Below are 72,089 nucleotides of genomic sequence, written 5' to 3'. Positions count from 1 at the left end.
TCATCATTAAAAGACATATGCCATATACATCAAGACTCCTTTCTCTTTATTGATTACATATGTACATAATATACTTATTTAATAAACTATGATATATGTACATTGCAAAGCATAGCACTTAATGATGGGGGGTGGGGCAGGGAAGGGTTGTTGGGCCACACCCAGCTCTGCTTAGGGTTTATTCCTGACTATATGTTGAGGGATCACTCCAGGTGGTGCTGAGGGGAACATATATAGTGCCAGGAATTAAATCTTGGTTGGCCTTAAAGAGGTAAGGTTTGTGCCTTGACCTCGATACCTCTGGCTGCACTTAATGAATTTTACATCAACATAATAGCAAAATAAGAAATCAAACATAGTTATCACCTGTTCACAAATCTAAGTGAACAAAATGCATCTCCATGGTATTTTTTTCTTTTTCAAAACTTTATTGACTTGTCATTTAAAAACTATATTTTAAATACCACAAAATTCCACAGATAAGTTTTTAGGAAAAAATACTTTAAAAGAAATAGAAAATGTTTTCACTTATATTCCCATTGTGAAACAACTGTTTTCATTTTTTCCTTCTCACTAGTTAATCTAGTTTGGGAGGAGGAGAGACATGTCACACCTAGAACAAGAAAAATCTGTCTTTTTCCAAAATAATTTTCAGTAATGACCTGATGGATAAATCTAAGCAAATGTTGTAATTAAATTCTTTTGTACTTGGCCAGCTGGCAAATGAGAGTCATCCTTTGACTTAAATCTTTTTTATCTTCTAACTTGCTATCTTTGTTTCCTTCATATTAAATTCTCCTTTCTTGTTTGCATGAAGAATATAAGAGAATAAGACAAACTATAGAGTTTGCTTCATAGAGCTTTTTTTTTTTTTTTTGCAAAGCCTGGGAAGCTCCCTGTGGCATATTCGATATGCCAAACACAGTAACAAGTCTCACGATGGAGACGTTACCGGGCCGCCCCAGCAAATCGATGAACAATGGGAGGACAGTGCTACTTTTTTATTTTAATTTTATTGAATCACCATGAGATAGGTACAAGTTTTCATGTTTGGGTTACAATCACACAGTGATCAAACACCCATCCCTCCACCAGTGCATATTCCCTACCACCAATATCCCTGGTATAACCCCCCTTTCCCACCCGCCCCCTGCCTCCATGGCAGACATGATTCGCCATAATCTCTACTTTTGGGCATTACGGTTTGCAGTACAGACACTGAGAGGTTATCGTGTTTGGTCCTTTATCCACTTTCTGCACACATCTCCCATCCCAACTGATTCCTCTAGCCATCTTTTTCTTAGCGATCCCTTCTCTATTCCAGCCGCCTTCTCCCCTTTGCTCATGAGGCAGGCTTCCAGCTATGGAGCAATCTATCTGTCCCGTGTATCTACTATGCTTAGGTGTCAGCCTCATGTTATGTTGTTTTATATTCTTCATAGAGCTTTAAGCACCTTATTTTGAAACAGTGCCCTTAAATGTCAGGTATTGTGGTATGTGCTGTATTTAAAAATGGGCAATTAGTAAAATTACTAAATGCAATACATTTTTCTGTGTTTTAATAGAATTTAATAACTTACCAACTTGAATTTCTGGCTTTTGGATCTTAGCATATAGTATAGTAGTAAGTATATAAATGTCAGTGATACAGATACAATAATATAAATGTTGAAGTATTTGCTGCTTCCCTTGACTTAAAGACTTTTCAAGGCATACTTTTCTCTAAAAAAAAAAAAAAAACTTAGAGATAAAAAAAACAAAACCCAAAAACCCTACCAAAAAAATGAACAAAATGCAAAAAAAGTGTTTGCTTTTTATCTTGTATAACTCCAAGAATTGCTATTACTTTTGCTAATTTGGAGTTTCTTTGGTTTGGGAGACAGGGTATTCTTCAAACAGTAAACAAACCTATCATGTGAAAACAAGTTATCTGCAGAACATAAAGATGATTTAGTAGCCTAGGTGCTTACTTGTAATTTTCTCTCTTACAGATACTGCAGGAGAAGAGGCTGGGTAAGATCCACACTCATTATGTCTGTTCCACAAACAAGTACTTCTAAAGGGAAAGTTATGCTTAAAGAATACAGTGGACGCAAGATTGAAGTAGAGCACATTTTTAAGTGGATAACTGCTCATGCAGCCTCTCGGATCAAAACTATTTATAATGCTGAACATTTGAAACAAGAATGGAATAAAAGTGATCAGTATTGGGTAAAAATATACCTGTTTGCAAACCTTGATCAACCCCCAGCCTTCTTCTCTGCACTCAGTATAAAGTTTACTGGAAGAGTTGAGTTTATTTTTGTTAATGTGGAAAATTGGGACAACAAGAGTTATATGACAGATATTGGTGTATATAATATGCCATCGTACATCCTTAGAACTCCTGAGGGAATTTACAGATACGGAAACCACGCAGGTGAATTTATATCTCTTCAGGCCATGGATTCTTTTTTGCGCTCATTACAACCTGAAGTAAATGATTTGTTTGTTTTGAGCCTGGTTCTTGTTAATCTTATGGCTTGGATGGACTTATTTATAACACAAGGAGCCACCATAAAGCGATTTGTGGTTCTCATAAGCACTTTAGGGACATATAATTCTTTGTTAATTATTTCCTGGCTACCTGTGTTGGGCTTTTTACAGCTCCCTTACTTAGATAGCTTTTATGAATATAGCTTAAAATTGTTGAGATACTCCAATACAACCACACTAGCTTCATGGGTAAGGGCAGACTGGATGTTTTATTCTTCACACCCAGCCCTGTTTCTTAGTACATACCTTGGACATGGTTTACTCATTGATTACTTTGAGAAGAAGAGACGGCGCAACAACAACGATGAAGTCAATGCTAATAACTTAGAATGGTTATCAAGTCTGTGGGACTGGTACACCAGCTACCTCTTCCACCCGATTGCTTCCTTCCAGAACTTTCCTATAGAATCTGATTGGGATGAAGACCCTGATTTATTCTTGGAGCGGTTAGCTTTCCCTGACCTTTGGCTTCACCCTCTGATACCTACTGACTATATAAAAAACTTGCCAATGTGGCGATTTAAATGTCTTGGAGTCCAGTCTGAAGAAGAAATGTCAGAGGGTTCTCAAGACATTGAAAATGACTCAGACAGCGAGAGCACAGACACTTTTAGCAGTGAGAAGGAAGTATTTGAAGATAAGCAAAGCATGGTTCACAATTCTCCTGGAAGAGCAAGTCACTGTGATGCTGAGGCTTGTTCATGTGCCAATAAATATTGTCAGACCAGCCCATATGAAAGGAAGGGGAGATCGTATGGATCCTATAGCACTAATGAAGATATGGAACCTGATTGGTTAACTTGGCCTGTTGATATGCTGCACTGTACTGAATGTGTTGTTTGCCTAGAGAATTTTGAAAATGGATGTTTGCTGATGGGATTGCCTTGTGGTCATGTGTTCCACCAGAATTGCATTGTGATGTGGTTGGCTGGGGGCCGACACTGTTGCCCTGTTTGCCGGTGGCCTTCTTATAAAAAAAAGCAGCCATATGCACACCACCAGCCCTTGTCAAATGATGTCCCATCTTAACATGTGCAATTTGTCCTTTATAAGCTTTGAGTATCTTACAGCTTGCCTTTTAATGTTAGTCACAATGTTTTTGTGGTTTGAAGTTTAGTTTAATGTTAGTGCAGTGACAGGAAATACCCATTATGCTAATGTTGATGACAATTATTTGGTTGCCTTGTATGTCAATTGAATGCATATTTAATTGTAAAAATTTTTTATTTACAACATTGGAAATTCAGAAGTTAATGTTTTTTTTGTAAGCACAAAAGAAGTATGATAAAAATTTTATCCTGCAAGACTTTACAAGGTAGGATCAAATTCTAATGGAACTGAGGTGGTTTCTTATTCTAAATGTTTCTTCCCTTTTTACAATCTCTGTCCAGCACCTCTTGGTTAAATAATGTATGCTCTGAGACATGAAATTAAAACAGACCTACGAAATAAATTATTTTAAAAACCAGAAGATTACAGATTTTCCATTGTCAAATTGCTTTTCATAAAATAGCTTTCGGGTATTTTACTGGTTAATTTCACAGGTAAGTTAAACTTGATTGCAGTGAGGGGGTGGGAAGTGGTGGAAAGGGACAAATTATGTTACTAATTCTGGCCAGAAATGGTATTAATATATGTTAACTCATCTTTTTGTTTGATAAGCTTTGTTAGGAAGGAATTTCATGGTTGACTCTTAAAAGATAATTAAAATCATTTATATTCAGTGTATTTAAATCAGCTGTAGCATTTTAGCTGCATGGAATTTGTTTTTCCTGGCTTTCAAGAAATTTCAAAGCTATAGAAAATTTATATATACAATACAATGAACTTTCAATTATCTGATTTCGCCAAATGGTGAATTATGTTTGGATCATTTTATGTATGTATATATTTAATTTTTATTCAGTTTAGGCTTTTTCCTTACCCATTTGAAAATAAGGTTAAGTCATCATGAGGCATCACCATTAACTATATCACTATATGTTTCTTACAAACAGGACATAAATAAAATCACCACACAATTATCACACTGAAAGAAATTAAAAATTGATTCAGTAATATCTAATATGAGGGTATATTCAGAGGTATAGTACAGCAGGTATGGTGCTTGCCTTGCATATAGCCGACCTGGGTTCAATCCCCAGCACCTGTTATAGTTCTCTGAGCCCTCCAGGAATAATCCCTGAGTGCAGAAACAGGAGTAAGCCCTGAGAACATCCTTATGTGACCCACAAAATAACATGAAATCCATACCTCCCAATGCCCCCCCAAATATCCTTTATATTCTTACTATGAATATTCATGCTTTGCTCTTAGACCCTTTTATCTCTTTTCTAGTGGTTCCTCTGCTTTTCTGAGACTAAGCTTATGGTTTGCTTCAGGCTCTGTGATGAGAATTCACTCTGACAGGACTTAGGGACCATATGTCATGGTGGAAATAGAACCTGGGTTGGCTGCATACACGTCAATAACCATACCCACTGGGTATCTCTCAACCCACTGGACTACTATCTCTCTGACCCCTTGCTTTTATTTTATTTAAAAAATTTTTTAATGAATCACCGTGAGACACCGCTACAAAGCCTTCATGATTGAGTTTCAGTCATACAATGATCGAACACCTATTCCCTCCACCAGTGTACAATTTCCACCACCCATGTCCCCAGTAACCCTCCCAACACCCCCATCCCACCCCACCCCCTGCCTCTGTGGCAGGCACTTTCCTTCTTTCTTTCTCCCCATACCTTGGGGCAGTATGGTTTGCAGTACAGAAACTGAGAGACCAATCATGTTTGGTCCTTTTGTCTACTTTCAGCACACATCTCCCATCCCAAGTGATCCCTCCAATCACCATTGACTTAGTGGTCCCTTCTCTATTCCAGCTGCCTTCTCCCCCAGCACATGAGGCAGGCCTCCAAATTGTGGAGCAGTATTCCTGGTCCTTATCTCTACTGTCCTTAGGTGTTAGACTCATATTATTTCATGTTCCACAAATGAGTGCAGTCATTCTGTCCCTCTTTTTCTAACTCATTTCACTTAGCATGATATTTTGCATGTCCATCCACTTATAAACAAATTTCATGACTTCATCTTTTCTAACACATGCATAGTATTCCATTGTGTAGATGTACCAAAGTTTCTTTAACCAGATTCTGGCTATAGGGAACAGCGCTGCAATAAACACACAAGTGCAGATGTCATTTCAACTGCTTTTTTGCACCCCCGAGATATATTTCCAGAAGTCGTATTACTGGGTCATATAGAAGCTCAATTTCCAGTTTTGTGGGAAATGTCCATATTGTTTTCCAAAAAGACTGGGTCAGTCCAACAGTGAATGTGAATCTCTTTCTCCCCTCATTCGTGCCAGCACTGGTTGCTCTCGTTCTTTTTGATGTATGCCAGTTCTCTGTGATCCACGATGGTGATATCTCATTGTTGTTTTAATTTGCAGCCCCTAATGATTAACGATGTAGAGCATTTTTCCATGTGCCTTTTGGCCATTTTTTTTTGAGGAAGTTTTTATTCATTTCTTCTCTCTGTTCTTTGATGGGGTTGGAGGTTTTTTTCCTTGTTACCAGTGTCATATATCCTAGATATTAACTCCTTATCTGATGGGTATTGGGTAAATAATTTTTCCCATTCCATGAGCTCTCCCTGTTTTGTCACCTTTCTTTTGAGGTGCAGAAGCGTCTTAGTTTAATGTAATTCCATTTGTTTATCTTTGTTTCTACTTGCTTGGTCAGTGGTGTTCATCCTTAAAGATGCCTTTAGCTTCAGAGTCATGGAGCATTCAGCCCACATTTTCCTCTGTGTACCTTATGGGTTCACTTCTAATATTTAGGTCTTTAATTCAATTTTATCTGACTTCTTTGCCTGGCATTAGAGGTCTGAGTTCTTTTTTTTTTGCTTGTAGCTGTCCAGTTTTCCCAGCACCACTTGTTGAAGAGGCTTTCCTTGCTCCTTTATCAAAGATTAATGATCATATATTTGAGAGTCTTTGTCAGAATATTCAACTCTATTCCATTGGTCTGCAGGTCTGTTTCTATTCCAATACCATGCTGTTTTAATTACTACTGCTTTCTAGTACAGTTTGATGTTGGGAAAGGTGATGCCACCCATCTTCTTTTCCCCAAGGATTGCTTTAACTCTTCACTAGGGTTTATTGTTCCATATGAATTTCAGGAGTGTTTTGTCTATTTCTTTGAAAAATGTCGTGGGTATCCTTATAGTGATTGCATTGAATCTGTATAATGCTTTGGCGATCCTTATAGGGATCACATGGAATCTGTAAAATGCTTTGCCATTTTGATAATGTTAATCCTCACAATCCATGAACAGTGATGTATCTCCATTTCCTAGTGTCCTCTTTTATTTCTTGAAGTAATTTTTTGTAGTTTTCTTTGTATAGGTCCTTTACTTCTTTAGTTAAGCTGAATACAAGGTACTTGATTTTCTGAGGCAGTATTGTGAACAGGATTTTATGTATATATATATATATATATATATATATATATATATTTTCTCTTTCATTGTTTGTATATAGGAAAACCATGGACTTTGGGGTATTGATTTTGTAGCCTGCCACTTTGCTATACAAACCTATTGTTTCTAGGAACTTTTCTATAGAGTTTTTAGAATTTTCTAAGTATGTCATCTGCAAATAGTCATGGCTTGACTTTTTTTTTTCTGTATCTGAATGCCCTTGATATCTTTTTCTTGCTTAGCTGCTATGGCAAGTACTTCCAGTACTATATTGAATAGAAGTGGTGAGAGTAGGCAACCTTGTCTTGTCTCCAATCTTAAAGGGGAGGCTCTTAGTTTTTCTCCATTGAGAATAATGCTTACTATGGGCTTGTGGTAAATGGCTTAGACTATATTGAGGAAAGTTCCTTCAACTCCCATTTTTTTATAGTTTTCATCATCAACAGGTGCTGGATCTTGTCAAATGCTTTCTCTGCATCTATTGATATGATCATATGTTTTTATCTTTTCTTTTATTGACATGGTGTATTATGTTAATTGACTTGCAAGTTTTGAATCATTCATGTATGATTGATTTGATTTGATTTGATTGATTTGATTTGATAATGTTAATCCTCCCAATCCATGAGCAGTGATGTATCTCTGAATCCTATTTGGTTGTGGTATGATCTTTTTTGGTGAGTATTTGGATTCTGTTTGCTAGTATTTTCTTGAGGATCTTTGCATCTGTGTTCATCAGGGATATCAGCCTCTAATATTCTCTCTCTCTCTCTCTCTCTCTCTCTCTCTCTCTCTCTCGGTATCTCTGTCTGCTTTTGGTATTAGATTGGTATTTGCTTCATAGAAACTGTTTGGAAGTATTTCTGTTTCTTTAATTTCCTGGAAAAGTTTGAACTGGATTGAGAGTAGGTCCTCTTTAATTGGAAAGACTCACTAGTGAATCCGTCTGGGCCAGGGATTTTGTTTTTTGGGAGACTTTTGATTACCATTTCAATGTTCTTGATAGTGATAGGTCTGTTCAGGTATTCCAAGTCTTCTTGGGTCAGCTTTGGGAGATTATAGAAATCCAGGAATTTATCCATTTCTTTGAGGTTCTCTTGCTTCATGGCATAAAGATTCTCACAGTAATCTCTGATTATTCTTTGAATTTCTGTGTTTTCTGTCATGATGTCCCTCTTTTTATTTCTGGCTCTGTTTATTAGGGTCCCACTCTTTCTTTGTGAGTCTTGCTAGCGGTTTTATCAATCTTGTTTATTTTTAATTTTATTTTTCATAAAGTTTTTTACAATAATAGATTACATTCAATATTTCAACACCAATCCCACCACCATTACACCTTCCCACCACAATTATTTCGAACTTGCCCACCACCACTCAAGCCTGCACCACAGGCAGATGCTAGATAATTTATTTTGTATTGCTTGTTATGAATAGCATGAGATGTGCAGCTGCATACTCCAGGAATTCTAAAATTTTAAATTGGGGTCTGGAGACATCTCTGCAGTGAGCTTCTTAGTTCTGAGATTCATTTGTGAGTCTCTGGGTCATGACCATTAATGCGCTTAAATGGCATCAGGAGACAGTTCGTGGGCGTGACAGCCAGGACCCTAAAGGGGCTATCCATCCCTAATCCCTTGAGACCTGGAGTTTTCGGTCACTGGTACCATGTACCTAGATTTTTCCTTGAGTTCTGGAGGTTTGTGGCCATCAGGATTCATATGGGGCAAGTGGAGGGACAACGGCCTGCTCCCATCTGAGACACCCCAGTGAAACTGACCAGTTGCAAGGTCTGGAACATCTCTGGGCAAGCTGCTCAGTTCTGAGATTCATTTGTGAGTCTCTGGATCATGGTCATTAATGCACTTCAATCTTGTTTATTTTCTCAAAGAACCAGGTCTTGGCTTCATTGATCTTTCAGATTGTTTTTTTGGGTTTACATCTCATTAATTTCTGCTCTAAGTTTTATTATTTCCTTCCTCCTACCTGATTTGGGCTCCTTTTGTTGGTTATTATCCAAGAACTTAGATATGAGGTTAAATTATTTATGTGGGCTCACTCTTCATTCTTTGTGCTTTTACACCTTTCTGATACATTTCTGAAGAGTACAGAATATTCATTTGACTATAGAATGTCTGACATTCTGGATTTGTCTGAGCATTAATGACTACATTTAAAGAATACTGCCTTGAGTCATAATACAGTGGGTAGGGCATTTGCCCTGCATGTGGCTGACCTGGGTTCGATCTCTTGCACCCCATATGGCCTCCCAAGCCTACCTTGAGTGATCCCTAAGTTCAGAGCTAGGAGTAAACCCTGAGCACCACCGGGTGTGGACTCCAAAATAAAGAATACTGCTCTGGTGATGTAATTCATATTTGACTGCCACCAGTAGGGACATATCAGTTTATCCCATTGTTGATGATGCTAAATTTGGCTAAAATTCTTGTGTTTTCATTTTATAATTTTGAAGGAAACTTTGAACCCACATGAATACCGTATTCAACAACTTTTAACTAGTTTTGATATTCATTGGTAAATTGCTTCAGTTATTGGGAATCATAATGTGAAGATCTTTAGATTCCATCCTTTATTCTACATTTGTTAGCTGGCATTTGTATGTGAAAATTTTCTATTTCACCTCACATTTGAGTATCAGTGTGAAATCAGATTGCTTTATATCCAATATGTTAAAATCGTAATTTTTGTTGCTCAGATTATCCCAGATTTGGTTTAGTGAAATACCCTGACCCAGCTATTGTCATTCTGTTTAATCTTGAACCTGCTTGCTTTTTAATACAAGGTACTCCACCTCACTTTGTTTTTCCTGACCCAGGTATGTAATCAGCCATTTCTTCAAAGGATCCAACTTTCATGGTAAAACTTGATTTTATTGACACCCAGCTCCTGTGATGGTAAAAGATTAAGACTCATTCTGAATTGCTGTTTTTAACAAAACACTTCTTCCTTACAGTACACTGAGTTTAATTTTCATATACTAGTAGAATCTCATAATTTCTTTCGTTAATATTTAAGAGCTTTTCAGAATGTTTAAAAGCACAAGCACTGCTCATTGTGCTCAAACTCTTTTCGAAGAAAAATAATTCTATCATTGTAAATGTTAGTGTTCCCTAGCGTTCTGCCATTGGTCTCTGCTCTCTTCTTTCCATTTTCAGAGGTGTCTCTCTACACATAGGCCTCCCATCTAAAGTTGTGTAGACAGCTACCTGCTGTACAGCTCGTGGATGTTGTAAGTACTTAGGTCTAGAACAACTTAATATTCTCTGTCTATTCCTAGGTGACTTCTTATTATCCTAATTTTAGTTCCATGGTCATATACATAGAACATTACTTACAACGTACATAAAAGTACACAAATTTCAGAAGATAAAATTTTTCTTCCAGCATCCCAGGGCACTCCACACTTTGAAGACCCCAATGTCCTTAACACTGACCTTCAAAGCCCTCAAAATCTGTTCTTGGTCCCCTTCTTAGACACACAGTGATACTTTATATTGATGCCATTTTAGGCCCCTACTTCAGTTGTTCTCAGCTTGGTGGGTTTTTTGGTTTGTTTGTTTTTTGGTGGCTGGGGGTGTCTTTTTCTTCTGCCTGACTGACACCACTTTCTCCAGAAACTCTACACCTTCCTACCCAAGATATTCTCTCTTCCACTGGGCTTGTATAGCCCTGTAGCACTATCCTCCGTTGTTCATCGATTTGCTTGAGCAGGCACCAGTAATTGTCTCCACTGTGAGACTTGTTGTTACTGTTTTTGGCATATGGAATGAACCATGGCAAGCTTGCCAGGCTTTGCTGTGCAGGCAGGATACTCTCGGTAGCTTGCCAGGCTCTCCGAGAGGGGCAGAGGAATTGAACCTGGGTCGACCTTATGAAAGGCAAACACCCTACCTGCTGTGCTATTACTCCAGCCCGGGCTTATATAAAGAAACAAAAATACCTTTACACTAAAAGATCAAGCGGTCCCATCACTTCAAGTGAGAAACTTATTACTAACAATGGGACAAAGTGACAGGGAACTTTCTTTCATGTGCAGCAACTCGCTTTTCTCATTATACCAGCTTTCTCCATGATACCTTGTCATACTTGGCTACATTACATGAAAACTGAGGTAGCTCAATGAGCTGGGCACATGCTTTGCATGCTGGAGATCCCTGACACTGCATGGTCCCCTGAGCACTGCCTAGTGACCCCAGAGCACAGCCTGGTATGGCCCAAAAGAGAAAATGCATGTGTTCTGCAGTTGAACTCCTTTATGACAAATACTGCTTAATTTTTCTGAATGCTCGCAGTACTTGGAATAAAATGGAGATATGTATTGGAGGTTAGATGTACAGTGAAACTATTGTAATGAGGTTGGGTGGAGAGGCAATAATGGCCAGAAAATCAAATCTCCAGGGAAGTTTGACCCAACCCTTCATTGTTGAGCAAAACAAATAATGCTTTCGTCATATTTTCCTGAAGGAGGAGAATTGAAGGAAATATTCAAGGTTGGCAGACTATATTTGAAAAGAAAGTTTGAATTCTTAGAGAAGTCTATTGTATTGAGTGAATTACAAATTCCAAGTATGTGGGTTTGTTGGTGAGCAGATGACTAATAGTTGGATACATAAATGTGTTCTGCTCAAGTTTTCCTACTGTCTTCTCTAATTATTTCTTACATTCCTTTATTTAAAGATGACAGATTCTCTGAGTGAAGGAGTATTGCTATAATCTACTATTTTATTATGATATACCCAGTATACCTAGAAATGAATATAGTATACTCACTAACATTTGGCTTGTGTTTTAACAATCTAATAAAATATTGTCCTTTACTAAACATTTTATTTTGGTGCCACGATTAGAACCCAAAGTCTCAAACAAGCTTTTTTTGATCAATCAAAAATAAGTAGGAAAGATAAAAAATTATATTTTTAATATATGTTAATGGTAACTATAGCCTTATCTCAAAATTATCTGGGAGCTTGAAATAATATTTATGTAATCTTTCTCTTTGCTTCCACATTTCCCCCATTGTCTTTTTTTTTAATTTCTCAATAATGTTTCAAAGGAATAAAAGATTAGTGAATTGTTGGGTTTGTTCCATTAAGTAAAAATTTAGAAAATAAAATTGACAGGGCCAGAGATATAGTGTGGGGTAAAGCACTTGCTTCCATGAAGATTATCCCTGACCCTGCATATGGTCCTCCAAACACTGGCCAGGAGTGACTCCTGAGCACAGAGCTAGGAGTAAGCCCTAAGCACAGCTAGGTGTGGCCCAAACCTCCCTTCTCAAAAGAAAGAAATTGAAATCAAATTGTAAAAATATGCACTTTAAAAATTTCATATTTATCTGTTTAAGTCATTCTGTTCTTGTTCTTGTTAATAACTTAGGTTTATAAGGACTGGAGAGATAGTACACTGTGTAAGGTACAGTGTGTAAGGCTCTTGTCTTGCATGCAGCTGACCAGGGTTTGATCCCCAGAACCTTATACGGCCCTGCCAAGAGTGATTTCTGAGCACAGAGCCTAAACCCTAAACACTTCCAGGTGTGGCCCCTCAAATCCCCCCAAAATCATAATTTAGATTTATAGATTTGAGATCAAATTGAGCAATATCTGTGCTTAAGTTTATACACATCTTCCCAACAAAAGTTTTTTCATATATAATTCATTTTATTTCTTAATATTCCTGTGTAAAAGGTAGAACAGAATTCACCTTTAATGGATAAGAACTCAGCAGATACTGGAGAGATAATAGGAGGCTTATGGCAATAGCCTTGCATGCCACCTCAGCCCTACATGATCCCTAAGCACCACCTGGAATGACAGAGCCCCTGAACATCTCTGAGCATGGCTTGAAATCTCCCCACCTTTGCCAAAAAAAATCAAACCAAATAGTATAATAGGGAGAAAGCTATGAGTAGGACACAGCTTCCAAATTTAAATGTCTTCAGGGCCAAGTAGCATAATATGTATATATTTAGTGTCAAGCTGGGACTGGAGAGACAGCAAAGCGGGTCAGTCATGTGCAAGGCATTACAATCTACTCAGCTTCCTAATTTGTTTCTCTGAGTTCAGCTTTTCTTTAGATTCTACATATTATATACATAATATATAATGATATAATGATATATATTATATGCATATATATCATATATAATGGTAAAGGGAAAAAAGGAAAATGATTCTTTTTTGGTAAGAAAAAAAAAGGAACATGATTCTTACAGTTTTACTGTTTAAAATCCCAGAATCTGAATGCGGGAAGAAAACGTGAAAGCCAATTTTCTGCTTTTGTTGTTAGATTGTTGACATCCCTGTTATGAGTGAATTGGCACTCTCATCATTTAACAGAAGGCATGCTACATTTACAGAAATCTATAAACAGTCCACCTGCCAGGGGCTACAGAAAAGCATGCGGTTAGCTGGCAATAGCAGGTGCTGAAAGCCCAAATTTGGACACATTATTGGATATGTCCCATGTCACCATGGGAGAATGAATGAGAATGGAAAATGCGAATGAAAATGAATAAGGAATTCATGTGCTGAAAAAGTCCTAATAAAGACCTCTTTCTCTGAAATGTGTTAGGATATTTAATTATTCACAAAATGGTGTCTTACTTAATGTCAGATTTTTAGAGAAGCCAGTGAACTGTAAGATACAAAAGACCATGCCAATGAGTTCAGTGCCAAATTTATTCCGTCACCCAGAACATCTTCTAAACAGGGAACAGTAATCATGAGAGCAATTCTGTGCTTCCAGCCAAGCACGTCTCTGCTGTGATGGTCTGAAAGGGGATTTACACAGACTGCTGTATTTTCATAGTTGTGCAAAGGACCAAAGGGTAAAGCAAAAGGCAGTTTATGGCGTGACCACAAGTATTTCATACAGAAGTCAGAGTTGTAGTACCATTAAATTTTCTAAAAATATTTTTTTTCCAAGTATCACAATGGAAACATTACTGGTGCTTGCTCAAGGAAATCGATGAACAATGGGGATGACAGTGCTACAGATAACTTTGGTATTCAATACTATGTATTTTAGGAGTTCAAGTACATACTATTATCAAATGTAGGTTCCCTGCCACCAAAGTAGCAATAATTCTCCACCAAAATTCACTGGACCTGCTTCCCTCTTGCTCCCCCTCTTAAGCCTCTATCAGGTAACCTCAGTTCTGCAGGGGGAACCCAGTTTTTGTTTTGGTTTGGTTTGGTTTGGTTTTGTGTGTTTTCTTTGCTTTGTCTATTCATATTCTACAAAGGAATGAAGTCTTGTTACCAGTGGGGTGTGCTATGGCCCAAGAGTGGGAGAAAGGGCTTTAATACAGTAATTTTGTTCCTGACTGACTAGTCATGTTCCATGTGGAACGTGAATGCAGGGAAGTCAGAGCTGGTAAAGTCTGCATGAGCTGCTGCCCAGCACGAACAAGTAGATCCTGCCAACCTAAGTCACCCTCCAGCTGTACCCAAGTCCCTCTTGATCTGCAGAGCATGGGACTTAAGCTCATGTCAGTTCCAGCCTCTACTCAGGATCCAGGTCCTTGTTTTTAAACAAGAGACAGAAGACAAACAGTGGAACAAATGACAACTCTATTATAGGACAACATATTTATTTCTTACACATTCAATGGAGACTCTGAACTCCTCAGAGCTGTATGCATCAAAAAGCCAAGGGCACCTCAGAAATGAAGCATCTCTGGTGGCTTTGGCAAGCTGATTACATAGGGGTTTTTTTCCAGATGACTCAGCTTGGGTAAAGATTGATAGTAGGACTTTGTCGGGGAGATGGATATTTAGCTCTGATATGCTTTTCATTTTTCTTCACTCATCAGGACATTTGCTACTGCTTGTTAATAACTCTGGTTGGGGGCATGGCCTTCATCCTGAGTTGGTGAAAAGAAAACTTTTTCTCACCAGAGAAGAGTCATAACTTATCTCTTCAAACATTCCTTGGTTCCATGGTTTTCTGTCATCTGTCAGTGGACTCTTAGGTCTGCATATGTCTTTGGAGTGGGCACATATATCTTTCAGAATTAGTGTTTCTTTTTAATATTCTTCAAGTAAAGACCTGGGAGTATTTTTGGAATCTTTGAACCTTGCTGTATATCCTATGTAAAAATATATATTTAAATTTTTGTGGGTTGCAGTTTAGGTAAAATGGTTACAATAGTGTTTAGGTTTACAGTATTGATGTACAAAGCTACTGTATCCCATCACACCTAAGTTCAGATGGTATTTTGAGGAACCTCAGTACTGTTTCCATAGAGGGTTTATTTTACTTTATATTCCCACTGACAGTGAATGAGAGCTCATTTTTCTCCATATCCTCCCTAATCTTTGTTTCTAAGCTTTTAGCTATGGGCCAGTTTCTGAAATATGAAGTGATCTTTCATTGTAGTTTGGGTTTTCATTTTCCTGGTAATAAGTGAGGATGAGCATTTTTTAATGTGTAAATAGTCCTGTGGTGAACATAAATATGCTTATATCCTTATAAATTAACATCTTAGTGTTCTTAGGGATAGATGCACAGACGTGGAATTGCTGGGTCATATGGAAGCTCTATTATTAATGTTTTTAGAAGTCTCCAGGCCATATTACATAAAGAATGAACCAGAAAAGAGTCCACCAATGGTGAGTGAAGGTTCCCTTTTCACCACAACCTCAAACTTTTGGCAATTTCAAATAGTGCTACTATTAATTTTTTGCATATGATTTTGATTCATTATGGTCATATTTATACAGGAGGTTAAAATTTTTGAATTATTGAGTATGCCTATAATTATTTTTGGTGGGCACTGGCAGTTTTCTAAAGTTATTGTACCAATTTATGTCATTTTAAAAACAATATATGAGATTCCTAGTTACACATTCTTGCTTGATTTTTTTCACCTATTTTAGCAATTTTGGTGGATATTTAGGGATATCTCTGTGATTTTTAACTTGCATTTGTCCGGTGACTAATGAGGCTGATGCTTTTGTTACATGTTTTATTGGTTGTTTAAATAGTCTCTTTTTTTTCTTTTTTTGGGTCACACCCAGCGATGCTCAGGAGTTACTTCTGGCTCTACACTCAGGAATCACTCCTGGCAGTGCTCGGGAGACCATATGGGATAATGGGAATCGAACCCAGGTCAGCCACATGCAAGGCAAACACCCTACCCGCTGTACTATTGCTCCAGCCCCTAAATAGTCTCTTTTTAAAACTTAATTTTATTTTCACAAAGTTGTTCACATACTTGATTACATTCAATATTTAAACACCAATCCCACCACCATTACACCTTTTCACCATCACTATTTCAAATTTTACCACGACCACCAAAGCCTACCCATTAGGCAGATGCTAAATAATTCATTTTGTATTGCTTGAATGAAAAATTGACTAAAAATAATCCAAACGTTTTTTGTAGAAGAAAGTGTGTGAAAAATTTTGTATCTTATCTTGGAGCCATTAAGCCCCTGTATAAGAGATCATTAAGATGAAATTCTAAAACTTTAAATAGGATGCTAGAACTAGAGCTGGGGTTATTTATTTATTTATTTATTTATTTATTTATTTTGCTTTTTAGATCATAACCAGCGATGCCCATGGGTTACTACTGGCTCTTCACTCAGATTACTCCTGGCCAAGCTGGGGGACCATTTGGGATGCCGGGGATAGAACCTGGTTTGGCCGTGTGCAAGGCAAACACCCTACCCACTGTGCTATTGCTCTGGCCCCAGGGGGGTTAAATTTTTTAACAGGAAGGTGAATTTGGGATATGGAGGCTTCTCTGCAGCATGTTGCTCTCTTTCAAGATTCATTTTTGAGTTTCTGGATCATGACCATTAAAGCGCTTAAACGGTGGCCAGAGACAGTTCATGAGCATGACTGCCAGGAACATGGAAGGGCAGGGAGATGGGAGGAGAAGCTCATTCCTGATTCCTGGAGATTTCAGACATAAGTCCCACATACCTGAGTTTTTCAGCAGATTTGTTCTCATGTGTGAGGGGCTCAGGACAAGCCTATGAAGGTCAGCCAATAACCTCTTTTCTGTAGCTCTTAAAATCCTTTGCAGATTTTCCTACTGAGTTGCTTTTGTCTTTCTTATTACTGAATCATAGTCTTTATATATTCTAAATCCTTTACAAATATTTTGTCGCCGTCCATGAATGGCCTCTCTGACTCCTGATCAAGCTACTAAACGGCCATGATCCCAGAGACTTAGAAACAAATCTCGGAACCCAGCGGCTTCTGGCAGAAATGCATCCAGACCACGCAGTAGGTTACTGGCACTGGGCCACCCCAGGTGGGAATAGGTTTTGTGCCTTGGCCAATTCCCCCTGGAGGCTTGGTGGCTGCCATCTTCCAGAGGCCACTGGACAGTCAGGTTTTGGTCTGCAGTGACGAGACACGTGGGACCTCATGAGATGGGGGTGGAGCTGGCCCTTTCCTCTTCGCCCCAACAAGACCTTGAGTTGCCACCCACAAACAGCCTCTCTGTCTTCTGATCAAGCTGCTTAATGGCCATGTTCCCAGAGACTTAGGAATAAATCTTGAAACCCAGCACGTTTTGGGAGAAATCCCTCCAGATTTAATTGTTAAAATTTCAGGATTCCAAAATCTTCTGTTATTTATAACCAGCAATAGAAAACAAATTGTCTTCTGTTGCCTTTTTGGCAGATCTGAGTGTTCGGGTAAAATCCCAAATAATAATGGTGGGTCTGGTGTCAAAATATTGAATGTAATCAAAGTAGAGAGAGAGTAATGTGGAAATCATCTGCCCCACCGGTAGGGGGAGGGTGTGGGATGGGGGTATACTGGGGTTTTTGGTGGTGGAAAATGGGCACTGATGAAGGGACAGGTGTTTCATTGTATGACTGAGACTTAAACCCGAAAACTTTGTAACTGCTTTCATGGTGATTCAATAAGTAAAACGATAAAAAATGGGAAAAAAAGTAAGGTGGAGTTCATGCACAATTTAATCAGCTTAATCAGTGGCTGAATAAATAGCAATACTCCTACATTTAAGAATAAAAGGAAAGAAAATTTAGTTGGAATGTTGTCATTACTATTAAGAGACTCCCACAGACTAGGCACACAGGCTTTCCTTTGACATCAATGAAAAGATAATCACCTGTCCACTTCTCTCAGAAAGATTGGTGCTCTGCACCAACTTTTCTTTATATATGTAGGATGTCACATCACTGAAGCTTTTGTAACTATGCAGAGTGTGTGTCTCCAGTGATGTGATAGTTTTGCTTTGATTGCTGTTCTAATCCTGCATCCGAATTTGGAATAAACCCAGCACTTGTACTATCAATTCTTAAAGCTACTTTCCTTCCTTCCTTCCTTCCTTCCTTCCTTCCTTCCTTCCTTCCTTCCTTCCTTCATTTCTTCCTTCCTTCCCTCCCTCCTTCCTTCCTTTCTGTCTGTCTTCCTTCCTTCCTTCCTTCCTTTTTTTTTTTTTTTTGCTTTTTTGGGTCACACTGGCGATGCTCAGGGATTACTTCTGGCTATGCACTCAGGAATTACTCCTGGCAGTGTTCAGGGGACCATATGGGATGCTGGGGATCAAACCCAGGTCAGCTGTGTGCAATGCAAACACTCTACCTGCTGTGCTATCACTCCAGCCTCTCCCTTTCTTTCTTTCTTTCTTTCTTTCTTTCTTTCTTTCTTTCTTTCTTTCTTTCTTTCCTTCCTTCCTTCCTTCCTTCTTTCTTTCTTTCTTTCTTTCTTTCTCTTTCTTTCCTTTTTCCTTCCTTCCTTCCTTCCTTCTTTATTTCTTTCCTTCTTCCTTCCTTCCTTCCTTCCTTCCTTCCTTCCTTCCTTCCTTCCTTCCTCCCTCCTTCCTTCCTTCCTTCCTTCCTTCCTTCCTTCCTTCCTTCCTTCCTTGCTTCCATCTTTTTTCCTTCCTTCCTTCCTTCCTTCCTTCCATCTTTTTTCCTTCCTTCCTTCCTTCCTTCCTTCCTTCCTTCCTTCCTTCCTGTTTGGGCCACACCTTGCAGTGCTGAGTTTACTCCTGGTTCTGCACTCAGAAATCACTCCTGACAGGCTTGGAGCACCATATGGAATACTGTGGATCAAAACTGGTTCAACCACATGCAAGGCAAGCTTCTTATTGTACTATCTCTCCAGCCCCCACATGCACTGTTATTTCTATAATCTTCAACTGAAATTCAGTTTTTGGGAGGCCTGACTATTGATCTTAGACATGTGGATAAACATTGAATTGGAGTTACAGTCTGTGTCTATCAAGTTGGCAACAGTGATATTAATCTCGTGAGGAAGCCTCTCATCCCATCTTGTTTCATCATCTATGGATGGCTGTAGCTTCACCATAGAGTTTTGACACTTTCACCAGTATACTCCCAGCCAGCCTTGCATGAACTAGTCTCTAAGAAACTGCACTACAAGCAGACAGGCGATACACTTGACAAAAAGTGTCTGCCCCATTACGTAGTCCTATGTGCTTTGTCTATACCTTAATGATGGATGGTCCTTGCTTATCCCTCAAAATTTACATTGTCTGTCTGTCCTCCTGTTGTTCATCGATTTGCTCCAGTGGGCCCAGTAATGTCTCTATTTTGAGACTTGTTTATGTGTTTGGCATATTGAATATGTCACGAGTAGCTTGCCAGGCTTTGCCATGCAGACGAAATACTCTTGGTAATTTGCCGGGCTCTCCAAGAGGGGTGGAGAAATCGAACCCGGCCCTGCCGGGCTGGCTGCATGCAAGGCAAAATTTATGTTATGATTCATTTAAGGTAAAATTAAGTTGCTATGAAATAATCTATTTTTTTCCAATTTGAGTCCTGCCTAACAACCCGAATCGGACGTTTACATTTGAATAGATGTGGCTCACTGCCTGCAGTTTCTATCTTCGTTGTCTACGCACCAACATCTCATTATGATGAAAGAGAAATCGAGAAGTTCTACATGGAGCTAGAGAAGTTCTATAAAGAAGACCACACCTTCTACAAGATCATTGTGGGTGATTTTAATGCCAAGATAGGACCGAGAAGATCAGCTGAAGAACTTCACATTGGGACCCATGGCCTAGAATGGAACGAACAGGGTGAGAGACTGTCTGAGTTCATCATGTCGACCAAGACCATTCATGGTAACTCACAGTTCCAGAAGGCAGAATCTAAACGATGGACATGGGAGTCTCCCGGTGGACGATTCCAGAACGAAATAGACCACATCATATTCAATCAACGGTTTTGCCTGACTGATGTCGCTGTTGTCCCAAAATTTCGAACGGGATCGGACCACCGTCTCCTTCGTGCAAAATTCTACTTCACAGAGCGGGGAGAAAGGGCTGCAAAGTTCAAAAAGAGAACTCCCAGAATGACCACCAACTGGGAACTCTTTGGTACTATTGCGGCAACATGGGAAGATGCCATTGTTGACAACATTGACGAGGAATACGATCGACTGGTTCAGCACCTCCTTGAATGTGCGAGGAACGCCAAGAGAGAGATAGCCACAAAAAGTCGCCTATCTTCGAAAACTCTTGAGCTAATTCGCCAGCGTGGTTTGGCGCATGCCTCAGGCAACCGCAAGCTAACGTCCGAGCTCGCAAAGCAGTGCAGAGATGCGATCAAGGAAGACCTCAAAGAGAGAAGAGCAGAAGTACTGGTAGATGCGGCAGAAGCCGGGAAAAGTATTCGTAGCGCCCGCCTGTCCTTCGCCAACTATAAGACCAAGATGACTGCCCTCCGACGTCCTGATGGATCCATCACATCCTCCAGAATGGCAATGGAGAAGATTATCCATGACTTCTACTCAAATCTCTTCGATAGCCATGTCCACTTGCCGACATACCAAATTCCACAGGATGGGTACGTCGTTCCTAACGTTCTCCCTTCCGAAATCCGACACGCCATTTCGTTGGTAAAGAAGCAAACAGCACCCGGCCCAGACAAGGTCAGACCTGAACACCTGAAGAACCTGCCGTCAGTACTCATCAATACACTGGCTCGGCTCTTCACTCGCTACCTGTCTGAATGCAAGGTTCCGTCTCAATGGAAAACCAGCAGGACCGTACTACTGTTCAAGAAGGGAGACATCCATGACATTGGCAACTATCGCCCGATCTGCCTATTGTCTGTCATCTACGAGCTGTTCACTCGAGTCATCCTGAATAGGATTGGCAGAACACTAGATGAAGGACAACCATGCGAGCAAGCAGGGTTCCGCAAAGGATTCAGCACCATCGACCATATCCACACGGTAACCAAGCTCATTGAGGTTTCTCGGGAGTTCAAGATGCCGCTCTGCTTAACGTTCATTGATTTAAAGAAGGCCTTTGATTCTGTTGAGACGGAAGCGGTCATTGAAGCCCTAGCCAATCAGGGCATTCAAGCCCAATACATCAGGATCCTCCGTGAGCTGTATTGCGGATTCACTACCAGGATCTCACCATTCTACAAAGAAGTGATCGTTGATGTCAAGAGAGGGGTGCGGCGGGGTGATACTATTTCACCAAAACTCTTCAGTGCCACCCTCGAGAACATCATGCGACGACTGGAATGGGAAGGAATGGGAGTGAAGATAGATGGTCGGCAACTACACCACCTCCGCTTTGCTGATGACATTGTTTTAATAACACCAAACATCAGCCAAGCGGCACAAATGCTGGCCGACTTTGACCGTGAGTGTGGAAAGGTAGGACTACAGCTGAATCTTACGAAGACAATGTTTATGAGAAACAGCCTTGTTCCTGATGCCCCATTCGCTCTCAATGGAACGACCATCTCCGAATGCAACAGCTATGTGTACCTAGGTCGAGAGGTCAACATGACAAATGACCTGGCACCCGAGCTGCGCAGGAGGAAGAGAGCGGCTTGGAACGCCTTCAAGAACGTCGAAGAAATAGCTAAGAGGACGAAGAACCTCTGGCTCCGGGCACATCTCTTTGATTCCACTGTTCTTCCTGCATTAACATATGCCTCAGAGACCTGGGCCCTACGCAAACAAGATGAGAACGCCATTCAGGTCTCCCAAAGAAGAATAGAAAGAGCTATGCTTGGAATATCACGTTTCACTCAAATGAGAGAACGAATCCGGAGTTCTGACATCCGTCGACGATCAAGGATCAGGGACGCTGTCTCATATGCCAAGGTGTCGAAAATCAGATGGGCTGGTCACGTAATGAGATTTAAAGACGACCGTTGGACTAGAGCTGTTACTGATTGGATTCCACGGGATGTCAAGAGACCGCGTGGCCGCCCACCTACCAGATGGTCAGACTTCTTTGTCAAGATCATGAACGATCGGTTTGAGGCCCTCCATGTTCCCGGAGCGAAGAGATGCCATTGGGCTACACTAGCACGCGACAGGGACAAATGGAGACGTTACTGGCGCCCGCTCGAGCAAATCGACGACTAACGGGAAGTTAAGTGATTAAGTGATTAAGTGAGTCCTACTTCTGGTTCCCCTGAATGCCAAATCAAATGATTTCACAGCTCTATGGGCCAGATGTTCCCTATCCTTGATTCAGTGCTGTCAGGAAAGCAGAGAGCCCTTATAGAAGCAAGGGCATAAGAGCACAGCTCTCTCCACCACCTGCGGACACTGTGAAAAAGTCTGTTAAGAAGAGAAGTCTCACTCAAATCTGGCATTTTGCTCAGACTTACAATCTCCACAACCATGACACAGTTTCTTTTGATAAAGTAAACCAGTCTATGGTGTTTCATTATGGCAGTTCAAACTAGTACAAATATCATATAAAAATAGGTAGAGAGTGGAGTAATGTGGCTTCAAGATAATGATTAATGAAAAGATTGATTACCAGAAACTAGAAAAAAGAAAGGATCTACCTAGAGTCCCAAAGGGACCTTGGCTCTGCTGACATGATTTAGAATTTCTAGCCCCAGAACGCTGAATAAGACATGTGTATTTTATTTATTTATTTATTTATTTATTTATTTTTGGTGCCACACACAGTGGTGCTCAGAGGCTACTCCCAGCTCTGTGTTCAGGGTTCACCCATACTGATACTCAGGAGATCTTGGGCTGTCAGAATCACACCCTGTCTTCCAGCATATAAAAGCCTTTGAGCTATCTCCTCAACCCAAGATCTGTTTTTTTGCTCACTTGGTTTGTTTTTACTGTTGCCAGGACTTCATATATGAAAAGCATTAGCTTTACCACTGATCTACACCCTTGTCCCTATTTTAAACCATCTTATGTGTCATACTTTGTTACAGAGCCACAGGAAACTACTATAAGGGTCACAGTAAGGAAGGTCAGAAGCAGGCATATGATTCAAGGTCTTTTTTGACATTTTCATGACATTTCAAGTGATGAAATGAGTAGGAACTCCTCAAACCTGAAGATTAGTCAGAAATTAAATCCATTGAAATTACATAAGGTATGGAAGAAAAAGTCAATCTCCAAAGGTCAGTTCGTATGTAATAGTTTCAGAGTCCATCTGTTGTATAAAACTAGATATATCATGGTTATACTGACCAAGATTCCTGCCAGAGATTGAGTTTACTTTTCATCATTTTATTTAGCATTCGACCTGGAGTGGGAAAGAGTTGTGAGCCAAAAACCCTTCCAAAGATTAGAAATATTACTGAAAATTCCTATTTTTCATTTTAAATTCAAGGAGAGATATATAGCATCAAGTGCTGCAGTACTTCTTAAGTAAAAGATATTCATCTGTTTATAATCTTCGGAGATCAGGAGGAAAATGCACATAAAGATTTTAAAAATGTGTATTAAAAGTGCCTATGTGAACATATGGCAGGAAAGTGTGATCCTGTTAAATACTTTCTGTTTGGCAGGAACAAAGAGCCAGAATGTTTGCTTACTTAGTTCTTTGCACCCCCTCAAATGTGTCTTAGTAGGTGGGAGAAAATGGTGCATTCTTTCAGAGGTTCAAAGAGTTCAAACTACAGCCATGTCTAATGCCAAGGCAGTGTAGGTAAAGGAAAAAGAGAACTAAGCTGCCCTGAACATGAGACCTTAAGCATGTTGGAAGATGCACTGTGCCCTTCCATTTACTGAGGAATAACTATCACTGTGTTTACAGGATTATGTTAGTGGGCGTGGGCTCTCTAATTTCAGTGTCATACCACAAACCAAAAACAAAACTTCTGTTACCCATTGTTTGGTCTTTCTGCCTTGATGACCAATTTAAGAACAAATACAGCTTTAGGAATTGAAATGCCTGTGGCTCAAAACTCACCTGGAAATTGGGAAGGCTTTATTACATAAGCTGTTTTTTTTTGCTTTGGATAATCTTTATCTTTCTATAACTCATCATTCAGGTCTAAGTTTATACACGATCTGCTTTGGGAAGATTCATTTATCACCATGTAATTATTATTACTTTTGGAAGGGATTGGTTAGGTGAGGTAGGTACTCAGGGACTATTCCTGGTTCTGTACTCAGGAGTGAACTACTGCATATACTTGGTGGACCATATGTGGTGCCAGAGATATGAGCCTCCTTGATTTACCTTGGCAAGCAAGGCAAACTTCTTGACTTTTATGCTGTCTCTGGAACCATCTTTCCTTCCTCCCTTCCCTCTACTTTCTCTCTTTGTTCTTCCCTTCCTTTCTCCCTCCCTCCCTCCTCCCCTCCCTCCCTCCCTCCCTTCCTTCCTTCTTTCCTTCCTATCTCCTTTCTTTTTCCATTCCCCTTCCTTCTCCCTTCCTTCTTTGTGCTCAGGGAATGCTGAGCTACTTGGTCTGGCACTATAGGTGCTTAGGGCCCAGTGGTGTTGGGGGCCACACCAGGGATGTACCTGGCAGTGCTTAGGAGCCAGGTGGCATCAATAATCAAGTTTGGGACCTCACACATGGTAGGCATTTGCTTCATCCTTTTGAGTCATATTAAACCCCTGCAGCATATTTGTTTTACAGTTAGAATTTTGCACATTTGCAATAATTGACCTGGATTTTTTCCACGACTGTTCAAGACCCAAACTTTTGATATTGTATGAGATATGGTCCCCCAAGAAACATCAAGGTAATCTCTAAACACAAAACCAGGAGTAAATCCTGAGCACAGATATGGCCCAAACACACACTTCCCCCAGAAGTTTGAGAATAAAATATTTTGCTCATTGTAGTTTCCCTAAAACATACAGAATACTTGACATATATAGAGGTTTTGATAAACATAATTACTTAAAAGTCCAGTGTCCTCCTACATGAAAAAAAGTCAAGAAGGATATGGTGACACAGACACAAATTTCCACAGATATCTTATTTTCAATGAACTCCTTTTGGGGCTTAGAGAGATAATATATGAATATATTTGTACGATATAAATATAGGATAGTATTCGGTGTTTATCTTGCACTGCTGCTGATTGGGTTCAATTCCCAGGACCCTATGTTGTTCGTTGAGCAATGCCAGGGGTGATGGCTGAGACAGGACTAGATCCTGAGCACTGCTAGTATGGTTCTGAAACAAACAAAACAAGCAAAAAAATTCTTAATACTAAAAAACAGAAGGGAGGGAATTCATTAGAAAATGAAGGATAACCTCATGGTGTTTCACTAATAAAAAAAAAGAAAGAAAATAATCATAATTAAAAAAAAAGAAAAAAAGAAAATGAAGGATATAAAGCGGTACAGAAGGAGTCCAAATGGTCAACAAATACACAAAAAGGGACTTATCCAAATAAACAGTCATGGAAAAGAACATTGAAAACAGTATTTTGTATCTCATATTGGAAAAATGTACAATATTGATTACAAAGTGCATAAGGATTAAGAGAGCAGAGTGTTTAAAATAGTGCAATGTGGAGATTTGGGGTGAAATGGTAGAAAAAACAATGGCAAAGAAGATCTGAAATCACTGTCATGCTCACAGCTGGACTCTGGTGCTCAAGCTGCGCCTCATCCAGAAACTGATCTCTTGGAAAACTTTGGTATGCAGGTTTTGCGACTGAAATCTCAGGCTCTCACAGAGTCAGGGATGGGCTCCCTGCTTCTCCCTATTCTTCCGGAATTCTGACAGTCATGCCCATGAACTGCCTCTGCAACCAAATAAGCTCATGAACCAAATAAGCTCATTAACTGGCCATGATCCAGATACTCAAAAATAAATCTTGAAAGAGATCAACAAGTTTCAGAGATGCTTCTGGACCTTGTGCTAGGCTCTATCACACAAAGTCACCATACAGTAAAAATTTAACTTCAGCCGCATCACCCCACTGAAAAATTTTGAATTACTGGAGCATGCAGCTGCATTTGTGACTTTGTGACATCTCAAATTTACATTACTGATAAACCAGAAATAGCATACCACATAGGATGGAATACAAAGTAGAAGACAATCAATCTGGATTAAGAACATGTAAACACATAAGGCTTAACCTGTAACAACATGTTTGTAATCTCTTCTACAAGGGCTTGTTGGCTCCACTGTGAAATACAACAATATTCACATATTTTCTTCTAAGGAAATAATTTTTGATCATTTTTAGCAAATTATAACCAGCAATATAAAGTCAGTTATTCAGGACCTGCTATATGGGCAGACTTGAGGGGTGGTTGGGAAAATTGGGAATAATGGTGTTGGAAAGATGCAATGGTGGTGGTATTAGTGTTGGGATATTGAATGTGATAAATCGTCAATTATTTTTTAATGGAGGAGTATTGCTATTTATTCAGTCATTGATTAGGCTGATTGAATTGGGCATGAATTCCACCTTACTTTTTGTTTTCTTTTTTATAAATCTATTTATTGAATCACCATGAGAATAGTTACAAAGCTTTTGGGTTTAAATCTCAGTCATACAATGATGAACACCTGTCCCTTCACCAGTGCCCATTTTCCACCACCAGAAACCCCAGTATACTCCCCATCCCATACCCTCCCCCTACCTGTGAGGCAGATGATTTCCACATTACTCTCTCTTTACTTTGATTTCATTCAATATTTTGATCCCAGACCCACCATAATTATTTGGGATTTTACCCCAACACTCAGATCAGCCAAAAAGCCAACTATAGACAATTTGTTTTCTATTGCTGGTTATGAATAATATATGATGTTGTGCGGCTGCAGAAGTGGCCGTGCGATTTTGGAATTCCAAAATTTTAACAATTAAATCTGGAGGGATTTCTGCCAAAACCTGCTGGGTTCCAAGATTTGTTCCTGAATCTCTGGGATCATGGCCATTAAGTAGCTTGATTAGGAGCCAGAGAGGCCATTCATAGGAGGCGACTCAGGGTCTCGGAGTGGGGAGGAAAGGGCTGGCACCACCGGCATCCTGTGAGGCCCTGCATGTCTCATCACTGCGGGTCCAAACCTGACTGTCCAATGGTATCTGGAGGATAGCGGCCACTGAGCCGCCAGGGGGAACAGGCCAAGCCATGAAACCTATTCCCCACTGGGGTGGCCTGGTGCCAGTAACCTACTGTGGGGACTGGACACATTTCTGCCAAAAGCTGCTGGGTTCTGAGATTTGTTTCTGAGTCTCTGGGACCATGACTATTAAGCAGCTTGATCAGGAGCCAGAGAGGCCATTCATATGTGGTGACTCAGGGTCTTGTTGGAGCGGGCAGAAAAGGGCCGTCTCCACCCCCATCCCGGGAGGCCCCACCTGTCTCGTCACTGTGGGCCCAAACCTCACTCTCCAATGTCCTCCAGAGGATGATAGCCACCGAGCTGCCAAGGGGGAGCAGGTGGAGGGACAGCACTCTTTCGCTCCTGAAGTATCCCGGTGCTGGTAACCTACTACGGGGACCGGATGCACTTCTTCCAAAAGCCGTTGGGTTCTGAGATTTGTTTCTGAGTCTCTGGGATCATGGCCATTAAACGTTTGATCAGGAACCGGAAAGGTCTTGCCTCCAATTATATAGCTGAGCCAGAGGTGGTTTGTGGTTGTGTCTCCCACATACCTAACTTTTGGCCATTTACTTTCTTGGTAAACATGGACCCAAGTTGTTGGGGTCTGGCCAAAGACACAGCAGCAATTTTTGGGTATCTAGAAGTCTGAAGGCACCACTGGGTTTCTGATGCACTCCCCTCACAGGTACAGAATGACCTGCTGGCAGCACCATACCCCCAATAAATCATCAATTGACAAAAAAGAAAGATTCCCACCAAAGTAGAACCAGAAATTAACTACATGTCACAGAAAGGGCTGGCTTTCCTGAGAGGCTAGACATCCATCTTAAAGATCATGATTGTGACACAGAATGGAATTGAAGGGGCAGCAGCAGGATTAGTTGATGAAAAGCTCTTTGTTGGTTTTGTGCATACCAGCTGCCATTACTATAGGCAGATATGACCCAGAAGTCGCAGAGCTGTACTATAGTAATGACAGTCCAATTTTGATTAGAAGCACTAACTACAATGCTGGCAATCTGGGACAAAACTCAAAACAAAGTCCTGATGTTAGAGGCTAAAGGCAACAAGATCAAGCAGATCACTCTCCCCATCCATCTGGAAATAGTGCAGTATCCAGTTATAGCCTAAAAGGGAAAATTGAGAGGTATCATATTGGCAGAGGAGAAGCCTGGCTTTGTTCTTTGAATTCCTCCCTGCTACTGTCTACTGTAATCTTTTGCAATTTCACCCCCACTCGCTCAAGAATTCTAACACTAAAGCTATAGCACCATCTCCAGGAAAACAAAGCTAACACAGATGAAACAGGCAGAAATTTCTGTGGAAAACGGTAAAAATAAGACGGAATTCCTCAAAGTAACTAAAAGGTCTCTAGGTACAAACATAAAGATACAGATTTGGAGGAGGAGGTAACAAGAAATGGAGAACAGCCATCAGAACAAAACAGAGTGTTAAGAGAACATGGAGAAGCAAGTCCAAGATATCAAAAAAAAAAAGAGCTACAAGAGTATAATGAGTGCTTCATGAAAGAAACAGAATATATTAAAAAAAATTTCAGGGTCCATAGTGTTAATACAGCAGGTAGGGTGTCTGCCTCGCAACTGGCATGTTTAATTCACAGCATCTCATATGTTGACCCGAGCACTGCCGGTAATAATTCCTGAATGTAGAGCCAGGAATAACCCCCAAGGACTGCTATTTGTGATCCAAAAACAACCCAAAAACACAAAAAAATATTCTGGAGGTCAAGGAAATTAATATACAAAAATGTAACAAGTAGACTCAATCTTATGCAGGAAAGAATATCAGAACTTGAAGATAAAATAACAGCAATGACATAAATGGAAACTGAGAAAGTTGGTTTTGAAAAAGTGAAGGTCTCATAGAATATCAGATTTCATTTGAAAATTTAACCATCTGAGTCATAGAAGTAGCAGAAAGTATGGGGGCGGAGAGGGAGAGAGAGGACAGAAAGGGGGGGAAGAAGTGAGAAGAAGAGAGAGAGAGTGAGAGAGAGAGAGAGAGAGAAGCAGAGACCAAATTTAAAGAAATAATTGATAACTTCTCAAATCTAAGGAAAGAACTAAACAGATGTCCAGAAAGCTGAAAGAACACTCACATATTTGAGTTCAAGATGTACACTGTTGATCTGAGAAGGCCCACCTCCACATCTCAGACCCTCTTCTTGCTCCTCCAACCTTCCAGGTAAGATTAAACTTACACCTGGCATACCCCAGGTCTTTTTGGAATGGGAAGTAGATTCCTCTCCCTTCTAGCTGGGTTCGAGAAACCTCCATGTCTGACCTCCATGACATCTCAGCAAGTCCATCTCCACCTCTCAGACCTTATGCAACCATGTGACAACTCTATTCATCACACCTCACACTACACACACACTGGCAGGGAATAAAGAGAGCAACCCAGACTCATTCCTCTTTGAGTGCGTCTGCAAAGATTCACCTTCAGCAGAGCAAGAAGACAGCAGGAGCACAGGAGACACTATGAGCAAGTCATATACAAGCCCAACAAGCTCAATGAGTGGAAATAATAGCTTGTAAGGCTCTACCAGTGTCACTGTGTCACTGTCCTCCTGTTGTTCATCGATTTGCTCTAGCCACCCCAGTAATGTCTCCATTAGAGACTTACCAGTACCAACCAGCTCTGTAAATTCTCAGGGAATGACTTTAATGGCACCATGTTGAGGACATTTAATGAGCACAGAAACAATGGCACAGGTAGCAAAGTATAAGAAATTATGCGAGTTGAAATGAGAAAACTGTATCAGACGCAATTGAAATGAAGAGTATGGTAGGTTTTTTTTTTTAAATGACTTTTATAAAAGGTCTGAGCAGCAGAATGACAACATCAAAGTAAAAGATCAGTGAACTCCAAGATAAGATGCAGGAGACCTCTGAAAAAAACAACAGAAGGTAAAAAACCCATCTGAACATAAATGAATAGCACACAGAGAACTATGGGATGAATTCAAGAAAAACAATATGAGATTCATAAGTGTCTCTGAAGAACATGAAGTCACTCAGGAATTAATCCCGGGGGGGGGGGGTTACACTGGGGAACCATATGGGATATTGGGGAGTGAATCTGGGGGAATCGAATCTGGGCTGGTTATGTGCAAGGTAAGTGCTCTACCCACTGTACTATTGCTTCAGCCCAAGCTTTAAGCTCAGTTTTATGAGATATGTTAAAGAGGTTTCTTTGAAAGAAAATACAGACTTCTCAGCCCCTACTTGCCCTCTACTAGATGAAGAAAGGTCTGTTCATTCTTTGCTTGCTAAAGGTTTTTATACTTCTTCAACAATGAATTACCAATTCATTTATACTGAATGTTCTAGGCCTATTCAGGTAATATGTTTTTATATCCATAGAGATTTTTATGTTAAATGTTCTAGCTCTAGTCAGGTATTTTTTTCCATCCAAAAATGTTTTTATTACAATTTTTTTGCAGATAGGGTGCTTGCCTTGCATGCAGCCAACCAGGTTCAATGCCTGACATCTCATATGGTTCTGTAAGTCCCACCAGGAGTGGTTCCTAAGTGCAGACCCAGGAAGTAAGCCCTGAGAACCTCTGTGACCTGAAGACAAAAACAAAAACCAAACAAAGAAAAACCAAAAACAGAGAGAGAGAGAGAAGAGAGAGAGAAAGAGAGAGAAAGAAGAAAAGGAGGAAAGGAAGAAATTTATAGATTTTACAAGCCCACATTAATAAAGATGAAAAGTCTCAAATGATCTAAACTTAAATCTAAAGATCCAAAATATGGAGAAGCAAACAGAACTGAAAAGACAGCAAAAAGAAGGAAATAAAAATTAGAGCATAAAGACCACAACACCCAAAAGGAGAGAGAGAACATAAGGGAATGCCCTGCCACAGAGGCAGGGTGGGATGGGGAAGATGGGGGTGGGAGGGATACTGGGATCCATGGTGGTGGAAAATGGGCACTGGTGGAGGGATGGGTATTTGATCATTGTATAGTCGAAACCCAAGCGCAAAAATTTGTAAGTCTACAACTGTACCTCATGGTGTTTCACCAATAAAAATTAATTTAAAAAAATTAGAGCATAAGTGAAAAAAAGATGATATAAAAGATCAATGAAACCAAAAGACTGTTATTTTAAAAGATCAGTAAATTGATGAAAGCTCTTTGATTGGTCTTACCAAGGGCTGGAGTGTGGGAATAGAAAGTTTTAATATAATGAATCAGGAATAAATGAAAGAGTTGACGTTACAACTGATATTATAGAAATACAAAGGATCAAAAGAATTTACTATTATCATTTCTATGCAAACAAACTGGGTAGCTTAAAAGATATGAACAGCTCTTTAGAATTATATCCTCTTCTAAGAGTGAGGCAATAATAGAAATCTTTAACAGACAAATCACAAGTACAAAATTGAAACAGTAATCTAAAGTCTCCCTATATACAAAAACCCATGACCAGATGGCTTCATTAGTGGATTTTTACAAAATTTTCAAAGAACTAATACTCATTATTCTCAAACTCATCAAATCATCAAAGAGGGGGGAACATTCACAAACATATTCTATAAGACCAGCATCGCTCTAAATCTTAAGAAATAAAAGTACAACACAAGGGGAAAAGAAAAGCATACCATATACATACACAAGAAAAATTACAGACCAGTATCTCTTGTGAACTTAACTGTGATAACCCTCACCAAAATCTTGGCAAATCAAATACAATAATTAATCAAGAAGTCATTTATCATGACCAAATATCCCAAGGATGCAAGGGTAGCTCAATATAAATCACTTAATGGAATACACAGCATCAACCAAAAATAAAAAGCATCACCATATCAAAGCATGACCAAAAATAAAAAGCATGACCTTGACAAGATTCAACATCATTTATGACATAACAATAAATTAGGAATAGAAATAATATAAAACAACATAATAAAGGTCTAATCTAACAACTCACAGATAACATACTGAATAATTAAAAAACTAAAAGTATTTTCCTTAAATATGAGACTATTCTCATATTTAAGTATATCTATTCTCATCACTGCTCTTCAACCTGACTTTGGAATTCCTAGCCAGAGCAATGAGAAAAGAAAAAGATATAAAAGAAATTCAACTGAGAAAGAAGTAAAACTATTGCTATTTGCAAATGGCATACATAGAAAACCTCAAAGACTACTAAAAATGACTAACAACGATGAATTCAGTAAGATAGAAGGATACAGAATCAATACATATAAATCTATGGCTGGAGAGGTAGTACAAAGGTTAAGGTAGTTGTCTTGCATGCAGCCGACACTACTTTGGATCCCCAGCATGGCATATGATACCCCAGCACTATCATGGAGTGATCCCTGAGCACTTCCAGGTGTGGTTCAACATCCCCCGCCTCCAGCCCAAACCCTAAAATTAATACATATAAATCTGTTGAATTTCTATGTGGGAACCTTGTGTTTGGAGGGAAAGAGAAATTAATGAAACTACCTTCATTCAAATTTCATAAAAAAGGTAAAATGCCTAGAAGTATACCTAATAAAGATGAAAGATCTATGCAGTATAAGTACATTTTTCATGCGTAATTTATGCATATTTAAAAAAGACATTTCTGAAAGAAATAGAAGAAAAAACAAAACTGAAATATAGTCAATGCTCATGGATTGCATAAATATTGTTTTTTTCTGTATTCTTTTTATAAAAAATTTTTTTCATGAATCATCATGAGGTACAGTTACAGATTTATAAACTTTCGTACTTCTGTTTCAGTCATACAATGATCGAGCACTCATCCCTCCATCAGTGCCCATCCTCCACCACCAATGTTCCTAGTATACCTCCCCCACTCAACCTCTGTGACAGCCACATTCCCTTTTGCTCTCTTTCTCTCCTTTTGAGTGTTATGGTTTGCAATACAGGTTGCATAAATATTCTGAAAATGACCATCATATCCAGAAGAATCTACAGAATGCTACGCAAATCCTATCAATTAATCAATGGAATTTTTCAAGAATATGCAACAAGAAATTCTTTTTTTTACGTAGGAGTACGGCTATTTAATCAGCCACTGATTCACAAAATCACAATCACAAATCATCCTGTTATTCGTCGATTGCCTCGAGCAGGCCCCAGCAACGTCTCCTTCATCCTAGCCCTGAGATTATATTCAAGGCTCTTTAGGAGAATGAGACCCATCATTGTTACTGGTATTTGGCATATTGGGTACGCCACAGGGAGTTTGCCAGACTCTGCCGTGTGGGCAGGCTACATTTGGTAACCTGCCAGTTTGTCCAAAGTAGGAATGAGATAATAAGATGTCATAATAAGATGTCGCGCGGTTCTGGGAGCTGGTTTTTATAGTCTCTGAGTCTTGGCCGTTGATGGGATTACATGGCGCCAGGGGGCCAGTTGGTGGGTGTGACCCCCGCCTACTGGAATTTGGAGGATCTGGGTGGAGGATGTTCAGCCAGAATCCGAGTAGGCTTGGAGATCTCGGTCCCGGAACCCGCGTGACTATGTCCCTCTGCCAGTACCTTCATGTGTGCGGAGAGTGGTCTCAGCATGGTGGTGGCTGGTCCTGGAGGTTTTCGGCTGCCGTAGCCCTGGTCGGGGCGGGGAGGAAAGCTCAACCCGCTCTCCTCCAAGGGGCCCCCGGCGAGGACAGCCAGGCGTGGGGGCAGGAGACTGATTAGCTAATTGAATTGGGCATGAACTCCACCTTACTTTTTTTTTTCATTTTTATAATTTTATTTATTGAATCACCATGAGAGCAGTTACAAAGCTTTCGGGTTTAAGTCTCGGTCATACAATGAAACACCCGTCCCTTCACCAGTGCCCATTCTCCACCACCAAAAACCCCAGCTTACCCCATCCCACACCCTCCCCTTACCTGTGGGGCAGACAATGTCCACATTACTCTCTCTTTACTTTGATTATATTCAATAATATGACACCAGACCCACCATTATTATTTGAGATTTTACCCCAACATTCAGATCTGCTGAAAGGGCAACAGTAGACAATTTGTTTTCTATTGCTGGTTATGAATAACCTATGATGTCATGTCGCTGCAGTACAGGCTGCGTGATTTTGAAATTTCAAAATCTTAATGATTAAATCTGGATGGATTTCTGCCAAAACCTGCTGGGTTCCAAGATTTGTTCCTGAGTCTCTTGGATCATGGCCGTTAAGCAGCTTGATCAGGAGCCAGAAAGGCCATTAGTGGGTGGCCACTCGGGGTCTTGTTGGAATAAGGAGGAAGGGGCCGGCTCCACCCCCATTCCGTGAGGCCCTGTGTGTCTCATCACTGAGGGCCCAACCCTGACTGTCCAATGGCCTCTGGAGGATGGCGGCCACTGAGCCACCTAGGGGGAACAGGCAGAGGGACAGCACCCTTTCCCCACTGGGGTGGCCCGGTGACAGTAACCTACTGTGCAGTCCAGATACATTTCTGCCAAAAGCCACTGGGTTTCAAGATTTGTTTCTGGAAAAGAAAAAGATTTGTTTCTGAGTCTCTGGGATCATGGCTGTTAAACAGCTTGATCAGGAGCTAGAGAGACGACTTAGGGTCATGGGCAATGACTCAGGGTCGGAATAAGAAATTCTAATTAGTAGTATTTTAAATCAAGTACCTCAATAAAGATGGTAAATTAAAAAGAGAAAATTATTCACTGTCACTGTATCACTGTCATCCTGTTGTTTATCGATTTAGTTGAGTGGGAGCCAACAACGTCTCGTTCATCCCAGCCCTGAGATTTTAGCAGTCTCTCCTTACTCATCTTTCCCAATGCTGCCATATTGGAGGCTCTTTCAGGGTCAGGGGAATGAGGCCTGTTATTGTTACTGTTTTTGGCATATCAAATACGCCATGGGGAGCTTGCCAGTATCTGCCGTGCGGGTGGGATACTCTTGGTAGCTTGCCAGGTTCTCTAAGAGGGAGGGAAAATACAAGCTAGTATGTTAGAACTAAACACATGTGTGCTGCTTTAGGTACATCAGTGGGCTAAAGTATAAGAGGTCATGCTCCAGGAAATACTGTGTTGCTCTCTTCCAGGAGCTTTGTTTCATAGTCTCTGGATCTTGGCCATTGATGAGATTACATGGCGCTGGGGGCAGTTAGTGGGTGTGACTGCCAAGCTACTGGAAATTGGGGGATCTGGGTGGAGGAGGCCTAGTCCCGATCCGAGCAGGTTTGGAGATCTTAGCCACGGGTCCTGTATACCTGGGTTCCTCTATTGTCTCCCTCATGGGTGAGGCTCATCCGAGCATGTGGAGAGTGGCCTTGAGCAGGACTGTGACTGGGTTTTGGAGAAAATTATTAAACTTTTAAAACAGGAGGTCACAAAACAGTAATGTAACTTTATTCCAGTTAAAACTATCCATAAAACATATTCTCCAGCAAAAGTCATCAAAGCACTCACACCAATGATTTATATTATTCGTATTAGCTATTAAATGGCATGAAACCTTTTGATAACTTTTACCCTGAAAAAGTGTGAATGAGGTTTTACTTTATACTGTGAACATGTATTGTCATTTTAAAATAACTATTAAATTATGATTCAGTATCTGAATATATACTATTCAGATATATTATGGTTTCATTCATCTGTGAATATAAATATCACCACAGTCATAATTATATTCACCCTCACCATGAAAGGCTTCCTGTGTCCTTCAATTCCTCTTTCTGATCCCATCTCTGTCACTTAGCAAGCACTAATCTATTATATTAGTATAGCTCAATTTTATAGAACGCTATATAAATGGAATCATATAGTGTGCATCTTTTCCTTCTGATTTGTTTCACTGGATATAGTAATTTTGAGACTCGTAATTTGTTGCATGTTTCAGTGGTTTGTTCATTCCTATTGTTACGTAGAAACAGAAATTTTTTTTTCTGGGTTCACAGAGATTGTTCAAGAGGTTGGGCACTTGCCTTGCACGCAGCCACCACCCTGGTTGGAAACAGGTTCACTCAGGTTAGGCCCCTGTACTTCCCAGCTACACCTGGGATCACTCCTGAGTATAGAGCCAGGAAGCACCCACCAATTCTTGTAAAAAAAACCCCTATTTTTTGTGTACAGATCTACCACAATTATTTTATCCATTCATTAGTTACTGGATATCTGGATTATTTCCAGTGAGGGGATATTTGAATGAAAGATGCTGTGAACACTGGGGTTCAAGTGTTTGTAAGGACACGCATAGGCTTGTTCTCCTCTTGAATAGTTCGAAATGAGCTGAGTGTTGAAGGTAAAGGGATATACATGATAACCTTTCAATATCTGCTTTGCAAACCAGAATGAGGGGGGGGAAGAGAGAGAGAGAGAGAGAGAGAGAGAGAGAGAGAGAGAGAGAGAGAGAGAGAGAGAGAGAGAGAGAGAGAGACAGACAGGGAGTCAGAGAGCCAGAGTCTGCCATGGAAGGGGATGGGAAGGAAACTGGAGACATTAGTGGTGAGATATATACACTGGTGAAGGGATGGGTGTTGAAACATTATGTTGTTCGACTGAAGCCCAAACAACCTGGGAGCCGTTTATTTCCTGGTGCCTCAATTAAATCTATCGATAAATAAAAATTTTAATGAGAGATTTCTTCACATTTTTGAGATTAGATAACGACAGCAACCATCAAGCTCATCGCAGAAGCTGAGATTGCCCCACTAAACTTTTACTCGAAAATCTAGGTAAACACACACACACACACACACACACACACACACACACACACACACACACGGGAAATAATCTACATTAGAAATGCCGATTAACTGAAGATAAACTGTGACACTTGTGATGGGTGGGATTCAGACGCATTGAAAAGTTACCACTTTTGGGGCTGGAGTGATAGCAGAGCGGGTAGGGCGGTTGCCTTGCACCCAGCCGACCAGGGTTCGATTCCCAGCATCCCATATAGTCCCCCGAGCACCGCCAGGAGTAATTCCTGAGTGCATGAACCAGGAATAACACCTGTGCATCGCTGGGTGTGACCCAAAAAGCAAAAAAAAAAAAAAAAAGTTACCACTGTTGACAGTAAGTCGCGGAAAGATGACCACGTTTTAGTCACCAGGTAATGGGTGGTGACAGAGGAGGAGGAGGATTCGTTCTGGGCAGGAGCAGACGAGGCCCTCGCTGCCTCCCCAAGTGCCCGCACCTTCTGGTGCGTGCGGTGCGAAGTTGTTGCAGTACCCTGTCGGGGTGCACAGAACTCGGGGCGGGCGCAACAACACACACTGACACAAGGGCGGCTTCGGGAGCAGCTACGGCAGCACGTCGCCGGGGCCTGAAGAATCACGGCCACAGGTGCCAAGCCTCCAGACCAGCTCCTCTCGGGTCTAAACCCGGTTCCCAGAAAGTGGGTCGCGGACTCCACCCTCCGCTTGCCAGTCCGCCCCGCCCCGCGCGCGCCTGCGCCTGCGCCTGCGCCTGCGCACAGGCGTCCCCGCGGCCTCTCCCACCTCAGACGTCGCCCTCTCGCCTCAGCGGCCCCGCCCCTGCGGCCGCCCGTCACCGGCCTGGGCGCGGGGAACGGGAAGCCGGAAGGGGAGAGCCCAGTTCGGTTCGCCATGGGGCTGTTTGGGAAAACCCAAGAGAAACCGCCCAAGGAGCTGGTAAGGGCGACGCACGAGCGGGTGGAAACCCGAGGGGGGGGGCACGGCGGAGTCGACTCGGTGAGGGCGGCCGGCCGGCCAGGTGGGCCCGGCCCCCCGTTTCCGGGGCCTCTCCCACTGGCCCTCCCAGGGGCCGGGAACGGTTCCCGAAGGAGACAGCCGCGGGGAAGGAGAGCCCAGGGTGGCAGCACGCCCCGGAGTGGACAGCGGACGCGAGCGCGGACGTCCCTCGCCTGGCCGCCGGCGCGGGGGCGGCGTCCGTGCTGGGGGCTGTGCTAAACGCGGCCACCCGCGCGCGGTGGTTCGTCCCGGCGCAGGCCCCGCCCTCGGCCCGCCCACCCGCACCTGGCGGGCGGCGCTTCCCCGCGGGCGGTCCCGGACCCGGACCCCGGCGCCCACCGCCTCCCCGGCAGTCCCGGACACAACCGGGCGCACCGGGCGCGGGGAGCTATCTTCCTCTGCCCCGCCCCAACAGCATCTTCATCCCGAGGTCCAGCGAGGTCATTCTCGCAGGGACCCGACTCCGAGGAGTGCCGCCTCTGCCTCTTGTTATCAGAGGAAAATAAAAAAAAAAAATGGGGATAAGGTGTAGCCGATCCGGAGTGCCTGCGGTGGTTCTGAGTTCGGATCCCGCGACCCTGTTACTACCATGCCCATTGGGTAATTCCTCTGTGACTTAGGACAAGTAGGAGTGATGGTGAAGATTTGGCTAATGGTAGTACTAGTTAGGGTTGATGATTATCTGCAGTATTGTTCCCCCTTCCCCCTCCCTCCAGATGCAGGCCAGCGGTATCACCATCACCTGGCTGCTTGTTAGAAGTCTTGGGCCAACGCCAAGATCTGTTGAATCAGAACTTGAGTTATGATAAGATCTTAAATGAATAGTATGCGCTGTATTATTATTATTACTTGTTATTCGCATGTTTTGGTCACACCAGGCGAGCTAAGGGATCACTCCTGGCCGTCCTTTGGGGAATCAGATTGGGGTGAGGGTCGTGCAGGGCAAGCCTCTTCTCCGCAGTACGAGCTCGCTGGCCCATGTATGCCCTTTAAAGTTTGAGAAACATTGGTCTGCAAAACCTAGTACAGATGTATCCAGTGGGGAAAACAAACAACCCCCGAAATCTGTGTTTAGTAATACAGGACTATTAAATGTGTTCAACTGTGCAGGCAAAGCTTAAAAACCAACCCGATGCATTAAGGTTCCCAACACATTTTTAATATGGGTGTTAATGTTAATTTTTTTTGTTAATTATAGGCCCTTGAACAGTAGCACTCAGTAAATACTAGTTCCTTCAGGCAACTTATTCAGTTTTACTCCCTGGTAAAATTGTGGTGCTTAAATAAGGTAAAAGTGTGTGACATTATTTTGCAAATTGCAGAGCATGAATACTGACACTTACTTTGTGACAAGTATAAGAGTCTTATTACTGAAGAGATTTTTTTTTTTGCGGGGGGGCGTGGGGGAGGGGAGGCACATCTGATAGTGTTCAGGGCTTCCTCCTGGCTCTGGACTCAAAGATAACATCTGGCAGTGCTCAGGGAACCACATGGGGTTCCCGAGATTGAACCTGAATCAGACCCGTGCAAGGCAAATGCACTACACACTGTATTATCTTGTCCCCCACAAAACGTATATTTGATGTTAGATAAAGACCTTGAGGATTTCTTAAGGGTTTGGCTTTAGCATTACTATAATAGAAATGAAATGAAACTCAGGGAAATTGTCTCACTACTATTTGAACTGTGCTCTGATATATATGTATATGTATATATATACATATATATATATATATATATATATATATATACTTAGTTAGGCTGGAGCTATAGCACAGCGGGTAGGGTGTTTGCCTTGCATGCGGTGGACCTGGGTTCGATTCCTCCGCCCCTCTCGGAGAGCCCGGCAAGCTACCGAGAGTATCCTGCCCACATGGCAAAGCCTGGCAAGCTACCTGTGACATATTTGATAGCCAAAAACAGTAACAACAGGTCTTACAATTCGTTGTGTGACGTTACTGGTGCCCCCTCGAGCAAATCGATGAACAATGGGAGGACAGTGCTACAGTGCTATATATATATGTCTATATCTACCTATCTATATATATATATATAGAGAGAGAGAGAGAGAGAGAACCCATATAATACTTAGACAAGTAATTTTCAACCTGTTACACCTGTGGACTAGTGGAAATAGAAATATTTTGCAGACTGCTAGACAGGAATAAGAACCAGTGCGGTTGGAGAGATCTTTCAGGGTTGTTGACACTTGCCTTACTTGCAGCTGACTCATGTTCTTGCCTCTGTATACCACATATAGACGTCTGGGAACTGCTAGGAGTGATCCTTGAGCCCAGAGCCAGAAGTAAGTCCTCAGTACAGTTGTGTGTGACCCAGCACATGCACTAACACCCCCCTCCAAAAAAAAAAAAAAAGGACACACACGCACACACACACATATATGTTTGGCTTATCGAATATGTCAAGGGGAACTTGCCAGGCTTCATATATATATATATACATATATAAAGGCCCTCCCGTTGATCGTCGATTTGCTCGAGCGGGCCCAGTAACGTCTCCATGGAGACCTTGTTGTTACTGTGTTTGGCATATCCAATACTCTCGGTAGCTTGCCAGGCTCTCCGAGAGGGGCGAGGAATCGAACTCGGGTCGGCCATGTTGGCCGCGTGTAAGGCGAACGCCCTACCCGCTGTGCTATCGCTCCAGCCCAATATATATACACATATATATATCACAGTCATCCCATTGTTCATCGATTTGCTCGAGCGGGCCCAGTAAGGTCTCCATCATGAGACTTGTTACTGTGTTTGGCATATTGAGTACGTCATGGGTAGCTTGCCAGGCTCTGCCATGCGGGCGAGATACTCTCGGTAGCTTGCCGGGCTTTCCGAGAGGGGTGGAAGAATCGAACCTGTGTCGGCCATGTTGGCTGCGTGCAAGGCAAACGCCCTACTGCTGTGCTATCGCTCCAGCCCTATATATGTGTGTGTGTGTGTATGTGTGTGTGTGTATATATACACACACACATATATATATGAGACATATATAGGGCCAGACAAATAGTACAGGAATTAGGATGCTTTTGGGCATGCAGTTGGTCCTGGTTTGATCCCTGGAATTCCATATTAGGTCCCCTACGCCACCAGGAAACTACCCCTGAGTGCAGAGCCAAGTACCACTTGGTGTAACCCCCTGACAACCCCCCCTTCAAGAAAAGAACATTTCTCAGTATTTATAGTAGTATAATGATTTGATTTAGGTGTGCATGTATTAGGCAGCAATAAGGTTTTTGTGGGCTGCCTGGAAATTTCTGAGAGACCTACATAGACCAGCATTTGAGAAAGCAGTTGACTTAGCTGCTTTGTAAATGATAAGTTAATTGTTCTGAATACTTTATAGGATACTCTTGCTGGGTAAACTTCTTGGAAACTATGCTAAAACTAGGAAATTCCAGGGTTGATGTATTAGAGTAGTTTTAAAAATATGCCTGTCAGAAGGTTATTATGATGAAATAAATAGTCAGGGAACATAACATTTAGCAGTTGCTCATTAGCAAGCTTTTCAGTAACAAATTTGGAATGAGCATTACATAATACAATTATATGAAGAGTTTAGAGATTGGAATGGAGTGATTACCCTCAGAATATGGGATGATCAGAATGATTTGACTTTCTGTTTTATGCAGTTGGTAATACCTCTTGCCCATGAACTTAACTAGAAGGATTTTAATTTACTTTTCAAAAGTTTATGTATTTATTTTAAATTTTAAACACTGTAGTTTATAAAGTTGTGGATAATACTGTTGTTTTGGGCATTCATTTTCCCAACACCAATCCCACCACCGGTGTGACCTTCCCTCCCCATAGTTGCCAGTTTCTCACCCATCCCCCAGGCTGCCCACTTGACAGGCAAAAATAATTTATTTTATATTGCTTGTTACAGCAAAATGGCCAGTGGAATTATCAAAAAATAGTTCAGTAAAAGAAAATTTGTGAAAATTGTTATATCTCACAATAGTGTTACTGAAGTCGTTTTGGATTTACGGAGCTGTTTGTTACTAGTTGAGCCTTCTGTGTTAATATTTCACTTACTGAGTTTAGTGGACTTCACTGCTACATTTCATTTAATTTGCTGGGTTTCTACTAGGCTGTTAGTATTGTGGAACTTGAAGATGATACATATACAACTTCATATGTGGTCACACACTCCAGAAGCTTTAGGATCTGTGGAACTGGGTCGATTCTTGGCCCGCCACCCTCCTGAGGAGGCTCCAGAGTTTTCAGCCTAAAGACCACGTACCTGGGAGTTTCATCAGCTTGGTGTCTCTTCCGAGATTAATTGTGAGGCTGTGAAGCTCGGCCGTTCACATGGGGTCTTACATGGGGGAGGCTGTGGGATGTGGGTGCAGCTGCTGGAGCTTCTGGCAGTATGAGGGTATGGGGGAGGCTGCCTGCCTCACTCCAAGAAGGCCCCAGAATTTTTAGCTCGAAAACTTGTGTACCTGGGAATTTCTTTGTCTTGGAGTCTTTACAGACATTTAGTCATGAAGCAGTGAGGCTGCGATATTTTTATGATGTTGGCTGTGGAGTGTGGGTACAGCTGCTAGGGCATTAGCAGGGCAGGGACTTGGCCTGCCCCCTCCCTGAGGACACTCTGGAATTTTCAGCCCGGAGCCATATATACCTGTAAGTTTCATCGGCTTGGTGTTTCTTCTGAGATTAGCTGTGAGGCCATGAAGGTGGGCTGTTTACATGGCCAAGGCTGTGGGATTTGAGTTCTAGTAGGATTTTTGATCTCCTTTATCTAGTGCTAGAGATACCTGTTCATGACTTCAGATTCCTTCCTCTTCACTGTACTATAGTTTACTTTTTCAGTACTAATTTTATTTTATTTATTTTTTGCTTTTTGGGTCACACCAGGCGATGCACAGGGATTACTCCTGGCTCTACACTCAGGAATTACTCCTGGCAGTGCTCAGGGGACCATATGGGATGCTGGGAGTCAAACCCGGGTTGGCTGCGTGCAAGGCAAATGCCCTACTCGCTGTGCTATTGCTCCAGCCCCTAATTTTATTTTTCAGTTTAAGAGATAGTTTGCTGGGGCTAGAGGATAGCACAGTGGGTAGGGTGTTTGCCTTGCACACGGCCGACTCGGGTTAGATACCCAGCATTCCATATATGGTCCCTCGAGTACCACCAGGAGTCATTCCTGAGTTCATGAGCCAGGAGTAACCCCTGTGCAAGGCTGGGTGTGACCAAAAAAAAAAAAGATATTTTGCTTTAGGTTCAGTTTCTACCAAACTTCCTATACCTTGTTATTTATGACCAAGGAAGAGTTTGTCACCTGCAGTAATTAGCATTGGGTTTATAGTTCCAGAAAGTGCCATAAAGCAAAGATGAGAAATAATTTTTTCTTTGTAGAGTTGCTGACAAATTGATTACATATTGGGAGTCATATATGAATGGGAAAATCAGTAATTTTTTTTAAAGGGAGAAATGTTTGATTTCATTAAAAAGATGAGTAAAAGAAATTTTAAAAAGTGGGAGCTGAGGTGATAGCTAATAGGGTTTAGCTTTGTGTGCTTCAGTCCCCAGTTTGATTTCTAGCACCACATGATCCCCTGACCCTGCTGATCTGCCTCCCAAACGAAGAAACAACCCAAACTCCTCCCCCCATCCCCTATATAAAACAAAGCAAGGTAATGTTGGCCAAGAGAAGTGTTAGATGAACTGCCATATGTCTGAGCTGGGCACATTTTATTTATTTTTAAAAATTGAATCACCTTGAGATACACACGGTGTATCAAAGTTAAGAGTTGTTCATGATTGGGCCTGATTGGATTTCAGTCATACAATGTTCTAGCACCCTCTTAGTGGAGTTCCAACACCTTTTGTGTAAGATAAATTTCTAGGATGCCTTGCACTGGGAGTTGGAAGATGAGGCATGTGGCACAGGATAGGCAGGGCCAGTGCAGTCAGGTCCCTCCTCCACAGTTGTCATTTAGGCCAGGGTGTCAGGTCAGATCAGCACATAGCATATGTTATGGGTGGTGATCCCAGATCTCTGGTATGGCATGCAGCATGGAGTACATGCTAAATAACTATCGAGTGACTATTAGGATGAAATGAAGTAAGATCTTAAAAGCAGGTGTTTCTAAATTGAGCAGTGTTTCAGGGATGTTCCAAGGAGATAGTACGTAAGGAGCCTTACAGATGGAGGCCTTTGCCCCCAGACATCTCAGACATTTTAATGAGAGTTTTAGTGGTGAACCAAGTTCTGTCTGAAAGTGTCTAGATTCATCCTGCTGAATCTAAATGAAGGTGCCCTCTAATTTATTTAGAGACCTGTAAGTCTCAGAATGGAAATCAAGAAGACATGAGATTCTCCTGGAAGAACTCTTCTCTTTGACTTGATGTTCTATTGGTAAATTGTGTTACTTGGAGACTTGACTTTTTGCGTAGAGTAGTTTCCTTCTATAGCATCATAATCTTCTTTTGGGCCACACCTGATAGTTCTCAGGCTTACTCCTAGCTCTGTACTCAGGGATCACTCCTTGTTGGGCTGGAGGAGCATGTACAGTGCAAGAGTCTGAACCTGGGGGGTAGTTGTATTAGCTCTCTGGCTCCAGCATCATAATTCTTAAATCATTTGAATTAAGTATGAACTTTTAATTTTAGACTTTTTTTTCCCTTATGGTTTCAGAGTACCTCCAGAAAAATGGGAAAAATTGAGATTGGGTGATTGAAAAAGTGAAAGTTTCATTCACTTAGTTCATGCCACAAACATGGAGATCTTTTAGTGTGCATTGAATTGGATACAGGTTTACAAAAATAAGATGTGGGATAACAACTTTAAAGAATTAAAAGCATCATAGGGATATTGACAAGAAACTAATCTACCTTAAAGTTATATGAGCAATGATTCATTATTTGCAAAGTCTGCAGTGTCACATTGTTGAGAGTAAGAAATTCTGCAGAATGGTGAAGGGGACCTGATTTGAGAAGGTATGAGGATTTCCAAGCGAAACAAAATATTTATTGCCTGTGGAAGTGCAGGGTTTAGATGGGAAGAATCAGAAGTATTAGATGATGAGACACTATTATGTGCAAGTGAGTGGGATATAGGAGGAGTCATGGTAGTGGGAAGAAAAAAATTGAGAGATAGGTAGAGAACAGATTAGTGAAGATTGTATGTTATACCTTCTAAGGATGGGGCATGGAATTCAGAAAAGTAATTTGGAGCAAGAGTTAGAGGGGGAAAACTTCGGTATGAGATCAGTTAGTGGGCCATGTGAAAGATGATGAAGCTCTTAGCTCAGAGTGGTAATGGGGGGAAAAAGAGTTGGATGAGTATTAGAAATATATGTAGTGAGACCAGTAACCCAGTCAAGCTTACTTAACTTGTCATCCCCCTGAGTTGCTGGTATTAGGAGCTGCAATCAAGAACATTCATATGGGATTGTAATGTGGAGGGAAAGGAGCCACAGAGTTCAGTTTTGGACAAAATCAAGAGAATAGGAAAGATACTGAAAAAGGGCTGTTCTGGGAGAGTGTTTTCTTTTTTAATTTGTCTTGTCAGCAAAATTGTAGCTCTAAGAGCAAGGATTGTTTTCCTTTATCATCCTCTGGACCAACATGTTGAACTCTTAAGATGAAGGTGTACATCAAATATTTACTTGGTGAACAGTAGAGAGGTAAACAGATATATGTTACAAGCACAATGTAACCATCTTTTTAATGCCCATCTGATAGATCATCATAGGCAAATATTTTTTTAATTCCACTGTTTTTGTTAATTTGTCAAGAACTTAAAATTAATGTAAAGAAGATCTGAGGACTGGAATTTGAAAGTTTCTCCAAGGATTTTCCAGGTGCTCATGGTAGTTATTGCTGCTGTAGTGTTATTTCTAAACCTTTAATTGTACAGAACTAAAACATACACATTTGGGGAAAGGGCGCTCCCAAACATGCTCAAGAGGCCCCGGGGCTCCATTCAGGTATTCTTTTTTTGTTGGTTTTGTTGTTGTTGTTGTTGTTGTTTTAGGTCACACCTGGAGGTGCTCAGCGGTTACTCCTGGCTCTGCACCCAGGAATTACTCCTGGTGGTACTTGGGAGACCATATGGGATGCCTGGAATTGAACCCAGGTCGACTGCATGCAAGGCAAATGTCCTCCCCACTGTACTATTGTTCCAGTCCCTGTTCAGCTGTTCTTGATCAGATAGGCTTGTTGTTGAGTGCATGGGTCCTGTGTTACTCAGGCCCTGCTGTGCTGGGATTACCCAGGCCATCTCGATGGTGCTTGGGGACCACTAGGGCTATACCTAGCTATTTCTAGGGACCATGTGGTGTGGGCATGGAACCTGGGTCAGGCAGATAGAAGGTATCTGTGTACTAACCTCTGTACTATCTACTGGACCTCAAAAATCGATTCTCTTTAAAAAAAATTCCAAGATAGTTAGAGATGAAGTTGTTTTAAACAGTCTTCTGCTGAAAATAATATAAGATCTAGACAAAATGTAAAATTGTAATTAGTAAAAGCTGCCCGCTCGAGCAAATCGATGAACAACGGAAGGATAGTTCTACCAAGAGAGTAGCAGAGGAGGAAGTTCAGTTACACAAGTGTAACTGAATGAGAATAAGAATGCAGAGGAGGAAGTTCAGTTACACATGTGTAATCATTTGGAGATTGCACGTCCTTTTCTCCCGGAAGGGAGTATAACATAATGCTTGCCATAACCATGCCACCGGACCCTGTACCTGGCTGTTTCACTCGGGGCGCTCTGGAGGGGGGTGGGTGAGAGCCCTCCCTGCCCCAAGGGACCCAGCCCCAACAGTCAAAAACCTCTAGAACCCAGCCGCCGCCATGCTCATGGCCACTCTCCACACACTCAGGCTGAGCCTTACCCATAAGTGAATCTACTCCTGGATACTTCAAACCATATACCCTACCCATACTCCAAGATTACCACACCATACTTGATAGGGTTCAAAGTAGGAGGCAACCAATCTTAGAAGGAAATGTACATTTTTTTTACAAATATATATTTAAAGCACACAAGGTGCAACCTTTCACATGTTAGTGATCTCTTATAGAAGGGCTTAATGGCCCCTGAGTGAAATACAACAATCTCCACACACTTTCCTCTAAGGATACTTTCTTGTAGCATTTTCAGCGGTTTTTCATGACACTGTCACTGTCCTCCCATTGTTCATCAGTTTGCTCGAGTGGGCCCAGTAGCGTCTCCATTGTGACACTTATTACTCTGTTTGGCATATCGAATGTGTCATGGATAGCTTGCCAGGCTTTGCCATGTGGGCGAGATACTCTCGGTAGCTTTCCAGGCTCTCTCAGAGGGGTGGAGCAATCGAACCTTGGTTGACTGGGTCGGCCATGTGCAAGGCAAGCGCCCTACCCGCTGTGCTATATTGCTCTAGCCCTTTTCATAACAAACAATACAAATATATTCCAGTTCTGCTTTGTGGCAGGGATTTGGGTTCAGAATGGAAACATCTGAAATGTGGTGGTGGGAAGGTGTAATGGTGGTGGAATTGGTGTTTGAATATTAAATGTAATACAAATGTTGTCAACTACTTTATGAAATAAAAAATTTTTAAGAAATTGTAATCATTTGTGATCATTTCTTCCCAATGATATCACTTAAATTTAGTACCCACTGTTTACCAGGCCTTTTTTTCAAAGACTTAATGAATAAGTAAAGAGCTTCTAGAGTGTGTAGTCTATGAGAATAATGAAGTTTACAAAAGAGAGAAGGCATAAAGTTTAAATATTGTGACATACAAAAAAGTATATAATTGGTCTCTGAGGTGACCAAAGTATGTTTTTTTTTCCAGATGTATTTTGCCTTCGTATTTCCTTGCCCACAGTTTCCCAGAAGCCAGGGAATTTCTAAATATTGGTAAAATATAGTGATAAAAAGTGATGAAAATATTTTTTGCTGTTTTCATTTTTTCATTTCATCATCCTGTTAATCGTCGATTGCCTCGAGCAGGCCCCAGTAACGTCTCTTTCATCCTAGCCCTGAGATTATATTCACGGCTCTTTAGGAGAATGAGACCCATCATTGTTACTGGTATTTGGCATATTTGGTAGGCCACGGGGAGTTTGCCAGACTCTGCCCTGTGGGCAGGCTACATTCGGATAGCCTGCAAGTTTGTCCAAAGTAGGAATGAGGTAATAAGATGTCGCGCGGCCGCGAATGCTGTTAGTGTAGGTAATTTTGATGAAAGACCTCTTACACCTGACCATCCCTGTATAATATAGTTTGTGGTAAATTGATGATCTAGTGAGTAAATAGGTTTCCTAAGATCTTCAAGCTTTTCTAGCAAGTCGAAGGAGAGAATTTTTTGCTCTTGGGAAAATCTATCATAGAAATAGGGACCTAGATTAGAGGTCTATTATATACATCTATTAAAAAATACATATTTTGTAAAATGAGAAAGCATTATTGTTAAAAGGGAGATGGAAATGGTGAATTCTCATGTCATGCAGAATTGTTTTTGAAGTGTGCAAAGTTGAAAATCTTGTGATGTACTTAAAATTTATGCCCTTGAATTCTCTCAAAGGACTTGTATAAAGGTACTTACTTATACTGCCTGCTCTCAGAAAAGAATATTTATAACTTGGGAATTCTCTGTATTATGAATAAAAAGAATAAAGAATTTGGTTCTAAAACTCTTAATTTGAAAATTACATTATTATAGTGAGCAGTTAGGGAGTTTACCTTGCACTCAACCTGGGTTCAATCATTAGCATCCCATATGGTTCCCTGAGGCCCTTCAGGAGTAATTCCTAAGCGCAGAGTCAGAAGTAACCCCTGAGCATTGCCAGGTGTGGCCACAAAACAAAAAAGAAAAGGGCATTATATTGTACCTGGAATAATTACATAATATAAAATCCTGTAAAATCACTGATAAAGGAATGTTGGATTCTCCTATAATTCTTTCTAAAAAATTTCCCAGGTCAATGAATGGTCATTGAAGATAAGAAAGGAAATGAGAGTCATTGAGAGGCAAATAAGAGGTAAATTATTATTTTCTATTTGTGTTTCTCACCTTCTTGCTATATTTTGTGTTCATAAAAAATAAACCTTATGTACATTTTGAGATACAGTATATCTTATTACAACTTCTAATTATTTTTGCTATATGATCATTTTCAAGAAAAAGATAATTCAGGGACTGGAGCAATAGCACAGCGGCTAGGGCATTTGCCTTTCATGCGGCCGACCCAGGTTTGATTCCCAGCATCCCATATGGTCCCCTGAGCACCACCAGGAGTGATTCCTGAGTGCATGAACCAGGAGTAACTCCTGTGCATCACCGGGTGTGACCCAAAAAGAAAAAGATAATTAAAAGAAATTTTTCATATTAATCAGAACTAAAGAAAATCCTACTTATATAAAGGAGTAATTTATTTTTTATTTTTTAAATTTTATTTATTTATTTTTTTATTATTTTTAGTGAAACACCATGAGGTACAGTTGTAGATTTACAATTTTTTTTGTGCTTGGGTTTCGATTATACAATGATCAAATACCCATCCCTCCACCAGTGCCCATTTTCCACCACCATGGATAATACCCCTCCCACCCCCATCCCTCCCATCTCACCCTGCCTCTGTGGCAGGGCAATCCCCCGTGTTCTCTCTCTCATAAAGGAGTAGTTTTATGGAATTAGTATTAAATATTCATATATGTGTTACATATTTTGCTCGAGCGGGCCCAGTAATGTCTCCATTGGAGACTTTGTTGTTACTGTGTCTGGCATATCGAATACTCTCGGTAGCTTGCATATATACTTTAGTGGTTTTCAATCTTTTAAAAAATTTTTAAAATTAAGGCAGCATGATTTACAAAGTTATTCATAGTTAAGTTTCAGGCATACACCAATCCCATTATCATTGTCAACTTCCCTCCAGTAATGTCCCCAGTATTTAATACATTGTGTATAAATAAGGGATGTAGTTTTATTTTAATTGTTTATCTTAGCATGGCCATAAATTGAGGAAAATACATTTCTAAATAAATTTTTTTATTGTCGAATTCCACTTAAAATAAAGGTAACTTGCCTCTTGGAAAGATGTTAAATTTTAAAACTTGATTTTTAGCAGTTTCATGATTGGAGAAAAATTAATACCTTGTTTTACAGTATCATCTCTTTAAAAAATAAATTACAGAAGGGAGTTCTATTCTCAGCTGTAAGGAATATGAGAAAGTATGATTTTAAACCAGCACTTTAACTCTCATCAAGAAGCAAAAACTGGAGAGAAATACAGAAACATTTATTTTTAGACATTGGACATTTGGCAGTGTGGGATTGTGATCACTGGGATAAGAGAAATAAAAGGAGAGAGAGTACTGTTTTTGTCCTGATTTCCCATCCTTAAAAGCTTTCTTTTAATTTTTTTAAAAATTAAGGCAGCTTGATTTACAGTTATTTATAGTTTAGTTCCAGGAGTACAGTGTTCCCATATCAGTCCCATTATTATTGTCAACTTCCTTGACAAACAGTAATTACTTTGGAGGGGCAGAACAAGTACCTGGAAGCTATAAGCTAAAGAGTTCTCGGAGTCTCCAAAAAGTTGAGAAAGTTTAGAGTACTGATCAGGCACGATAAAGAAACTTTGTTGAACAATTGGGCATTCATGAGATATCCCAGAAGGATCTTACGATGGAACAGGAGAGATAGTACAGTGGGTACCATGCTTGGCTTGCATGTGGATCACCTGGGTTTGATCCCTGGCAACCCATAGGGTCCTCCATCACCACCAGGAATGAACTGTGAAAGCACAGCCAGGAGTAAGCCCTGATCCCCACACAATATGTCCTCCTCAGCACTGACAGGTGTAACCCTGGAGGTCCCCAAGCATTGCCAGGAGTGACCTTAGGTGCCTTGACTACTCCTGGAGTGGTCTAGGTGGTCCCTGGTATTGGAGGATCCAAATATTACCACATCATTGAACCACTGGCCTAAAGTGATTAGCTGAGTATCTGTGGGAGTGTCCCCTGTGCCCTTGGGCAATACTTGGGAGACCCCCCCCAGAAAATAATAAAATAATGATAATTAACCTTTTCTTACCAGTAAGACAAACCAGAGCATCTTTAATATGGTGAAAGAAAAAAATCCCATATTAGCTACTGAAAATAGCATATGAAGGCTATTTTTTTATAAAATTGTTTTATAAAAAATCCAAGAAATTTTGTTGTCAGTAGAGCTGCAGTATAAGAAATGTTAAAGTTAAAAACCCACTAAAGGGGCTGGAGCAATAGCATAGTGGTTAGGGCGTTTGCCTTGCACGCGGCCAACCCGGGTTCGATTCCCAACATCACATATGGTCCCCTGAGCACCGCTGGGGATAATTCCTGAGTGCAGAGTCAGGAGTAACGCCTGTGCACCAGGTGTGACCCAAAAAAGCAAAAAGAATGAATGCTGAAAGTGATAAACATGTAAGTAAATATAAGTAATGTTTTTACTCCTTAAAAAAATTATTGGGGGTTCAGTCATATATGAAGCAAAATTTGATAAAATTAAAGGAGCAAATAGTTTTATAATAACAGACTTTAATAAGCCATTCTCAAAGGTGGATATGTTTATCTCAGAAGATAAATAGGAAATGGTTAATACAAACAACAAAATAAACATTCACAACATTAATGGTCCTAGAGGTATCATATTTAGTGAATATGCCAGATGGTAAAAATCAAAGCACCTTATGTGGTATCGATAGATGAACTAAATTAAATAGAGATAACTTTTTATTTTTTAAATTTTTATTTTAGAGAGCCATAATTTACAGAGTTACTGATAGTTGCATTTTAGGCATACAATAATTTAACACAAATCCCTCCACCAGTGTCAACTTTCTTCCACCTTATTTCCAGATTCTCTCCCGATCCCAACTCCCACTCCACACCTGCCTGTCAACTTGACATGCATGTTACAGAGTTTCAGTGGTTGCTGCTTAGATCTCTTGTTTACTGTTCTGTGTTTTGGGTATATGGCTATATCCCTCACTCATATACCTGGTATAACTGAATCTTGTTCTCTTCTTCCCCCCTTGATTTCTTTCCTTCTCCATCTCCTTTCTAAACACTGGGGTCAAGGATAATCTAAGTATCCCCCTTCTACTCCAAGACATTTTCTCATACAGTATTCTGTATTCTGCAGATAAGTGAGATTATCCTGTATTTGTCTTCCTTTTTCTGGCTTACTTTACATATCATGATACTCCAGTTCCCACCATGTTGCAGCAAATTGCATCATTTCATTGTTCCTTGCAGCAGCATAGTATTGCATTGTGTATAAATACCACATCTTCATAATCTAATTAATCCATCATTGATTAGGTTGATTCCAGATCTTAGCTATTGTACTGACTGCTCTGCTACATGAGTTTGGAGGAGCAATGTGACTTACCCAGACCCATTGGAGTCCACAGACACCAGCAGTGTGGTAGTCAGAGATTATTTCAGGATTTCAGAGTTTGCTTGCTAGGTTTTAGATGCCTTAGGTCCCATTCTTTTCTGGTTCTTTCCCATTTCTCCCTTTTGGGATGTCCTGTGCCTGCCATCCCTAAACTGTGACAGTGCATAACTTAACTTGGTTTTGTAGGGTTTATGACTGCAGAGGACTTTATCTCTGCAGGATGAATTATACCACAAGTGTTAACCAGATCTCATTTAGATAAGACCAAGATAAATGATTTAGGACTTTGACATTAGGGTTGATGCTGGAATGAATTAAGACTTTTTTGGGGAGTATTTGGGGCCACACCCGGTAATGCTTGGGGATTACTACTGGCTCTGTGCTCAGGGATGACTCCAGTGGGCTCGGGGAACCATATGGGATAGTGGGGATCAAACCTAAGTCTGCTACTTGCAAAGCAAACACCCTACCTCTGTACTATTGTTATGGCCCAAGACTTTTTTTTTAAACTTTTAAATCATTTTAATGTTTCTGGAAATAATCGCTACCCACTGCATTAGTTATTTTTATTGTGTACATATTTTTTCATCTGTTTTTCTATTTAATAGACTATGTAAATATCAATTAGAATGTTCCAGGAAGTCTCCTGATTTTCCCTAACTTTTGCTGTTTTTGTGGTAAATTTAGACATCCAAAGAGAAGAAGAAAAAGTAAAACGATCTGTGAAAGATGCTGCCAAGAAGGGTCAGAAGGATGTCTGTGTGGTTCTGGCCAAGGAGATGATCAGGTCAAGGAAAGCAGTGGGCAAGCTCTATGCCTCCAGAGCTCACATGAACTCCGTGCTCATGGGGATGAAGAACCAGCTGGGTAAGGTGCCATCACCTTGAAGCTTACAGACTGCAGGCTATGACTGTTGCTTGTATTTCATGTTCTGTACTATTTTACTTTTGGGGGTTTTGGGGGCCACACCCAGTGGGCTGGAGCGATAGCACAGCGGTAGGGCATTTGCCTTGCACGCAGCCAACATGGGCGACCCGAGTTCGATTCCTCCACCCCTCTCGGAGAGCCCGGCAAGCTTCTGAGAGTATCTCGCCCGCACGGCAGAGCCTGGCAAGCTCCCCGTGATGTATTCGATATGCCAGATACAGTAACAACAAAGTCTCCAATGGAGACGTTACTGGGCCCGCTCGAGCAAATCGATGATCAACGGGAGGGCCTTTACTTACTTTACTTACCCAGTGGTGCTCAGGGCTTACTCCTGGCTCTGTACTCGAGGATCACTCCTGGCAGGCTCAGGGGGCTGACCATATGTGGTGCTGGGGCGAGAGCTCAGGTTGGGCTCATGCAACGCAAGTATTTTAACCATTGTACTGTTACTCTAGCCCATCTTCTTAAATTTTAAAAACTGTTATTTGAGCCAAAATGATAGAATTACTGCAACTCTCTTAATACTAGGTATGTCACTTAAATAGATGTCTTTTGAAGAAGCATATGAATAGTACCTTGAAGAAATAACTTAATCTTTTCTGTTACTTTGAAAGCTCAGGTAAATACTCTTGACTTTTATAGGCAGCATTAATGCTTCATATTTATTTTGTTTTTTTCCTGCAACATGATGAAAATATGCATGTTCCGTTAACCATGGGAAAATTAAAATTTTTATGACTTTGTTTTACTGAATCATACAGTCCCCTGAGTACCTCAAAGAAGGGCCCCTTCTGGCACTACCAGATGAGGACCGCCCAATTTGCATAAATGGTACTATATTTTATATACTTTTTTCCCCCACTTACAATTGTTGTTTTTGAAAGATACCCTTAATATAGTTTTAGCTACTGAATGAAAGTCACTGTCACTGTCCTCCCGTTGTTCATCGATTTGCTCGAGCGGGCCCAGTAATGTCTCGATTTTTTTGAGACTTCTTATTACTGTGTTTGGCATATTGAATACGTCACGGGTAGCTTGCCAGGCTTTTCCACGCGGGCGAGATACTCTTGGTAGCTTGCCAGACTCTCCGAGAGGGACGGAGGAATTGAACCCGGCTTGGCGGGGCTGGCTGCACGCAAGGCAAACACCCTACCGCTGTGCTATTTTATTTTTCTCTTCCCCCATTAAAGGACATTTAGACTGTTTGAGCTTTTGCTGTTACTAATAGTGTTGCTAGGAATGTTTTGTATAAAAAATGGCAGGCATAAAGGGGTGTGTAGGAGGTGTGAGTGTGTATGGGTGTGTGTGTGTGTGTGTATGTGTGTGTGTGTGTGTGTGTTTGTGCGTTATGCTGTGATAACATGTGAGGCATGCTGTTCTGGCTTCATCCTAGCCAGGTTTCTTTCAGACAGGCTGGGGAATGTCTGTCCTTGAAACCCCGTGGACTGGGGCTGGGACGTCACAAGACAGACACATATGTTTTTTGTTAGCTGCCTGTGGCCTCTCTACTTATATTGTATCCCCCACAAATGATGCTGATATATATCTAAGTGGCTTTGGCAGAAAAAAGAGTTCCCCATTCCTGGTTTAGGACACATATATCTAAATGTAGAAATGTTAGGTTAAAAGTAACTTGGGTTGGGCTGGAATGATAGTACAGCAGGTAAGGTTATTGCCTTGCATGTGGTTGACTTGGGTTTGATCCCTGGCTGGAATTTTTTCTTTTTTTTTTCAGTGAAACACCATGAGATACAGTTGTAGACTTAAAAATTTTTGTGCTTGGGTTTCAGTTATACAATTATCAAACACCCATCCCTCCACCATGCCCATTCTCCACCACTGGGATCAGTGGTCCTGGCTGGCTTTGATCCCTAGAACCATGTAGGTTCCCCTGAGCCTGCCAGAAGTGACCCCTGAGCACAGAGCCAGGAATAAGACCTAAGCACAGCTGGGTGTGGCTCAAGAACCAGGAGGGGAAAAAAGAAGCTTGGGTTATGTTTTCCTGCACTGTAGCACTGTCCTCCTGTCGTTCATCAGTGTGCTCCAGTGGGCCCAGTAACGTCTCCATTGTGAGACTTATTGTTATTGTGTTTGGCATATCGAATACGTCATGGGTAGCTTGCCAGGCTTTGCCCTGCAAACGAGATACTCTTGGTAGCTTGCCAGGTTCTCCAAGAGGGGTGGAGGAATCAAACCCGGGTCTGCAGGGTTGGCTGTGTGCAAGGCAAACGCCCTACCCACTGGACTATGTTTTCCTAGGATTTGAAAATTGTTCTCCAAAGAGACTTTACTACTTTGTATTTCCCTTAACAGTGGATGAGTGGGGTTTTTTGTTTGTTTGTTTGTTTTTAGTTTGGGTCCATCCGCAATGCTAAAGGGTTACTCCTGGCTCTGCACTCAGGAATTACCTCTGGTGGTATTCAGGGAACCATATGGGATGCCAGGGATCGAGCATGGGTCGGCTGCATGCTAGGCAAAGGCCCTACCCACTGTAGCCACTGAACTCTCTAGCCCTGAGAGTTCTTTTTTACTGTAGGTTTTATACCAGCACTTTTGTCAGACTAATCTATGTTTCTTCCATTGTATGTCCTTTTTGTAGTAAATATAACAGAAGCTCTTTCTGAATTGCATATAAGTAAAAGACTATTATCCTTATATCAGCATGATTGGATCACAATAGAATTGTAAAAGATCTGCTCATATTTTTAAGTGTTAAAGTGCTCTAGGTCTTTGTTATAGATTTTCTCTCTTCTGTCTTCACATTTTGCCTCAGATGATCTCATCCAACCCTTTTCCTTTATTCAGGCTTTGGGGTGTACTCAGGGCTTGTACCTGGCTTTTTGCTCAGGGGTACTCAGGGAACCATATTCAGTGTCAAGAATTGAATGAGAGTCAGCTGTGTGCAAAGCAGCAGCTTCACCTCTGTAGAACTCTCTAGTCCCATTCCCACTATTTCTCTTTTAACATTGTTAATTTCTAAGTTTTAATCTTTAGATCTGAATTTATGATGTAAGAGTATGGGTATTTTCTCCACTTTTAACAGTTGAATGCAAATGTCTCTACAAAACTCTTGGTTGGTCTTTCTGTCCTCATTAACTTCCCAGGTATTTGGGCCATCTAGGATATATATCGATATTTTGGCCACAGTTGGCCGTGCTCAGGGGTTACTGTTTTGATTTTTTTTTTTGTCCATGTATTCCTTTCCTTTCCACTCTAGCTTATATTCTAAAAAAGGAAGAAAATATTTTAGTTTTTGCATTTTTAAAAATATGTGTCCTTTAGTTTCTTTTCTTTTGCTTCATTTTGAAAATAGCAATAGCACTTTTTCCCTAGAGTGGTTGTGAGGCTTCATTCCGTGTTTCTGTGGTTGTTAGTATGGTAGTTGTTAGAAATGTAGGTTCTGAATATTATTCTTTCCATCATCATTTTTATCTCTTGTTTACTGAGAAATTTCCTCAACTTTATTTTCCTTTTGTTCTGTTGAACTCTTTATTTTGGCCAGCTCAGTTTACAAGAATGGCTTCCAAAAACACCTGTATAGGGGCCGGAGTGATAGTACAGTGGGTAGGGCATTTGCCTGGCATGCAGCTGACTGTGTTCCATCCCCAGCATCTCATATGGTCCCCTGAGCACTGCCAGGAGTAATTCCTGAGTGTGAGCCAACATCGCATCACTGGGTGTGACCCAAAAAGCCAAAAAAAAAAAAAAAAATAAAATCCCAAAAGACCAAACCCTCCCAGACCCCATATAGGGATATCATGCTGTTGTTATTTTAGGAATGCAATATCATTTTTTAATCAAATCTTTTTTCCCTCTTGTCTTTTTTGAAATATTCTTGTGATTCTTGTGTTGTTCTGTTTCCCTTTTGTTTTTTTCTGAGGCCACCTTCATCAGCACTTAGGGGCTGCTCTCAGTGCTTGGGAGACATTCCTGGTAGTGGTTGAGGGACCATGTCATGCCATGGATTGAGCCTGGGCTTCCTGTGTGCAGCTCATGCTCCAGCCCACTGAGCTATGCTTCCAGTCCCCTTGCAGTGTTTCTCAGAACTCCTTCTACCATCCCCTTCACACACACCCCTTCCTACCTTCTTTATTGAGAGAGAAGGAGGGAAAGAGAGGCATGAGAGTAGAGTGGGGAAGGCTATATAAGTTTCATGAGACCATTCCCAATCTTCTCAGGCAAATAGACTAAGGTACAAATAATAGAATGTTAACTAATTTAACGAATGTATTTCTTTTAGCTTCTATTATGTGCCAGATATATTGCTGGGCACTCAGGATGAGATGGGAAATCTTATAGATGCTTTCATTCTTTTCTTGATACGGGGTAAAAAGCAAATTAACACACATTTAGGACTGGAGCAATAGTACGTTGTGTAGGGTATTGACTTTGTATTCAAGTCTCCTGAGCCCGCCTGAAATGATCTGTGAGCACAGAGCCAGGAGTAAACCCTGAACACTGATGGGTGTGGCCCCCAAAATCAACTCCTCCAAGCTCCAAAACCAAAACAAACAAACAAACAAACAAACAAAAAACGATAAGCCCGGCAAGCTACTGAGAGTATCTCTCCCTCACAGCAAAACCTGGCAAGCTACCTGTGATGTATTCGATATGCCAAACACAGTAATAAGTTGGGTTACTGTTTTGATTTTTTTTTTTGTCCATGTATTCCTTTCCTTGAGCAAATCGATGAACAGGAGTGACAGTGATATAAAAATCTAAAATGGTGTAATAAAATAAGAACATGGAAAAAAAAAAGGATTTTTCCAGTTTTCAACGTCTGATAAGCATGATAAAGAAAATGCAGTTAATGGCTTTCCTCAGATACCATTGATAACTAGAGAAGAGTGAGTTTTGTTTGTGGAGGGTGGGTTTGTTTTCTACCCAGGTACTAGTGTATATTCAGGCCCTGGGGCTGAAAATAACTGTGCACTCAAAACACAGATGTGTGAGAGGTCTGGGCACCTGAGAGCATGGGGAAAGATGAGTGGGGAGGTGAAAAAAATAGTTTTACAGCCAATGAGAGATCAAGGATTCCTCCTGACAATTACATTGAGGTGCTCTTGAGGTACAGACGAAATGCTGTGGTGTAGGATAACACTGTTTTGTCCTTCCTGCATAGCCTCAGGTAGTTTAGATTTATTGGGTTGCTCCCATTACAGTGCTCCCATTCCTCTGTGTTTATTTGTAACTTCTTTCTTTGTGCTCTATTGACTTGTAAATAATGTTTTTCTCTTCTCCCTAAGTTCTTTGCATAGTTTATTCAGAGCAATGTCCTTTTTTGTATGGACACAAGAAGACATGCTTTTGTAATGTGACTCTCAGTGATATTTCCCTCCTGGGTATCTGTTCTCTCACCTAAGCTTCAGACGCCCTTTCTTCCTCCCACCCCCAAAAGCAGGGTCCCAACGAGAGAGACTGGATGGAACCAGGGCAAGTGGTAAGCTTTGTGCCACTCTGGCATCGAGATGGGCCTGGCCAAAGCGCCATAAATGCTTAACTATAAGTTAAGATCTTGGTCATGGACAAATGCTGGCATGATCCAAAAAGTAATAAGAAGATTTGGACCCTGCTAGGGTTAGAAATGATTAATCTGGCCTGAGATCTGTAGTCTGAGTCTGAGTCTGTGGCAAGATGTTCCCAGGAGAGCTGCCCTACAAGTCTCAATGTTATCTCTTACTGTGTCCATACAAAAAATAGCTAGTATTGATATGTTGATAGTTATTGGACTGAAGAAAAGAGAAAGACACCTTAGGAGGTATTTTGCCCTTGGGCAGTCAGAAAGGGCTTTGGAATATTCTGGTTGGTGTTCCCTTTGAACTTGGTGGGCCCTCAGGAAGGGCTTTCTTAGATTTGGCTACCTGACTAGGTTTAGTGTCAGTCTGGAGAGATAAGGGGGTTGGAGAGAGAGGAGAGGGGAGACAGGAGTGAATGAAGAGAGGATTGGAATAAACTGCAAGGAAGAACAACCAGCTTGGCTCTCGTGCCTTTGCCAACAGCAGTCCTGATCCAGGCCACACACAGTGGCTCAAGAGCACCGAACGCGGGCAGTGAGACAGAGCCGTCCTGAGAGCCTGCGAACACACAATCTTCAGCGTGCATAGTTTTTGACACTGTGGGAGTTGGGATGAAAATTAGTTAGGGAGAACCAGGGAGGCACCTGAGTAGAAGGGTTAAGGTGCACAAAGGCACAGGTGAAATGTTTCTGGCTGTGCTCAGCAAACAGCATGTGATTCAGTTTGACAAGAGTACCCAGAGGTAATGAGTTAAGTGCTATTAATATATCATAATGATTAGCACATGACAGTTTTTGACAGCAGCTTCTTGCGGAATTAGACAGATGAAGAGTATGTTTTGATTGGGGCAGAAAGTTAGGAGAGAAGTTGAAAGGTGGAGCAGGAAGTAGAATTACCATGTGGTTCATTGGTTTCACTTCTGGTTACACATGCAAAAGACTTGAAGTCAGGAACATATAGATATTTGCATGTTTATAGCCTTATTTATAATAAGAAAAGGTAACAGCCGGTATCTGTTGAAGCTTGAATGGGTAAGTGAAGTGCAGTCTGCATACATGATAGAATATGAAATTGTGACACATTACAACATGAATAAAAGTCTTGATGCTAAATGGAATATGTCCATCACAGAAATGAAAATACTGTATGGTTCAACTTTTATGAGGTGGATAAAATAGATTTATAGAGTGGTCACTGTCAGGGATGGGGAATTGGAGTTAAAAGTTTAATAGGCAGAGAACTTAAGCTGGGGATGATGAAAAAGTTCTGGGGATGGATGGTTGGTGATGGTTGCACAATTGGTTGTACAGATTTTTCCATTAAAAAATAAAAAGGTGAAGCAATAGTATGGTTTTTGTGGTAAAGAGTAAATAAGAGCTCCAAGCCCTGGAGGTAGTGGGACAGCGTCTAGAAAGGCATTTAGCCTGCATCTAGGTGCAGGCAGTGAAAAGGGGGGACCTGGCTAGGCAGTGCTGCTCCTAGATAGCTGCTGAGGATTTTCCTTTTTCTCTTATTTTGTTTTCTTTCTGTACTTGGATTGGAACACTTGAAAGTAAGTTTTCAAAGTATGAAACTTTTTGGGGGGGTTGGGGATACACCTGGCCATGCTGAGGGCTTACTCCTGGCTCTACACTCAGGAATTCCTCCTGGTGGTACTCGGTACCATTTGGGTTGCCGGAGATCGAACCCAGGTGGGCTGTGTGCAAGGTGGTGCCTTACCCACTATACTATCATTGCAGCCCCAAAGTATGGATCTTTTGAATTTTCTTTTTCTTTTGGGTTTTTGGGTCATACCCAGCGATGTTCATGGGTTACTCCTGATTCTGCACTGAGGAATTACTCCTGGCATTGCTCAGGACACCATATGGGATGCTGGAGATTGAATTCAGGTTGGCCGCATGCAAGGCAAATGCTCTATTTGTTGTACTGTCGCTGTGGCCCCCAATGTATGGATCTTTGAGGTGAAAAAGTAATACTGTGAAATTTAAACTGACTCATTGAATTAAGCCATTTCTCTTAATTTTTGATATAATTAAAAATACATACAGGGTTACTACAGGAAAAAAACTTACCAAAATATTCAAGGTGTCTTTGCCTTGGATCTCATATCTGTCAGCTGCTACTATTAAAGTACAATTAGATGTGCTGTACTTTGCTTTTATTAGTCTCACAATGTATATTATTTATAAAAGGTAAAAGGTAAAGGCCCTCCCATTGATCATTGATTTGCTCGAGCGGGCCCAGTAACGTCTCCATTGGAGACTTTGTTACTGTGTTTGGCATATCGAATACGTCACGGGCAGCTTGCCAGGCCCTGCCGTGCAGGCGAGATACAGTATACATATATGTAATAAATATACGTATTTATTAATCATCCAGATCTATATTTCAAGGCCTAAGACACAACAAATAGAGCTAGACTTTTCCATTTATTTGGCATTTAATTCTGTGTGTATGTGTGCGGTGCTTGGGATTGAATCCAGGCTCCATGCATGCCTGTAATGAATTTTATCATTGAGTCACATCCTTGGCTCTTGGCATTAATTCATTTTGCGATTTGGGCCCAAGGATTGAACCCAGGGCTTCACACATTCAAGGCAAACACTCTAGAAGTGAGCTACACATCCTATCTTGGTATTTAAATCTTTTTAAATACTTTTGGTCTTTGGGAATTTTTGTTTTTCTGTTTTGGTGCCACACCCACTTGTGCTCAGGGCTTTTTCCTGACTATAGCTCAGGAATCACTCCTGGTGGTGCTTGGGAACCAAATGTGATGTTGGCAATTAAACTAGAATCGGACATATGTAAGGCAAAGGCCTTAACTCCTATACTATTCCTTCAGTCCCTGAAATAGAATTTTTAATTGTGATCGTATATTCAGGATTAAAATTCAGTTTTTAAAATATTTACTAAATAATCATAATCTCAATATATGTATTGTGTGTATGGATGTGTTACTTGTTCATTATGTTTATTACCTGGTTCTAAATGCTTCACAGATTCAAATTCTAAAAGAGCACCATTGTCTTTTTCAAATGATGTGGTCTTTTCTCTCAGAAACAAAGTACAGTATCAACATATGTGTATGTCTCCCTAACAGATTGTTTCCATTTGTGTCATATTTCTCTTCTAGTTACTCAAATGAATACTGTCTTATATGTTGTAAAAAAATGGATATTTAAGAATAACACAAAATGGTTATCCTATCCCTGTAGCAGTACACTCTTCTTAGCTTTGTTTCCCTAAGAAATTCCTTTAAGTTCTATTTTCATAGCATTTCTTTCTTCTGCCATGCTCCATTTTGTTTTTGTTATTGCTGTTACAGTGAGCAGGGACTTCCACACAGTTGTGGTTCTCTCACACATTACTGTACTCCTTTCATACACTTTAGTTGTGGAGCTTGCCAGGGTCACAGTGTTTGGTTGAGCTTGATTAAAGCTTTCTGGTAATTGCACACTAGTGGTTTTGGGGGGTCCCAAACAGCAGTGTTCCCCAGGATTATACAAGTCTCATTCAGTTCTGGGGAACAAATTTACCTTTTAGGCCAATTGGTTCTGAGGATCAAACTCACTTCCTCTTAATTACAAGTTTTGCTTTACCACTGAGTGAGTCTTAACCTTTGTGCTTTTAATGGATAGGAAGGTCATATGAAGAATATTCTTGTAACTTCTATTGTCAGTTAAATTTGTGTAAGTATAGTAAAGAATTATTTTTACTTCACACCAGCAAAAATGGTCTATGTGAAAAAGAAAGGAAATAATCAGTGCTGGGGGCATGTGGTAGAAATGAAATTCTTAATTCACTGTTGCATGGTGCAACCTCTTTGGAAAAGTCTCAAAACATTATTACTGGAACTTCCATATGATTCAGGAATTCCACTTCTGTGCATCTACCCCCAGAACACAAAAACATTCATCTGAAAAGTTATTTGTGTACCTATGTTCTTTGCAGCACTATTTACAGTAGCCAAGATGTGAAAACAATGCAAGTGCTCAAAAGTATGAAGGAGATAAGTCTATTGCGTAAACTTTAGTGCCAGTGTTTGAGAGATGCAGTATTTTTGTTTTGTTTGGCACCCTCTTCAACATTTGGTAGGTCACTTTTTTAAACATTCTAAGGGGAGTGGGGAGGTATGTAGAACTATCAGATAGACCTATCTGGTGAGTTTTAATTTGAATTTCTCTAATGGCTAATAATTAAGAACTTATTTTTCACTTACTTATTTGCTGTCTGTATCTCCTTTGGTAACATGTTTCTCTCTCTGAGTATGTGTGTGTATGTATGTATGTATGTGTGTGAGAGACATTCTTTGTAATGAAATGCTTAGTAATTAATCTGATTTAAGGCCTTATGCTTATCATGCAAGCACTGTGAGCCACTGAGTTATTCCTTCAGTCCCCCAGCAAGAAGAAATTTTGACTGAAAAAATAGACATGTCATCCTATGCAGAAGCACTTGAAATCGTCATAAAACTTTTCGTTGTTTGCTGTTATAATTTGCTCTAGTTTTGCCTACTTTCTTCTTTCCATTACCTCTTTATAACAATAGTAACTTTAATCTTTTAAAATTCATAATTTTATTTTGTATTGGCATATATAATTTATTGCTTATTTCAGGCATATAGATTCTGGCACATCTCTGTAGTTCTACTAAAAAGAAATATTTTATTTTCCCATCCCAATGCTAATAACAGAGTGAATTTCTGTCAGTAACAAATTTCTGATTCATTTACAAAGATTACAAAACACTACATATATGTCAGTCGGGCATTTCCTTGTCTACCCTTGTTTCCTTATCTCTTGTTTTCCCTTGATAAAGCTTCCTAGAGGCTGGACTGAGGTAGAGGTAATTGGTAACTGGTAATTGGTAACTAGTGACTCTTGCTTTAGCTATGCACTGTGTGCATTGCTGGAGAAGACTGTGCCTTTTCTGGTGAACAGCTTGGGGTATGTGTGTGTGTGTGTGTGTATGTATGCATGCAAGTTTATATAATATACATATGTATATATACATATTTCATGAGACAAAGTTCTGAGAAGACTGTTCATATATATGTATTTACATATATATATACATATATAGAGAGAGAGAGAGGGAGAGGGAGAGGGAGAGGGAGAGAGAGAGGGAGAGGAGAGGAGAGGAGAGGAGAGGAGAGGAGAGGAGAGGAGAGGAGAGAGGAGAGAGAGATGAAATTCCAGAGCAGATTTGGAGGGTACCATTTTTTTTTGACATGCTAAAGAAGTTTTGGGGAGGATGGTGATTATTTGTACAACTTACAAAAGATATAGAGGGGTTGGAGTGATAGCATAGGCTGTAGGGCGTTTGCCTTGCACACAGCTGACCTGAGTTCAGTCCCCAACATTCCATAGGGTCCTCCATGCACCACCAGGAGTAATTCCTAAGTGCAGAGCCAGGAGTTGCCCCTGAGCATCGCTGGGTATGACCCAAAAAGCAAAAATAAGTAAAGCTTAAAAAAAAAAAAAGAATATAGAATGTGTACATAAACTCACGAGTTCGATTCCTCCGCCCCTCTCGGAGAGCCCAGCAAGCTACCGAGAGTATCTCGCCCGCACGGCAGAGCCTGGCAAGCTCCCTGTGATGTATTCGATATGCCAAACACAGTAACAACAAAGTCTCCAATGGAGACGTTACTGGGCCCGCTCGAGCAAATCGATGATCAACAGGAGGGCATTTTTACATAAACTCAGACGACAGAAAAATTTCTCTGGTGAGGAACTCTAACCACCTTATGCTGCCACACTGGTTAACTCATTGGATTTCTCAGTATCCTGATTACCAGCAAGCAGTTTCTCACAGAGCAGCCCAGTTTTTAAGTGTGTTCTAGGATTGCAGCCCAGGTCCCCATAGCCTTGTGTTTCCTTGTATGGGCCCGGCAAGGCCACCAGTGGCTCCTCCCTGGTGAGTTGTTTCTGGCTGTTACAGATGTCCTTAGCTAGTCCTTCCCCAAGGGTTGGTCGAAGACTGGCCTTTGACACTTAACAGAGTTGGTCAGCTGAGGGTTTGTCTTAGAGCTGGCCAATAGCCACGATTTAGACAAGTTGTTCTCTTGGTTAGCCAGCACAGAAATGTGTTTGTTCCTTTTTTTTTTAACCTAAAATTAGTTTCCTAATATATTTCAGTGATTCACAAATCCTACAGCTACTGCCTTTTTTTTGGGGGGGGGAGTTGATGGTAATTTGATTTTCTTTCCTTTTTCCTCCTCTGCCTTGAATAACTGCCTCCTTTCTCTGTCAGCTGTTTTGCGAGTGGCTGGCTCCCTGCAAAAGAGCACAGACGTGATGAAGGCCATGCAGAGTCTTGTGAAGATCCCAGAAATCCAGGCTACCATGCGGGAGCTGTCCAAAGAGATGATGAAGGTAGTCGGAAGGTAGCCTGTGAGAGGCAGGGCCTGGCTTGGGCTGGGGGTCGGGGGGGAAGGGACAGACCACTCTTGGCTGGTGGAAATGATTTTAAGAACAGAGCACTACTTTTATATTGAAACCAGAACTGAGCATGGCAGAGGCTAACTGCAATTTCCAGTCTGCTCCTTAAAATTCAAGTGTGCTCAGCAATAGGGGCTCAGTGGGGATCCAGGAACAACTGGTTACGGGTGAGGGAGCTAGGGTTGGTGAACCCTAACACAGAAAAATAGCCTTGTTTCTTTCTCTGCTCTGGAGACATCATGAAACTGGTAAGGGAGGCCTTTGATCGGCGAGCCTTTTTTGTGTAAAAAGTTAGAAAATATGTCTTATGCTTGTAGCTCATGATTCTTGTAACTGCTTTGTAGTGTAAAAGCAGCAATAGATCATACGTAAATGTATGAGCTTGACTGTTGTTTATAGGGTTGGGGAGGTGGCTCAAAGGACTTGAACACATGCCTTGCATACTTAGGGCACAAAGTTCAGTCATCCAAATCATGTTGCTACTCCCCAGGGAGGACTTCCAGATATGGCTTTGTCTGGTGCCTAAGTACTGATCGTCCAGGACTCTGCAGTGCTGAGTCTAGTCACCAGGGCCTTTGTGTGTGGCACAGAGGTGTCACTATTTTGGGGAGTCACCATCTTGCAGTGACCCGAGTATTCCCTTGGTGCATTAAAGGCGGAATCTCTGTCCTCCCAGCCAGTCAGTGGTGATGGACGAAGGAACGGGAATCACCAGGCTGATTGATAATCAGTGGCTGTTTATTCAAGTCTCACAGCATTAGTTATCTAGAAATCGTTAGCTGTATAGAAATTGTGAAGGGTTGGAGGTAGCATTTACACATAAGTGTGGTTGAGCATTATAACAGTGAACAGATGTAAAGCCCTTCCTGTAGGGGAAGTGCTTTTAGGGAATTTACTCAAGGAGAAAAGCTCATTCTAGAACTCAGCATTCTAGATTACTAGGAGATCTGCTCAAGGGCAGGATTCTATCTAAAGGCATATTGCTCTTTCCTTTCCTTAACTAGTTATCATATTAAACAATTATACTAAATTTCCTTCTTTTATTTCTAGTCATTTTGTATGAACATAGAGATACATTAAACTTAAAGGGTGGCTCTTCCTGGGGAAATTTTGCGATATATATCCCATACTACAGTCTTCAGGCCAGGTTAGTCTTTCCCACAGCAGGGTCTTATTCAGTTCTTTTTGAGTCGTTACAGTTTGTTCTGTGACTATGCTCTTAGTATACTTCTTATTTCGCGCCAAGGTAGCTTACGGCTTACTCTCTCCATCCAAGTCCCTGACTGAGACCTCTCTTTTGGAGTGTTCGGAACTAAGAGCAACTGAGGCTTAAGTCAGGTAAATATGACTGATGCCCAGGAGTAAATATTATTTGGAGTCAATTAACTCCCATGTTACAAAAGCATAGCATTAACTGTCTTCCTGTGTCTGTACAAAAAGGACATTGCTCTAAACTATAACAAGGACATAAAAGAAAAAGTAATATTTCACTTACAGTTACAAAATCCAGAGCCCTCAGAAGATTTGACCTACAGGTTACAGGATTTGATTTGGGGATATTTGTGATTAACAGGGGAAGAAGAGCAACAAAAGAGAGGTTAAAGATAAACACAGAGGATTAGGAAAGCCTAATGTAATTGGTGTGCCTCGCGAGCACTGTGATGGGTGTAACTCAATAAACCTAAGCTGGAGGGCATGGGGGAGGGGGAAGGACAAACCAGTGTAATCCAACACAGAGGGGGCATTTAAACTGAGTGAGTGAATGAATGAAGAATGACTTTCTTCAGTTTGTGAAGGACTGTTATAGTAAGGATTTGACTGAACTCCTAACTAGTGAGTATGCATTGAACGTTTTTCATGCATGTAACTAGCACATCCATTCACCCAGGCCAGAGTTCCACCCTATGACCTTGGATGGAATTTGTTCCTTTTGGTTGGAGAAAGGGCCTGATAATGGGCAGAATATCGTGCAAGTTAGAATCCCGTCATTGTTACATGCTTGATTTGGGAGTAGGGAAGTAGGCAGGAGAGGGTTTGCTTTAGATCCAGTCCCACTGGCATGGTCAGAGACAGTGTGTCCTTACTAAGTGCAGGGGAGTCAGAGCTGGAGCTGGGTTACCTGTTGACCCTTTGAATTACTGATACATTATGGTATAAAGCAAGGGACTCAGTCTGGCAGGTTGCAAAGCAGTCAGAATTTTTCTGGCAACTTTAAGCCATTTCTACAGCCACTCATTTCCTACTTGTTACGCTCAGGGATGTCTGCACCTCCCCCTAACTCCCACCCTGCTCTTTCAGCACTGAAAGATGGAAAACAAAGAACTATCAGGAAGACCTCTCTGGAAGCTGAGCTTTCTGCTAAGGACAGCTGTAGGACCAGCTTATTGTACCAGCAATTTCCTTGGGTCCCACAGTGGTGCAGTACTGCCTTGAGGACAGAGGAAGCTGACTGGCTGGCTGGCAGCAAGCTGCCAGACTCAGGACTTGTAGCAGCATCTGGGAATTACTTTGTTGAGTTCAGAAGCGTCTTATCAATTCTCTTGGGAGTAAATGATCAGTAAATGACTACGGTGAATTAACTGATCCCTGTCCGATCCAGGATTGACTGTACACAAGCCACAACCCAGACATGTGAAGTACTCTTCAGTCTTTTGGGGTTTCCATGGATTTCCACTCTGCTCTTGATCATAGTGTCAGTTTTGACTTCAGTGTTTGTTTCAGCTCTTGTATTCAGACTCTGTTTTGCAGTGTTGGAGCAGATACTTTCCAAGACAATTCAGGACACATATGCTCATCTATCAGCAAATTGTACCCAAGTCTGGCCATTCTGGTTTGTTTTACTTTGTGAAGCTCTGCTCTTAATGTGTTGAGGCCCCTGTCTTCAGTCTTGGTACTAATGTAAAGAGCAGTTTCCCTTCGACCTTTTGCCTTTCTGCTTAGAAGACAACATTCAGTGTGTTTCTGTGACCTGGGCTGTACATGGCTCATTAGTGCTCAGTTGGTACTGGACCTATAGAAAAGTGTCTGTTGGGCACAACAGTGACATGATTTATTCTGTATTTAGGCTGGGATCATAGAAGAGATGTTAGAGGACACTTTTGAAAGTATGGACGATCAGGAAGAAATGGAAGAAGCAGCAGAAATGGAAATCGACAAAATTCTGTTTGAAATTACAGCAGGTATCACCTAGAGATTCATCTTCTCTGTTTCTGTTTTTGTGATATTTTTCCTGCACTCAACTAAATTATCTAGCTTTTTCTTTGGGCTTTAACTTTTTATTATTTTAGATGTATCTAAGTTATCTCTTAAATAAGTATGGACACTGGAGAGGTAGCTCAACAGACTGAGCACATGCAAAACATGCTTTACATTTGGGAGTCCCAGGTTCTGTCCCCAGTACTGCATGGGTCCCCAGGCACCACCAGGACTAACCCCAAGCACTAAAAAAGTGCTGGGTGTGACCCCCCCTGCCCTGCCCTCACCACAGAAAATGTGTGGGCCAGGGATGTGGCTCATTGGTAGGGCACATGCTTTGCATGTGCAAGGCCCTGGGTTTACTTCCCAGTACTGCATACCACACTCCAGCACCTTAGGGAGTAGCCCCTGTAATTTTTAAGTGAGTAAATCCATAACCATCTTGATTAAAACACAAAGCTAAAAGGTGTTTTTAAAGTTCCTAAAAAAATGGGAAATGGAAGTATGCTCTTCACACACTGCTATTGGGAGCTTGCACTATCATAAGACTTTCTTGAAAGGAATTTGGTAATAGCTGTCAAAGACCTTCAGGGATGTGGCTTAGAAGTAGGGTACCTGCTTGCATGCAAAGGCCTATAGTTCAGTTCCCACGTACCCTGTTTTGTGGTGTGTGATAATCTCTGGTACCACAACTATATCTGCAACCTCCAGTAAGAGAGCAGGGTGTTAAGAGTCTCCCAGTATTAATGCGCTGCCATTGCTCTATTAGACCAGAATCCACTGGGAAAAGCATAGGCCAGACTTTCCACGAAGAGGACCTCAGAATTGTTTTTAATGATTTGGTTCTATTGTCAAAGAAAATAAACAAATGGGGCTATGTCAAAGTTAAAGTTTTGTGTGGCAAAATAAAGATGGGCTAAAATTAAGATACTCTATTAATGGGAGAAAATATTTGCACACGATACATCAGATAAAGGGCATATATTTTAGATATGTAGTGCACTTGCAAAATTCAGCCACAAACAGTAACCCTATCGGAAAATGGGGAAAGAAAATGAACAGATATTTTCCCCGAAAGGACTTAAAAAGAGCCAGTAGGCATATGAAATGATATTGTCTTTTCTCAGGGAAATGCAAATTAAAATGACAGTGACATACCATTATAGCAGAAAGACTAGAAACACTGTTGGATATTTGAGGGAAAGGATCCCTTTTCACTTTGGTGAGAATGTCATCTGCTTCAGTCTTTGTGGAAAATAGTGTGGCGATTTCTGGGGAAAAAATTGGGGTCACTTTTTCACTTGCATATGACCCAGTGATTCCACTTCTTGACTTGTACCCCCAGAAACACAAAAGCATTAATTCAAAAAGATAGATACATACTTAGGTTCATTGTAGCACTTGGTATACAAGAGCTGGGATATGGAAATAAGCGAAATATCCAACAACAAATGAATGGATAAAGAGTTTGTGGTATATATACACAATGAAATATGGTGTAGCTTCATGATGAAAATTTTCATTGCAACTCGGCTAGAACCAGAGAACACCAAGTAAAACAAAGTGAGCCAGAGGGAGACAAATAACAAACCATCTCTCTCTTTTCTGGTCTATAGAGAAACAAAACAAAACAAAAGACAGTACCGAATGATGACAAATCCTTGGTCTTTGATTACAAAATAGATTTCCAGGCAGTGGAGGGAGAAGGAACAGTCAGATTAGACGTGACAGAGAGCAGTGGTGGAGGATCTTGGGCTCTTTGGGAGTGGTGAAGATGTAATAATTTTCTATGCAAGACCCATAAATGTTAACACTTGTAACTGTGAGATTTAATCTACAATGAAAATTTAAAAGTCAGGGCTGGAAAGACAGTTCAAGAGTTACGTACTTGCTTTCCACATGCTTTGACCCCTATGTGGTACCCCAAGCACTGCCAGGAGTGACCTCTGAGCAGAGCCAGGAAGTTCTGACACTGCTGGGTGTAATCTAAAATATTCCTCATCAGCACTTTAAAAATAACCAGAAATAAACATTCCAAAAATTTCTTTGTAAAGATTAAGAATTTATTTCTACTCATAAGATTAGCTTCATGGATCTTGAAAATTAAGCATTAATACTTAGGAATTTAAGTAGAGATTTAAAATCCGGTGGTGCCCAGGGCTTACCCCTGGGTCAGTGCCATAGGATCACTCCTGGCAGTGCTGGGGGTTGAACCTGGGTCAGCGCTTGAAAAGTGGGACCCTACCATTCTGTCTGTCTGGCCCCTTCCATCTAAAACTCTGACTCATATCCCTGGCCCTCTTCAAGACCAAGTATGACTCAAATGGTAGAGTTATGTGTGAGGTCTGGCGTGCATGGCAGGGCTCAGCACCTCTGGGCACCCTCAGCACCAGCAAATGTGACTCCTATTGAAAAAGACAATGAAACCTTAGTTATATCACACCTTTTTTTGGGGAGGGGAATCACTACAAGGTATTTACATATTTGTCACAGTGAAAATGCATCAAAACAGCTTTTTATTTGCCACGTTTCTGTTTCTTGAAGACTAAACCAGGACCAAAGGCAGGGACCATGAGGGAACACTTTCTTAAAAGATCAATTTGTGAATCTGTGATTTCTTCTCAGGGGCCCTGGGGAAAGCACCTAGTAAAGTCACCGATGCCCTTCCAGAACCTGAACCTCTAGGGGCTATGGCTGCCTCAGAAGATGAGGAGGAGGAGGAAGAGGCCCTGGAAGCCATGCAGTCCCGGCTGGCCACACTACGTAGCTAGGGCTGAGGTGGGTCCCAGGCCCGTCTCACGGCCCCTCCCCAGCCTGTGCCCTCCTGCAAGCCGCTCTCTTCTGTGTCTCTTGCACTACATCTGATTGAAGCAGTGCCTTCTGGAGAAGGTTCTCTGCTCATGTGTCTTCACTCTCTGGAGAGGTTTCGAGATGTGGAGTAATAAATAAATGCAGCATTTCTAAGAGTTGAAACATTATCTCTTGGGGGCAAGTGGGAGATGGCGGCCAAAGCATCTGTCTTACACTTTTGCACATAGTTGGTTGCCTGAATGTTGAGGACAGTACATTTTTTTTCTGTCTGTAAAACACTATATAAAGGATTTTAATAAATTTCTGCTTTAACACTTGGTTTCATTGTAGATTGTCATGTACAGTGAACATTCAAGGTGTAGCTGTTCCTAGATACTTTATATTTGGCCTTGGAAAAAAAAGAGGTGCTTATAGCCAGGCATATGGGACATGGATAAATATTAAGATGTATAATTACCAAATCCTTGGTAAGAGTATGTCTGCTTAATAAGAGGCTGTCACGCCGCTTCCAAATAGCACTTTACCTTTTTGCATTTTCACCACCAGTACACGAGAGTTCTTATTCGCATCCTCACCAGCGGTGGTCTTATCAGTATTCAGGTTTTTGACCATTCTAATAAGTACATAGAGACTGTTTCAAATTTGGGGGGGGGGGGGGGGCGAGGGAGGGGGTTGGTTAGGGAAGGGCCTCCCTAGCAGTGTTGGGTGCCGAGAGCAATTTCCTGTGAGGTAGGTGCTAAGGATTAGCAGTGCTTGGGGCCACCATGGCTTTACCCAGTGGTGCTTGGATGTGCCTTGT

General features: G+C 41.2%; 2 protein-coding genes across 2 annotated transcripts in view; both read left to right on the top strand.

Annotated features, from left to right (window-relative positions):
- Positions 1-4,011, top strand: part of RNF103 (ring finger protein 103) — a 23,268-nt gene extending 19,257 nt beyond the window's left edge. The window contains exon 4 of the mRNA XM_056115743.1: positions 1,992-4,011. Coding sequence (XP_055971718.1) covers positions 1,992-3,564 — 1,573 coding nt within the window. The 3' untranslated portion in view covers positions 3,565-4,011. The remainder of the gene's footprint in view (positions 1-1,991) is intronic.
- Positions 4,012-37,749: 33,738 nt separating this feature from the next.
- Positions 37,750-71,609, top strand: CHMP3 (charged multivesicular body protein 3). Its single transcript, XM_056115754.1, has 6 exons — positions 37,750-37,931; positions 48,934-48,994; positions 53,086-53,265; positions 65,097-65,218; positions 68,349-68,463; positions 71,105-71,609. Exons 1-6 carry the CDS (start codon positions 37,887-37,889, stop codon positions 71,248-71,250), a joined length of 669 nt encoding a protein of 222 aa, XP_055971729.1. The 5' UTR covers positions 37,750-37,886; the 3' UTR covers positions 71,251-71,609.
- The last annotated feature ends 480 nt before the right edge of the window (positions 71,610-72,089 follow it).

This window comes from Sorex fumeus, unplaced genomic scaffold, assembly GCF_029834395.1.
Source record: "Sorex fumeus unplaced genomic scaffold, SorFum_2.1 ptg000003l, whole genome shotgun sequence".
Lineage (NCBI taxonomy): Eukaryota > Metazoa > Chordata > Mammalia > Eulipotyphla > Soricidae > Sorex > Sorex fumeus.
The sequence above is the reverse complement of the archived record's forward strand: the minus strand, read 5'-3'. Positions and strand labels throughout refer to the sequence as shown.

Excerpts from the sequence above, each read along its gene's own strand:
- CHMP3 (XM_056115754.1), top strand. The coding sequence starts at position 37,887 with ATGGGGCTGTTTGGGAAAACCCAAGAGAAACCGCCCAAGGAGCTG. Across the intron at positions 37,932-48,933 it reads AGAAACCGCCCAAGGAGCTG|GTCAATGAATGGTCATTGAA; the intron begins GTAAGGGCGACG and ends AAAATTTCCCAG. Across the intron at positions 48,995-53,085 it reads CATTGAGAGGCAAATAAGAG|ACATCCAAAGAGAAGAAGAA; the intron begins GTAAATTATTAT and ends TGGTAAATTTAG.